Source organism: Cricetulus griseus, chromosome 10, assembly GCF_003668045.3.
Source record: "Cricetulus griseus strain 17A/GY chromosome 10, alternate assembly CriGri-PICRH-1.0, whole genome shotgun sequence".
In the NCBI taxonomy this organism is placed as follows: domain Eukaryota; kingdom Metazoa; phylum Chordata; class Mammalia; order Rodentia; family Cricetidae; genus Cricetulus; species Cricetulus griseus.
In genome coordinates this window covers 30,416,353-30,488,441 of record NC_048603.1, presented here as the reverse complement: position 1 = coordinate 30,488,441, position 72,089 = coordinate 30,416,353, and the positions used below count along the sequence as shown (strand labels likewise).

The 72,089-nt window shown below is 37.9% G+C and overlaps 1 protein-coding gene across 1 annotated transcript; it reads right to left on the bottom strand.

Annotated features, from left to right (window-relative positions):
• Positions 1 to 38,226: 38,226 nt before the first annotated feature.
• Positions 38,227 to 62,792, bottom strand: LOC113831992 (solute carrier family 22 member 22-like). The gene is made up of 10 exons (XM_035449609.1): positions 62,391 to 62,792; positions 60,884 to 60,987; positions 58,924 to 59,078; positions 58,297 to 58,465; positions 53,195 to 53,318; positions 49,371 to 49,486; positions 46,652 to 46,866; positions 43,389 to 43,497; positions 40,795 to 40,998; positions 38,227 to 38,290 (listed from the first exon to the last, which is right to left on the bottom strand). The coding sequence occupies exons 1-10, from the start codon at positions 62,790 to 62,792 to the stop codon at positions 38,227 to 38,229; spliced, it is 1,662 nt and encodes a 553-aa protein (XP_035305500.1).
• Positions 62,793 to 72,089: the final 9,297 nt, after the last annotated feature.

Below are 72,089 nucleotides of genomic sequence, written 5' to 3'. Positions count from 1 at the left end.
TACAGCTGTTTATATCCATAGATTTGTACTGTTCTCAACTTTGGTGAGAGAATCTTCCTCTTGCAGTAGTCTGTGCTCACCTAAAATACCTTGAATTATATCCCTAGAGAACCAATGATAAATCCAGTTATCAGTAGTATACATACTTTCAATTTACAGTGTCACAGAATAAACATTGCATTCAAAATGTATGAAAGAGAGGGCATCAAAGAAAGGCAAATCCACAGCATGACCAGATCCAGCAGGGAAAACATCCAATGGTGGAAAAGCTCCATGTGTACCACTTGGGACTTGCAGTGGTATTGTTTGGGCAGCTATAGCTTTGATTGCCCGTTCTCTCCAGTTCTACTTTCTGCAACAGGTGTACCTTATGTCATGGTCCAGCTCCACTGCAAGTCTGTAGCTTTCCTTTGGAGAGACACTACAGTCCTGGCATCTACACTCCATTATGGTCAGGTCTCTGCTGCAACTTAGACATTGCCTTCACAGTACCACACAGTGGGTCACCTCTCAGAGCTTTCTTGCAGAGTCTGACCTTGCCACGCATTTCCCAATGCAAGTCTTGGTGCAAACTTCCATAACCCTGTAGTGCTTGCATAGTTCCTGATACAATCCTTGCACCCCTCTGAAACTTCATGAGTACAATTTTTTAATTATTATGTTTTTTTCTTGGTTTTTCGAGACAGGGTTTCTCTGTGTAGCTTTGGAGCCTATCCTGGCACTTGCTCTGGAGACCAGGCTGGCCTCGAACTCACAGAGATCCGCCTGTCTCTGCCTCCCGAGTGCTAGGATTAAAGGCGTTCACCACCAACGCCCAACATGAGTACAATTTTTATTGGCTGCATTTCTTCCAGCAATCTTTTCTTCCAAACTTGAACTGTAATAGTCCAATGAACTGTGCCTACAGCTTTATAGGGTTTCTTTATCTCACAGATGAAAATCTTTTCTACATTGCTTAAAAATAGTAGCTCCAAATACCTACAACAGGCTTATTACAACCCCACCCTTTCATGTGAATTCTCTTATTGCTGGTACAGAATACCCAACAAAGAGGACTTTAGAGAGGGAATATTTAGTTCCACTAAGAGCTTTAGTGAATAATTTTTCATGGTAGTAAAGGCATGGTACCAAGTGTGGCTCTATCTGTGATAGCAAGAGAATAAGGCAGCTGATCGCATGATATCCACACTTGGTAAACAGAGGGAGATGAATGCTGTTGCTCAGTTCTCTTTCTCCTCTTTTTCTTTGTATTCAGTCTGGCATGCTAGTCCAAGGGTTTTTGTTAGCATGTTCATGATATATTTCCCCTCCTTGGGTATCCTTTCTGGAAACATCCTCACAGACAAACTTAAAGATGTGTCTCTTAGATAATTCTAAACCAAGTCAAGTTGACAATGATAATCAGCCATCAAAGAATACACCAACTTCTGGGTGAAAAGGTAGACTGTAGTGGAGATGATAGATAGATAGGTAGATATATAGACAGACAGATAGATAGATAATAGATGATATATGGAGAGATAGATAGGGGATAGATAGATAGATAGATAGATAGATAGATAGATAGATAGATAATATATGGAGAGAATGATAGGGGATAGATAGATAGATAGATACATAGATACATAGATAGATACATAGGTAGATGATAGATTATAGAGAAATAGATAAATAGGTGATAGATAGATAGGTAGATAGATAGATAGATATAGATAGATAATAGATGAGATATAGAGAGATAGATAGGTGGATAGACAGATGATTGATAGATAGATGATATATATAGAGAGATAGATACATAGATGATAGATTATAGACAAATAGATAATAGATAGATTCATAGATAGATAGATACATAGATAGATAGATACATAGATAGATAGATAGATAGATAGATAGATAGATAGATGATATAGAAATAGAGATATATAGATATGCATATACAACATTTCCTCTTCCACATGCTGTAAGTTTAAGTTGTAACACTAATATTGGACACTGCTTAATTTCCATGAAGGTCTATGACATACTCTGGTTCTGTAGAGTTTATTTTTGTTTTCCACTCTTGGTTTATAGGATGGAAAAATACACCAGGCTCCTGACATGAGTTATGTGTGGTACTATAGAGGAATAATATCTTCAATATAATCTACTAAGCAAGACCTAGGAAATGACGACACTAGTTGATCTACCAGCATGAATAGGGATATCTCACGTGCCCCCACACCTCGATGAATAGACAAACAGGCAATTAATAGCTACTAAGAAAGAGTGATTCAGTCTCCTCCAGAGATTTGAACACCAGTTAAGTTGTCCATTCCCAAATGGTCAGACTATGTATGAGCAACATTAAAGGGACTGAGCAGATTGTAAATACAGTGTATACGAATATAATAATCAAAGAATAAGAGGTCATGAATTTGAGAGGAAGCAGGGGGGACGGGATGAGTTTAAGGGAAGAAAAGAGGAAAAGAGGAAAAGAGAATAATCTCAATGAAATGCCCACATATGAAGTTCTCAAGAATCTTAAAAGGAAAATTAAAAGGAAATCTAAAATAAAATCAATTAAGATTGGCCCACAAGGGAATGAATCACTGGCATATTGTTTTAAGACCTACATAATGACCACTGTATGTTAACCCTACCTCAGAGTACTGCAAGTACCCTGCAGAACTGAACTTTGCATTTACTAACCTCTTGCAAATGTATTGAGTCAACTTTGTCAGGTGTGTACTGGTAAATTTATGAATGGATTTCATCCTTCTATTTATTTTGAACTTAATATACTTTGAAATTCTATCCTTTTACTTGACCAAGGCCTGGAGAGTAATAAAAAGACTCACTTTCTTGAAAACATGGTAAGCAAGTTAAAATCTAAAGTAACTGTTATCTTTCCCTGCTCGATCTCATTTCCATGCGGGTGAAGATGAAAGAAAGACAGAGGTGCCTGCTGATAGAAGGTGAAAATCTAGTGCCATGTTATCGAATTTTACATTATTTCAGTATTTGTTTCCTGAATGAGGATGTGAGGAAATGATGGCTGAAAAGTGAGTCCCATTTTCCCACTGGTTACTGCCTTTCACTTTCAAACGTAAGACCCTGGCTCTTTTGAGGTTTCTCTGGGAGGAGTTATGTGTCATTATCTTCGAAGATTTCCAGATCGGAGTCTCACTGGTTTTAAGATGGTAATTGCTGGTTGATAAATGCCCCTTCCATCTTTCTTTTTACCTAACTTGCTGCTGCTGAAAATATTTTAAAATAAATCCTTATTTCTATTCTTTGCCATTAGAGATTGCCTACCTGGTTAAATCCCTATCAAGCAGAGACTTTGAAACTCATCTGTATAAAATATTTATTTAATGCTGCATGTGTGCATTTGTGTAGGGTTTGAGTGGTTGTGTGTATGTATGTTCATATATGCATGATGCACTTATATGCACAACAGGTGCATATAGCTATACAATCATGTGATTCAGGAGGCCAAAGGTTGGCGCCTAGTATCATCCTCATTCCCACTTTAAACACTGAGGCAGCTTTTCTGGATGAACATCAATTCAGGCAGCTGAGCTAGTGTGTCTAGCCAGCTTGTTTCAGCGACTCTGAGTGCTGGGATTATAGGTAGGTTACCACACCTTCGCAGCAATTTATGTGAGTTCTGGAGACCCAAGCTCTGGTCTTCACAATTATGCATCCAGAACTTTGCATACTGAGCCATCTCTCAGCCCTTTTCATCGTGCTTTGAAACATCCCAAATGTTCTTTGTTGAGCCTTAACTGGTGTTCTAATTTAAGCACAAACTCAAGAACACAATACACAGTCTGTTGCTGGGAATTGAGAAGTCCTTGTGGGCAAGTTAAAATACAGTCAGTTTCACTAAAACACACTTTCTATTCATTCTGCAATTTGTCCAAAGATTGAATTCGAGGCTTGTTTGTTTTGCCTTTCCTTCAGAGGAACTACCAGACGATAATGCTATCTGTTTACATTGGTACCCATAGAGACACTCCAAGAGTCCCTGCCACTCTGCAATTTTTAACTCATGAAAACTGATGATGCAAATGCCAAAGACTGTGAAACAGGGCCAGGATTGTAGAAGCCACCAGCTCTTCTGTGGCTTTAGAAACTGTTGTTTCAGTGCTGGCCTTATTCGGGACATGTCTGCCATTTGAAAGGGATAGTATGTCAGTCACTCGAAAGCCTGTTTGGCACTGATAACGATGCAACAGCTGAGACAGTGCACTTATTACTGGAAACTGGAGTCATTGTGTCAAATCCCCAACTCCCACCCTACCCCTGAAGCTAAAGAAGCCTTTGAAGAAAATTGGAAGACTGCATTTTCCACATCTTTCCTGACAATGTGGCCTTTGAGGTTCTTTTGGTGCAGTCGAATTTTATGAATCACTGAAGAAAGAGCTTGCATGAAAGGGTGTGTGTGTGTGTGTGTGTGTGTGTGTGTGTGTGTGTGTGTGTGTGTGCACATACCAGCTTGTAAATGCTAAGTACTTACATTTCAAAGTACCCAGGTTTGCCATTTGTATAAATATTTACACACATTTGGGCTCTTTCATTCTTTGGTATATGTGGTGGTTTTTTTTAAGGGTGAATGTATTTTAAAGGAGATTTAGTTGAGAGTAACACGTCTCTGTTGGCTGGACTATCCTAATAAATATAATTTCTGTAATTTCCTTTCTTTCAGGAACTTAGCACTCAAATACTTGGGGACATTGTTCCCTAGAATATGAGAAATTCTTTAAAGGGAAATAAAGAAGGATCTGGACAAACCATCTTTCTGAGATATTTTTCAGATTCATCTAGCCAATCACCAACAATTTGCAATCAACTGCATTCTAGGCATTAGAATATAGCCATATAAATTACAGCTAGCTCTAACTGACAAAGAGAGATGGCCATATAATCATGTCACTGGTATCATATTCTCCTAAATGTACATGCTTGAGTTATTTGAGACAGGAATCCATCACTAACAGTAGCTCCTGATGTCAAAATAAGGTGGCTGACAATGCAGAGAACAACAGATGCAGGTATGTCAAGGTAGCTGGAAATGAATAAAACTCACTAATTCTGAAACCTCTCCTAACTGTAATGTTCAGAGATTTGTACTGTTCAGTGATCAATGAGGCGGGGGGGGGGGAGGTAGAATTATTTTATCAGGTGTCTATTTAGAAGTTTCTGTCAGGTAGCAATATGGTGAGCATTTTTTAAAAGATATGTATAAATAGGATATGGGCAGAGAAGCAGACACGTTTCCCAGGTGCATTGTCAATTTAAATATAAACGTAATACCATGTTTACTTCCCAAAGGCAGCAACACAGATACCAAGTCCAGCTGTGATCTGAATCATGACACAAACCTCCTTTTGAGGCATGCCAGGGGAATTCGAATAATTTCTGTGCTAATTAGCATGATAGATAATATCCTAACAATTCCATTCTTCTTGCTACAACATGGGACTCTTAATCTATATTTGGGCAAGCACAGGGAGGTGCTTCAGAGAGAAGAGAAATCGATGGTGTTTCCCACCACTCAGAAAAGACCAATGAGAGAAGAGAAATTGATGATGTGGCCCTCCTGGATGTCTCTGGTCTGAAAACTAGGATAGCAATTCCAACCTAGAAAGACTGTTAAAAGAATTACATTAAATACTTGTCAAGTGCACAGGATAACAAGAAGTTGATAAGCAATTCTTCAGTAAATACATCTATAAGTATTTTGCATTTGTCTTTAATTTATTTAAATCATTCTGTCTTCAGTTATCTATTTTGCGTACAATTATTTTACAGGCAGTAGGTATGTAACCTTAAAATAACATTAATACATTTCTCTGATTGTAATGACACAAACAATTTCAGAAGTCTCAAAAACACACTGACCTTAAGTAATTATAATGAGTAAAAATGTTCATTTTTCTCATTTCTGGGTCTAGAAAAGACATTATAAAACTTATTCAGCATCCTGTCATATATAAACTTTGTAATCAGAAGGGAATCACTGGAAATACAAAGAAAAGATGCCTGGAATTATGTGGGGGAAAAATTGTAACGAAGGAGAATTCAATTATAGCATTCATATTTCATAGACTTTGAACTTCCTAACAATTTGGAACACATGGTTTCTTAAAACACTCAGTAGCCAGAGATAAGATGTTGGGAAAGCTGAAGCAGATAAGGTCATACACAGCTGTGGCTGTCAGAGTGGTGTTATCAGAGATGATTTGCAGGCTAGGAAGACAACAGGGGAGTGAAAGCACCAACAGAGAACAGATAAATGTCAAGAAACTTAGAAATAGAGGGTGAAATCCCAAGTTATCTTATCAGCAGACTTGCTGAGAGACAGGCACAATGTTTCCATAAGGAACTATCTGGAACTGAGGTGCTCTGAGATACATGAGGAAGTCTGGAAAATCCTACACACTAACAGACCTGAAGAAAGAAATCTACTTTAGAAATCTCCCAGGGCAGATGGACTAAAGAACTGCATAAGAAAGTAAACCACATGCTTGTAACAGTAGCCAAAGGAGTCATCCCAAGCTCCCACGTTTGCATGAGAAGCTCATCTGGACTTCGATTCTGGCTTTTTCTCTCTTAATACTTCTGACATTCTCAACATTGTGTGGAAATATTCCAACAACAGTACTTCAAAATATTTAGAGAAAGAATGATATCCCTAGAAACCACATATTTAATGTTCACAAGATCATTCATTCATTCATTCATTCAACAAGTGGGCTAGTCTCCATTGTGCTGGTTTCTAGGGATAGCAACCCTTAAAGGCATCATGGTGCCAATCTATATGGAATGCTGCATTCTGGTAAATCAGAAATTAAACACCTAGTCACACATCAAGTCTTCTCTATCCACTGTGAGTTCCCTATGAAAATATTTGCCATTGGAGGCACTACTGTGCTATATTGCAAGCAATAGGAAGCCGTTGATTATGGCCAGGGTCTGCCATGATCATCCTTGCTGTCTGAAGGATGGTCTGAGTAGAAGTTTTCAGACTATTTACTACTTGAAACCCACTAAAGCCTGCTGTTGTCCATCTTCAGAGTGACGCCATAAATCCATAGATATTTCTGATGCTGCATTGAAACTGGCTTTACCTATTGTTTACCATTCTTCCCCAACCGCCCTCTACATTTCAAACTTATGTGTGAGTTTATGGTACACTGAAGAATGCTCTCTCCTGCTCCATGACCCACCATGACGTACATCTTGCCATCATCTTTCTTTAGAAACTCCTAAACTGTTGAAAGCGCATGAAGCTAACATCTGACATCTCAGGCCCGCATTCTCTACTGCCATGCCTGTATTCTGTAGGCCCCAAGAAAGCACATACAGAAACTGTAGATGTGAATATCTTTCAGTGAACATGTCATTGTACATGTTTGCTTGATTCTGTTCCTTGTCAAAGAAACTCCCAGAAAAGAACTTCTCAGAATCTTTCATTTAAATAGAACCAATATTTCTAAAACATATTTAGCTGCAAGCATAGGGTCTTTTACGAGAGTATGCATTAAAGTGCAGTGAGACTGTAGAGCCCCGCCCCCAAAAGGGAGCTGAAGAAGTTCCCTTCCAGACAGATTTCTCCCTAATGTAGATCTCATTCCAATCCCTCTCCAATATGTCTTTTCCCTCTATTCAACAGAGACAATAGAGTCTATTGTCTTCTTAAACACAAATTGAATTCTTGACAGTTTAACCACTCTAACTGGCACCATTACTAATGCAATCTCAGAAATTTTTTACCCAGATTACCTCGAGTGGTTTCTCTCATCCATTACTTCACTGCTGCAGTGCATTCCCCTAGAGAAGCCCTAGTTCTTTTCTCCAACTAACAAGACACCACCCAAAGCCCTCAAAGTACTTTTATAGCTCCTTGGATAGGAACCAGTGTCAAAGTAGGACAGGGTATAATTAATGTCAAACTTATAAAACTGCAAGTTTTGGTTTCCGTTGATCTCTCTCTAGTTCTAGGTCATGGAATTCTCTTTCCTACTGTCAGGCACTTCACTGCTTTACAATGAAAAGCCCAGCCTGGGACTGTAGCTCTGCTGGTAGTGTTTTCCTATCATTGCCTGGAATGCTGAGTTCCATTCTCAACACCACATGGCTAGTTAAGGTGCCTGTATCTCAGCACGTGGGAGATGAGGGCAGAAGGGTGAGAAGTTCAAAGGCATCCCCAGAAATCTGTCTAGTAACTACCTGAGACCCTGCCTCAAAAAATGTATTGTATTTTTTAACTTTAATTTAGTGTAATTTCTCAGGTTTCCCCCTTACATTTTATTCTTTACAGCAAACTACATATGTTGGCCAGCAAGATGACTCAGAAGTAAAGGCGCTTCCAGTGAAAACCTGGCAATCTGTGTTTGATCTCCAGACACAACTTGAAGGTAGAAGGAAAGAACAGTCTCCAGAAAGTTATCTTCTGCCCTCCACATGCAAGCAAACACACACACACACACACATACACACACACACACACACACACACACAATGTAAGCACACACCACAATGTATATAACTCATGAACACACATATACACACATGAGACAGATAGATGACAGAGAGAGAGAGAGAGAGAGAGAGAGAGAGAGAGAGAGAGAGAGACTTTCTATTTAAGGCTATGCATGATTCATTCTTTTAGACCACAGTGTTTTCCACACTCAGTTTTTCATTTCCCATCCATTTTAGTTGCCACTTTCATATTTTTACAGGCCTCATAATAATTCAGATTATTTTAGATATGCCACTATTATATTTCCATAAAACCAGTCATTATTTCTAATGTTCATTGTGTTTGGGATTTGTCTCCTAGGAATCTACATACAGAAAGCTTGGTCCCAGTGTAAAAACATTAAGAGATGGCCCTATTAGAATTTATCACAGTCCTTGAAAGAGATAAAAAATAGTTCTTTCAGGAGCCCAGGTAGTCTCTGTGACAGACGCTAGTCAGTCTGTCCTCTGGCTTCTCTCATTGGCTTCCTATTTCACCTTGTGATCTCTCTGTCTTGTCTCTGTCTGTCTGTCTGTCTGTCTACCTGTGTGTCTTTCTCTCCCTCTATTCCCCCCCACACACACACACATATATCCTCCAACCATGATGTCACCTGCCTGGATGTGACAAGTAAGGCACCCTCATCCTTGCCTGTGAATGCCACCAAATGTCAGTAATAAATATCTCTGTTTTATAAAATACGCTGCCTAAGCTACTTTATTACATCAATGGAAAATGGACAGCAACATTCATCCTAAGAGGAATGTGTTCCTCATCTTTCCTCTCCATTATATTAGATGTCAGATGACATACAAATACATAGGTCCTAGACACTACTCCACCTGTGTAAGAGACTTTCACACATAGAAAGCAGGTTGGTTGTCAGAGAGTGTATGCAATTTAATTTACAATAATCTTCAATAACACCAAACATGTATATCTGACTTCATACTATTGGTGCTCAGTGTTCTGTGGTTTTCCAAGCCTGCTCTTTCCCTTTATTCTGTTGCAGTGGTATTTACTGCATGATTCACAGGCAATTGGATCATTGTCTTATTCATAGGAATAGCTGGATCTCTTTTTGAATACTCTCAGTCACTGCTTTGAAGAAAGGCAAGGTTGGTCTGATTCATCAAGGCAATTAGAAAGGTTTGTGCAGATGTATGTGAGAGGTGCTTTCAAGCATTAGATAGACATCAGAAGACAGCATGATCCAAAGCTCACACAGACACGATGTCTAGGCCCAACAGCAGTAAAGGCATCCACTGAAGGGGAGGTGAAGGTTGATATTTGGCTTTTGTCAGAGATTGGGAGGGCAAGTTTACACAATTTATTCATCAGTTCTGTCAACCAGACACTTATCAGTACATGTGCATAGCCAGTGGCTCAAAGACAGAGAGTAAATGGTAAGCCATGTTCAAACCAATGTTTCACACAAAGCCAGTGAAGGGAAGATGAAATCCATGTCGAAAGGACTCAAATGCCACGTAAAGTTTTCAATTTTATACCATTGGACTACTAAAAACTTAGTGGCATATAGAATATCAAAGATGAAGGGAATTGTTTAGAATCACCTGAGTGTTGCTATTAAGCTTGATTTAAAATGAGTGCAATAAAGGTCTTTATGTCAATTTATCAAAGGAAAATGACAAACACTTTTGAGCCACATACTAGAACTGTTACAAAAGCAGGGGGGAAATCTAAAGTAACATGAAAATCATCATGTGTGGTGCAGTTAGATACTGAAAGCCAAGTATAATGGAACTATCATTTCATCACCAAAAGAAACACTGAAATGAGTTTAGAGAGATGGCTCAGTAGTTAAGAACACTTACATTTACTCCAAAGGACCCGAGGTAAGTTTCTAGTAATCCACATTGGACCGCTCATAGCGGCTGTAACTCCAGTTCCAAGACAGTCTACATCCTCTATGGTCTCCTTGGGTAAACCACACATGTGGCAAAATTACACATATACAAATAAAAAAACTTTCCAGGTTCTGGCTATTACAAATAATGCCAGAACATGGAAACAACCTAGATGCCCCTCAACTGAAGAATGGATAGAGAAAATGTGGTACATTTACAAAATGGAGTATTACTCATTGGGGGAAAAAAGGCAATGCAATCTTGAAATTTGCAGGCAAATGGATGGAACTAGAAGAAACCATTCTGAGCGAGGTAACCCAGTCACAAAAAGACAGGCATTGTATGTACTCACTCAGATGTGGATTTTAGACATAGAGTAAAGGATTGCCACCTGCAAGAGAGACATACATGGTCCCCTGGAGAAAGGGAAAGGGACAAGGTCTCCTGAGCAAATTGGGAGGATGGGGGGAGGGGAGAAGGAACTAGGAAAATGAGAAGGGGAGAAAAGGAAGGGTGAGGAAGACATGATGGGACAGGGTGGTTGAGTTGGGGGAAGAACAGACAAGAGCAAGAGATAATATAATAGAGGGAGTGAATGTGGGTGTCAGTGAGAAGACCTTGGAAATCTATGGGCCCTCTTGAGGTGGATCAGTACTTATCGCTACCATAGGAATGGACTTTGGGAGCCCATCCCACATGGAGGGATACTCCCTGAGCCTAGACACAAGGAGGTTGGCCTAGGTCCTATCCCAAAGAATTGACAGACTTTGAAGACACCCTATGGAAGGCCTCACCCTCCCTGGGGAGCAGAAAGGATATGGGATAGGTAGGGTGTTAGTTGAGGGGGCAGGGGAGGAGGGGAGGGAGAGGGACCTGGGATTAACATGTAAAATAATTTTCTTTCTAATTAAAAAAAAAACTTTAAAGATCATACAAAAAAATACTAAGATTAGATATGGTGGGAATGATAGATTAGATATGCCAGAATGGTGGCAGAAATTACACCAATAACCAAAGAGATGTGTGCTTGTCCATCAAGAACTGTGTGCTACAACTGGATTCTGGGAGTTCGGCTCAGTGCTTAGCTGTGGGTCTCTGTTTCTACTTCCATCAGCTACTGGATGAAGGCTCTAGGATGGCATATAAGGTAGACATCAATCTCATTTTAGGGGACGCGCCTTTGAGGTAGCCTTTCCACTATGGCTTAGATTCTTAGTTGGGGTCATCCTTGTGGATCTCTGGACACTTCCCCTAGTGCCAGATTTCTCTTTAAACCAATAAGGCCTCAACTTCCCTGGGGAGAAGAAGGGGATTGGTGGGGACATGGGAGGATGGGAGGGAGAAGGAACTGGGATTGATATGTAAAATAAGATTGTTTCTTATTTAAATTTAAAAAGAAAGAAAAAATAGAACTATGTGCTAAATTAAATCCTTAAACAAAAAATAATAAATAAGAAGAAACTTCCATAATAGAAGTTTGTAATCTATTAGCTTGTAATCTTGTTTGGGAGGGGAAAGATATTTGGTAAAATATTTAATTTCCATTTATTCACAAATTCAATGCTATAGGTAATGATGGAATTTAGAACTTTGAAATGATAAGTTAAAGTATGCATTCCTAAGAATATTTTTAGGCCTTAGTCAAAGTGAAAATCTTTTTACATGTATGCTAATATTCCCAAGATCTAAGGGACATTTATCTTTCTATGTATTTTCTTGGTCATAGTAATAGTGAGAGCCTTGTAAACCTTCTTTCAAACTTCTTCACTTTATTAGGTTTAAGATTGTGTGTTTGGGGGCTGGAAGGATAGCTTGGTAGTAAAGAACACTGGCTGCTCTCAAGAAGATCTGGGTTCAATCTCCAGAAACCACATGGTGGCTGACAACTCCAGACTGAAGAGATCCAATATCCTCTCCCCGCCCTTTGGGGCACTGAAGGCTGGTGATGCACACAGATTTACATGCAGGCAAAATACACATACCCACAATGTAGACCAAAATAGGTTTTTTTTTTTTTTGAAAGATTGCATGTGTTACTATCGTTGTGACAAATTTATAAAAGTGTTCTCATATTGTATGAGTTGGTTGTACTTTTTGCACACTCTCCTAAGTTTTAGGCAATGCTTCCACTAATCACCATGTGGGGCGAGCTTTCCAAATTCTTTATTTAGTTTTGAGAAATGGAGCAAAGTCCACCTTAACTCGAGCCTACTATCATGGCTGTGCCCTTGCTTTTGAGACTCGGTAGATGTTATTGTCAGGATGTATGCCATTTGTGATCTGAAATCACAATAGCTGCTGTTTGTCTCCCCCCATTGCCTTATGAATCTGCTCTTTTGTGGCAAATGAATCCATTCCTAATTAAAATAAATACATAAATTTTCTCTTTACAACTTGTTTCCCCTATGGAAATGGATCATTATAATATTCAAGGTTCAGCCATTCAGGGTTCTGGTTTATGGTAGAAAACTAACTTTCCAACTAATATGCAAGCATATATTAATCAAAGAAATACAAACTTCTCTAAATCTACTTGTCAGACATTGAGGTGAGAGGTAAATAAAAGGAAACTTCAGAACCCGAGTGATGCTAGCCTCCCAAAGCTGAGAACAGGTTTTGATTAAAAGATCTGCCATTTCTTCTGAAAATTATGCTACATTGGAGAAGAACAATCTGAGTTGAGATTTATGTAAGGACATTAATATGCATACGCACTATTAGGAAAAAATGCCAACTTCAGATGGTAATTATGTTTGTCAGAGAAAGCAAGGGTATCATTGGGAACAGAATTAGTGGAAATTTAGAGAAACCAGAAATTTCCAAGAGCATGATTATTCACTAGAAAAAAAGAAGTCTTAGTTTAAACAAAAATATAACAAATATTTGTGAAATATAAAACTAAGTGGAAAAACTAAAAGTTGCCATACTAAATCTAATTTCTAGATAATGAAGAAAAAACCTCTCAATTGTCCAAGGAAAATGAAGAGAGTAAAATAGCCTAAAAATTTTAAAACAGTTTGGTACATGTTAGACTCACTGTCTTAAACATTATATTCTTGCAAATCATTTCAACAACTCTTCAAATCCTTAGACATTCCAATGCAGAGACTACAGGAACAAGAGATGAGCCTAATATCTGCTGCTGTGTTTTTCTAAGATAATTCTTTAAATGTTGATGGAGAAAACAGGAAAGAGATTCGGATCTACTTGTATTTGAAGATCAGAGCATGACAAGTACATGAAGACGGCCGAGTAGGAGGTCTACATCTTCTCTTTGATCCTTTATCAGTTTCAGTTCATGTTTTGATAAGACTCTTAAAGTCCCAAGAGATATGGCCTCTCATGAGGGTGATAGATAGTAGAGATTTCTGAAGTGTTATAGTGCAGGGCAAAAGGGCATTTGCATCCATCTCAAATCTATTTAAATACTGTGACACGCAAGCTCCTATCTGCCTCATCCCAATCCCCTACAGCTCTGGGTTGCTCAGGCTCTGGGAATTAGAGTTTCTGTCTGTCACAGTTGCCTAAGAAAGCAGTGCTGTTATAGAGATGTTGTAACCATTAGATATGTGAAGATCATAGCTGACAAAACATTGTGCCAATTAGGTAACAGGAGGGTAAAGCCATGTCTGCATATTCAATCCTGACATGAAGGAAGGAACCAAAGGGTTGGTGAAGTTTGTAGCCACCCACCTCTGCACATCTGGTGAAGAGTTGTTTTGGTCTGTCCAACAGCTGGGTTAACATTCCCATCAATCCTGCCATTATATGGTGGCAAAGTAAGTTAGATTGGCTCCAAAGCAAGAAGTAATATGAAATAATGTTTCCTTGATTTGGGGTTCTAGAAAAATCTATATCACAGGACAGTAGAGGCAGGTGGTAGAGCCAGACACCCCTCTAAACAGAGACACATGCACTCAAATTCATTGTCTGGTAGAAAGGACCCAGGAAAAGCAATGATGAAAACCAAGTCCCTGCTTGATCTCTTACATCACCAAGAAGGGGTTCTGCATAGGTAAGGGTAGGAGCATGCCCCCTTCCATTCCTAAGGACTTTGATTTTTTGTGTTTCAGACAGTGAAGCAATTTGTGCCACAGGATTCTATGAAAATTAAGAGAGTAGTTAAATGTAACTTGTAGAGGCTCACTGTTGCCTGTCAACCAGAAGATTAGCAGAAGTAAGGGAGGAATGTGGCAAAGAGGGTCCAGCCAAACTCCTCACAGTCACCTGGGACAGCAGGACTCATTCACAAAGAGGCAGCCTCTGAAACACAGATGGAGAGAAGTTCTAAACTGCAAGGGCCAGGGTGGACAGAGATCAAATCCATCAACTCCCTAAGCAGGAAAGCAGTTGGCTAGTCATCCTCAGATTCATGCTAAAATATAAAAAACCTCCCCCAATTGACACCAACCTCTAGTCAGTCAGCAGGTTTTCACATCACAGCACTAACACAAGGAAACACTCAGAAACCTAGTTCAAAATCAAAGAAAAATGTTTCAAGAGGACCTCACAATCTTCATGAAACAAAGGAAATTTCAGTAAATTTATCCCACTGAATCATTTAAAACACAAAATGAGCAAAAATATAAAGCTGACAGAAAGTTCTAGATGAAGTATTATCATGCCTCAACACTACTACAATACATTTCCTAAAATTTCCAGTCTTTGAAAATAATTATAAGAGTTAAGAAGAGACAGGAACGAATAAGACAATGGATGCATATTTGAGTTTAAACACAAAAGAGTCAGACAAGAACGTAAAGCAATACTATGAAAAGTCAGAGGAACTAAAAGAAATGACATTCAGGGAAGGAAATAAAGGGAGCTGAAAGTAAATACCTTGATAAAGGAGTAGATACTAACAGACTCAATTGGTATTCTATTGAACAGAGGGAAAAAAAAAATTAAGTCATGGATCTGGGGAGATGACTCAAAAAGGTAACTGAGCTCCCTGAGCAAGCACAAGGACATGAGTACAAACCCCCTGAACATAATAAAGAAGTCCACGTGACTGTAAACAAGTCTGTAACCCCAGCACTTAGAGGTTACAACAGTAGGATTGATGGTGCTTGCTGGCTGTGAAGCAAGCTCTAGGTTCAGCAGGAGACCATGGTTCAAAGAAATAAGGCAGAGGGTGATGGAGCAGGTGAAAAAGAAGGTGATAGATACACCCAAAGTACCTCTCTGCCTCTGCATGTGCCAAGACAGTGTGTGCATGGTTGTACACACACACACACACATAATGGCATATGAGTCACACACGTATATACCACAAACACATAAACATATAAAACTTTAAAGATTCATAAAATGAAAGCTAAGTTTAATGAATTTAAATATATAAACTTTTTTATAACAATGTGTCAACCTTTGGAATACAGACATATGTGATGTTTTCATTTTTTATTAGCTCAAAATTTTTTGATTTTTTAAATTGCCTATTGAATTTATAATTAATTAGTATAAAGTATGCATCCTACGTATTTAGACATTTCCACTTCTTTGTATCTTTGTGTTTTTTATCAGTGGCCTGCTTATGGGCTGGAAGAGAAAAATATTCAAATACTCATTATTGGCATATTATAAAAATAACAGCATGTGACATGGTGACGTAATTTATGTTGTTGATTCTGCCATGAACCGTCAAAATACTGTGTATAATGTCAAATCCTGTGACAATGATGTTTGTGTTTATAATTAGGCTTACTGATATTCGATTATTTGTATAACTTTTTAAAGCTGAACTTCCCAAATATTTACATGTAATGTATATTTCAATAATTTCCCCATTTTTCAATTTTATTAGTATTCGTCTTCTGTATTTTGAAGACTTTTCCTTAATGACATAGATAGTGATAAGAAGTTACCATTATATTTCATTCTATTAAGCTTGTTTAATTTTCTATATTTCTGAAAATAATCTCCACTCAAAAGTCTGTTTTTTTCCTAGTAGCAATAATACCACTTCAATTCTTTCAAAAAGTTATAATTTACCTACCTATCCTTTCTCTTATTCTCTTAACTTCTACGAATTTAAATTATTAATATGAGTTTCCTGTAGACAGCATGCAGTTTGTCCATGATTTTTTTTCCCAAGCTAACACTTTCTGCTTTATTATTGGGATCCTTAAATTATGCAGAAGGCTGTATCATTATCATTAGGGTTTTCATAGTTGCAGCCCAGTGGGTGTCGATCACATTGAGTCAGTCCTGGCATTGTAGTGTAAGCAGCCATCATGGCCATACAACAGGCAAGCATGACTGGACTTGGCTAATGGACTGTACTGTGCTCACCCCTGGTTTAGATCACTGACATTTAATGTTATTGTTGATATGGTTGGGTTAAAATCTTCTGGCTGTTTTCTCTTCATTTCATCTGGTCTTTGTTTCTGCTTCTTTTGGATTGAGTACTTACTGTTCTTCGTTTTTCTTTGTCTTTTCAGTCAGCTTATAAGAATTCACTAGTGTGTTTTCTTCTTCCCTATGGATGCCTTTTGGTTTTATGCATGTAGTTAAAGTGACCCACATTAAACTAATATTCTCCTGCTCTAAATGTAAGGATCTCAAACCATAGAGCCCCAACATGTTCTTCTGATCCATTGTTGAAATTTTGTATTATTATCTCACATTTTAAAAAAATATAGTGTATCTGTTTAAAACATAGATTTTATAGTATTATATAGATTTCTGTAGTAATGAAAGTTGGATGCTTCCAACTAAGAAAACAGCATAACCTCAAATCTATTTCCCAATGCAAAGCAATGCTCTTTGTTTAGTGGTGGGTCAAATTTTGCTTGTACAAGGATGATTATTGAGCTGGAGAGATGGCACAACAATTACATACACTTGTCATTAAGAGCAAACAGTTTCCAACATTTATGTGGTGTCTCACAACCATCCCTAACTTCCAATTTCAGGGACTGTTACACAGTCCCTCTAAACCAGCTGGCACCAGGCAAACATGTGGTGCACATACATACACCAAACACCCATACACAGAAAATAAACTAAATACACCTAAAATGCAAATGATTGCTATAATTCGATATTTTGTCACTTAGGTATGACTAAATATAAATGTCTATTAAAGAGTCTAATTTAAGGCTTGTGCTTTGCTTCGGTAGTTTCCTCCAAACAAGAGTAAAGTACTTGATCAAAAGACTTAGGTGGCACACAGATGTGGAAGAAAGTTCCATTTAGAATATAATCATCACAATCATCACTATCAAGACAACAGCTTTAATATGGCTGATCAGGATTCAGCACACTCAAAATTTCTTCATTGCCCACAGTTTTTCACTTTATCCAGTAATCAACTGTGACACTTTGGGACAAACTTTCCAAAAGATTTGCGAAGTGCAACAAAGTTAGCAGCAGCCATCAGCAGTTCAGAGTCCTTGGCCATTGCCTAGATGAGAACTGTACTTTTGTACCTTGTGATGAAAGGATTTTGTAAAAGGTAATTCACCTAGCTTTAGCCCTTTTCGTGCTTTTGAGACACACAGAGCCTGATACTCTGGGCCATTTATCGTAACTTTTCAGCACAGTAAAGTTGCTGCTCTACAGATGGGTTTCTCCACGGAAGCACATTGGCACATTTCTGCCTCCCTGACTTGCTTCTCTGTCGACTATCATTTTTAAAAAGTAACTGCTATTTCTTTATTGACAGTTGCTGCAATATCTCAATTAGAAGACATGTATAATTTATGTCTTGATGCGTCCATGTATATATCTTCGCTAAGTTGTTTTTATCTTTCTCTGGTTTGCTAGGGCTTCGGTATGTTTAAGAGAAGGCCCATTAACTTCAAATTCGCTACACTTCTGTAGGTTTGGGATTTGCTGGTCCAAATAAACCCTTTTCTGTGTCACCATTTTCTGTTGCATATTTCCTAGTGGCTCATGGTCCCTTGGTTAAGGTTTTAGCAGCAGTAGCTTATCAACTGTGAGTAATGTAAGGATTCAGGCACTATGCTGGCCTGCCCTCTGTCACCTGGCGGAAGGCACTCAGGCAGTAGCCTGATCAGATCAGGTTTCCATGGCTGCTACATCACTATTTAGTCTGTAAGCAGGAGCAATAATAATTTTTTAATAAGAAAAACCCTGCTCAGTTCCATGCTCTTTCCTGCTGTTCCTCTGAAGGGGCAAAAGGGACTTTTCCTGCCTCCCTCTTCTCTCTCTCCCCTCACGCCCCATCTCTCGCCCTCTCTTTCTCTTCTCTCCCCCTTCTCCCTTCCCTTTCCCCATTCCCTTCCCTTTGTAATAAAACTTCTCACTTAAGTTCTGTCTGCCTGGTGTGTTTGACCCTCGCCTGCCATAGCGTTTATCAAGGTTTCTCCCGCCCCAAATTCTTAACAAGTAAATCTTTCAAAAAACAGAGTTAGGTAATGATGATGATGATGAAGATAGATAGATAGATGATAGATAGATAGATAGATACATACATACATATATACATACATACATAGATACATGGATAGACACATAGAAAGAAAGATAGATAGATAGACAGACAGACAGATGATAGATAGATAGATAGATAGATAGATAGCAAAAAAAAACTACTTTCCCTTATGGGACTCAGGGCTACAGCATATATTTTCCTTTTATACATGCCAAAACAGTAAAATCATGCTACTTTTTAGACAACCATATTTCCTAGCAATTTAAGAAAATGTTTTGTATATTTTTAATGTCATTTAGTCACTTAGCCATGGTCCCTTTCCTTTCCAATATGCTATTGAGTTCAATTCATTTGGGCATAGTCATGTTTCTGACAGGCACTATACTGTAAGAAAAATTTCCTTTATGTGTCCATTTGCTGGTAACGATTTCTAAGAACTTCGTTTTCAAATCTGAAAAATTATTTATGTTTCATAGTTTTTGTAAACTCTGACTTATTGTTATAAATGTCAGACTAAGAAGAGGTTAGGGACCTGTACACTAAAGACTGTAAAATAATGCTGAAAAATTGATGAAGACAAATATTTTGCATTTACAAAATATCATGTGTATGCATTAAAATGAATACCACATTAACCAAAATTATTTGTAAACTTAATGTAGTCTTTATCAAAATTCACAGAAATAATCCTAAAATTCTGATGGAGCCACAATCGTCCCAAAGTAGTAAAAGCCATTTTATTGAATTACAACAACAAAGCCGGAGATGTTACACTACCTCATATCAAAACACAAGACATCAGTAATCAAAACACTGGCAGCCTGGGTAGCTTTGACAAAGGCATCAAGACTATGCAATAGACAAGGAACAGTCTCCGGTTAAATATGGTTGGAACAACGGATAACAACACATGGAAGCATGAGACTGAACATACCTCACTCCATATAAAAAAATCAACCCAAATATAAGATGTAAAACTATAAAACGAATGATTACAACAGAAAAAATGCTTCTTGACATCCGTCTGGATTATGATTTCCTGGATCTAGCTCCCAAGGCATGTGCAGCAAAAGTAAAAATAGACTAATGAGATTCATCAGGCTGAAATGCCATTGTGGAGCCAAGGAACTAATCAACAGGGTAGAGAGCAAGCTTACAGATTTAGGGAATTATTTCCAAACCATATACGGATAGGAGTTAATATGCAAGAGATCGAAATGCTCACTGGTAAGAAAATAACTAATGCTGGCTTTTTGGAGCCCTTCTCTATGGTGGGCTACCTGGCTCAGCCTAGATACGTGGGGGAAAGCCTTGATCCTGCCTCAATATGAGGTGACAAACATTTGTTGACTCCCCACTGGAGGCCTCACCCTCTCTAAGGAGTGGATGGGGTAGGTGAGGGGTGGGAAGGGGAGTGGAAGGAAGGAAAGGAGGAGGAACTGGGATTTGTATGTAAAATAAAAAAGATGTCTTAAACATTAAAAACATAGAATAAATAACCAAAGAATAAAGAATAAATTTAAAAAATGGTCAAAGGACCTAAAAACAAAATCCCCCCAGTAAAGAAATACAAATGGCTACAAAATGGAAAATGATCAACAAAAATCATCATGAAAATGCTCATTAAAACCACAGAGAGGGCTGAGGATGGAACTTGGTAACAGGATGCCTTCCTTTCTCTAGCATACATTAGCTTGATCCTGAAACCTCAAGGCTACAAACAATCAAACAGCAAAGGTCACAATAAATGATTCTACCTGATAATTGTTGGGATAGAGATGATCAGGAAAATACATTTTTAAAAGACAAGATGATAAGAACTGATTAAAATATGAGTGAGCTCTATACTATTGTGGGAATGGAAATTGCTAAAGACATTACAGAAAACAGCACTGGGGATCTTCAAAAAAGCTAAAACTAGAACTACCATATGGTCCAACAATCCTTCCTCTGGACACGTCTACAGAGATAATGACATTAGTATTTGGAAGAGAAATATAATCACACACTCCTGGTAACAGCATTCACAATAGCCAGACACAGACTCAAACTAAACATGAGCAAATGGAAGAATAAATAAAAAAATGTTTGTTTTATTTAGTCAAGTACATACCATTCGGTTTTTAAGAAGAAGGCAGTTCCATCATTTACAGCAACAGTGATTGAAACAAAGAGGACATTGTGCTAAATGAAACAAGCCAAGCACAGAGAGACAATATTTCATGATCTCACTTATGCATGCAATTTTTAAAAAAGAATACTGAGAAACAGAGACTATAAAAAGAAACTAAAAGGGACAGTGGGATTTAGGAAACGCCTGATAAACACTTCAGTTAGACAGCAGGAATAAGAAATTTGGAAGATACTGCCGACTAATAATAACAATTACTAATAACCATCCATGCGAACACTTGAAAATTGCTATGGCTTTTAAATATCCTCAGTACAGAAGAGAAGTTAAGCATAGGTAGTAATGAACACGTTGATTTCCTTGACTTAAGCATTCCATGAATTATGATATGTGAAAATATCAGGTTCATGCATGTTCTATGTATTTACTGTTCAGTTGCCTGTGACTTCTAGTTTCATTCTATTATTATAGGGTAGCATGTGAGAAACGCTTGCATTTATTTTGCAACAATTCAGTCAGCCTCCATGTTGTAAAACATGTCCCATTTGGCACAGTCCCGTAACATGATAAACATTGTATTTTTTATAATAAAATTAGATGAATTGTGGTACATGACTAGAACATTCATTCTTATTTCTCATGTAAATTTACTTCTAATGTCTCTTTGTTAGTTTTGATAGCGTGGTCTAGATGGTAAAACTACTGGCAAGAGCAGCTGTAAAAGTAGCCTGCAATGATTGTATTCACGACAATTTCTTCTTTCATGTCCAGTGCTTCTTGTTTTATAAAATGGCTTTCTTCAACTTTGTGTGCATGAAGGTGAATGTACATGTGTGGGTGAGTGTGTGTGTGTGTGTGTGTGTGTGTGTGTGTGTGTGTGTGTGAGAGATAGAGAGAGAGAGAGAGAGAGAGAGAGAGAGAGAGTGTGTGAATGTGTGTGTGTGGGTGAGTGTGTGTGTGTGAGTGTGTGTGTGTGTGTGTATGTGAGTGTGTGAATGTGTGTGAGTGTGTATATGTGAGTGTGTGGATGTGAGTGTGTGTGAGTGTGTGAATGTGTGTGAGTGAGTGTGTGTATGTGAGTGTGTGAATGTGTGTGAGTGTGTGCATATATGAGTGTGTGGATGTGAGTGTGTGTGAGTGTGTGTGAGTGTGTGTGTGTGAATGTGTGTGAGTGTGTTGTGTGTGTGTGAATGTGTGTGAGTGTGTTGTGTGTGAGTGTGTTGTGTGAGTGTGTGTGTGTGTATAGTTGCTCTAACTTTTTGATGAGCTATTCTTATGAAGTAGTGATATTTTCTCTTCTGACTATACAGAAGTATGTTTTAATAAATATAAATAAATTTCCTCCTAGATTACTTTTGAACTTCATTTTCTTCTTTTTTATAATATACACAACATTTTTTTTCTTTTTATTAGAAAGAAAATTATTTTACATGCCAATCCCAGTTCCCTCTGCCTCCTCCTCCCTTGCCTCCCCCCAACTAACACCCTACCTATCCCATACCCCTTCTGCTCTCCAGGGTGGATTGAGACCTTCCATAGGGGTCTTCAGAGTCTGTCATATCCTTTGGGATAGGGCCTAGACCAACCCCCTTGTGTCAAGGCTCAGGGAGTATCCCTCCATGTGGAATGGCTCCCAAAGTCCATTCTTATGCTAGGGATAAGTACTGATCCACTAAAAGAGGCCCCATAGATTTCCAAGGTCTCCTCACTGACACCCACTGAATGTGGGTGTGGGTTTGGGTGTCAGTGAACTTTATTTTCTTTGCATAGAATTTTTAAACTTTTACTTTCTGTGTGGGTATATCACTCCCACTTAGGGTGTGTGTGTGTGTGTGTGTGTGTGTGTGTGTGTGTGTGTGTGTGTGTGTGTGTGTGTCTGTTCTTCTAATTGAATAATTAGGATCATTTGTGCTTAGGGTTATTCTTGAAAGGTATTTTATCATGTCTTCAATTTAGTTAGTTTTCCTTTTGATTGTTTCTTTTTGTTCATTTTTTTGCCTTTAATTTTATTAGTCATGCTTGATTCCTTCCTAGTTCTAATCTTCTTGTATAGTCCTCTGGAGAGATGGTTTTTCCTTTTACTTTATAAATATCTTAAAAGAGAAATTTTCTTTTTTTGAAGGGCAACTCTGCTGAGTAAAGCAATCTAAGTTGTTAGTTATTTCCCTTCAGTGTTTGAAATACATCATTTCAAGTCTATTTGCCTTTAGAGTTTCTGCTCCGGAATCTGCTTAGTCTGATAGGTTTCCTTTGAAATGTTGCTTTGAAATTCTACCTTGTACTTCAGCTACTTTTTCTTTGTACTTTGGTACCTTTACTATGGCATACTGTAGTAACATTATTTTACTCTTTTAGTTCCATTTATCAGGATTCTAAATGCCATAAAGCCATATTTTCCCAAAATTTTGGCAATTGTTTGCTGTTATTTCCCTGAATTGTTTTTCTATGCCTTTTAGGAATTTCTCCTGTTATTTTACCTATATCTATTTTTCATTAATTATTCCTCTTTAACTTTCTATATGCTCTATCCATTCTTTCTTTAGTGATTTCTGAACCTGATAACTCATCAACTTTTTCTTTGGGCTCTGATATATTAGGACCTTCTACCAAAGTTTGAATTTTACATCTGAAAATTTTATTTCTAAGATTTATGTGTGCCTCATTCTCAAAACCATTATATCTATACTGAATTGAGCTCTTATATCTATAGCTGTTCTTAGCTACCACACCAGTATCATCTTTGAATTACTTAATAATTTTAATATTATTCTTGTGATTTCTTTACCAAGAGTGCCATCCACTTTGAAGATACTAAATCTGTCACTAACGACTTCTGAAAATTAGAGTGGTCATGTTGCCATTTTTCTCATGTTTAAGCTGAGATCCGTTAGTCTTTTAGGATAGGCAGTTTTTCCACATGAAAGCTAGGACCTTCTGACAGAACAAACTTCTCCTAATGATGAAGCCCCTGAGCTATCAGTTTGTTTTGCAAGGAGAGACTTAATTCCAAATTGAGCTAGTCGTGCAAATTCCCTGCATTTTATCTGCCTTCAATTCAGTTCATGGGTCTTAGAACAAAGTGACTCTGCCAGACTCTAACCAACTTCTTCTGAGGGTCTCATATGTGTGCAATCTCTCTGCTAATTCAGGAAGGTGTGTTAGAGAAAGTGGAATGTGTGGTTTCAAGTTCAGCGACTGCTCTTCCTTTCCTGTCAACAATGTATTCCTCAAAAGTGACTGGGATGGTCTATGTTTGCATTCTTGTAGACACAAGATCCACAATTTCAGTATTTTCCTCTGCTATTGATATGGGAGTGAATGCTCACAATCAAAACGTAGTCCTTTCCAGCTACTCAGGTCTCTTTGGGATTGGATCCTCAAGAAAGGACATCTATCACCTTTGTATAAGTTGAAATATTCACCAAGGTTGAGCAAAGTTGGACCATTGTCATTCCTAATCCTCTCACAGTGAGAAAAGGAAAACTACGTAAGCAATTGCATTTGTTTTGCACTTTTCTCTCTGTTACCGTTATGATAACCTGTGTTGTTTAGGTATCTTGTCATTTCTTTATTGGTTCTCAGAATTTTTTCTAGATTCCTCTCCTTGAACAATAGTTTATCCTTTGTTGCCCTGTCTCTTCTGTTCTCGAAGGCCTAAGAAACATCACTCAATTCCTTCATCTTGTCCGGGAGACTGCTATCTCCTACCCATATGTATAAGTCATGGATAGCAAGTGGTCAGAGACCTCAGGACATTATGAACAGAAAAAATAAAATAAGAAATGATATGGGCCACAGAGATGACTCAGATGGTAGTGGCACTTGCTGTAAACCATGATGACCTGAGTTCAATCCCTGGGACCTACATGGTACAAGGAGAGAACAATTCCCACAGGTTGTCCACTGACTTCCACACACATGCTGTGGCCCACGTGGATAACTCCACCCTACCCACACACATATACATGCCCATAAACGAATCAAATCTAATACTAAAGAAGGAATGAATGGCAATGTTTGAGTATTTACATATCACTAGGAAATAAAAGATAACTTTATATCATACCCCTAAGCTGAAGGTATTTGCCCATTAAAGAAGCAAGTACAATCTCAGGTACATCCTATAGTTGGGGTTTTGTCATCATTACCAAGGGTATGATTTCAACTCACTGGATGGGAAGAAGTCCTCTAAATTGTTTTAGGCTAAAGAATTTTTCTACAATTGGCAGCAAGGTTCTCAGAAGATGAGTTTTGGGATTATGGAAATGGAACCCCAAATGACATATGGGAAATTTTCACAATAGACTACAAGAAGGTTGTGTTTGGTGGGCAAGAAAGTACTTTCTAGGATGTGACAAATTCTGTCAATCTGCCTTTGGTGGCTTTGAATGAGTGAAGAAGGTAACTAGAGGACAAGAGAGTTAAAATAAATCTACTTAGAACTTACAAGTTAGGCAGGTAGCTTAAACACTCTGGGAAACTGACAAGGGAGTCTAAGTTACTAGGAAACTGGTTGTGCAGACCTAGGTGAACAAGAAGTCAGTTGATTGCACATAGAATTCAATGTGAGTTGGACAGGGAAGAAACCATGAAATACACTGAGAAATATAGCTTTGGAAAAAGTTACTGGATTTTCTCAAAGAAATTAACTGGAAATCACCATTGTGTGACAGGTTATGCTTATCATCCAGAAGAAAGCCTGCAAGGGGTATAGAGATTTCCAGGGAAATGAGAGTGGCTACTGAACTCCCAGAAGACAAAGCAGGGCTATATATCCACCTGAGAGACCATTGACATGCTTCAAGTGTTGTCCCTCCTGGGATCAGGCATGCTAACCTATCTTCCAGCAAGAGAACAGGATGAATCTCTTCACAGCCAGAAGAGTTCAGAAGTCCACCCTCTAACAACATCCCTCCAGTGCCCTCTACTGTCAAACTTTAAACCATTCCAATGGCCACAGCAAGAACAAGTTGGGGAATTTACATTCAACAGGTAAATAAGACATTAATAAACAAATTCCTTGGGCTTAATGCCAGGTATAGGATTAAACCAGTCCCAGTTTTCACTTCTAGGAAGCTATCTGTTGGTGCCACTTTTTGAACCAATTCTATTTCAAATTAAAATCTATTCAGGAAATGAAAGCAACACAGCAATATGGATATGGAGGAATTATGAATTCTTTCCAAGGAATTGACTGCTAAGTGGGGAAAAATAGTATCAAAGAACAGATAAATCACCACTGAGAAAGAATTCCCCAGTGAGGCTTTAGCTTTGAAGGGGATAAAGTATCCCCAGGCCTGACTGGAGACTCCAGAAAGCTAGTGTATGGATCTGAGAAGCATTGTGAAATCTTCAGAATCTCCTGTTAACTATCAGGCTCTAACCTTCCTGCCCTACTCCAGGCTCTTTGTCACCTTCTCCCCCAACAGTGTATCCTTCCCCCACTTAAAGGTAGAATTATCAGCTCTTCCTTTGTCAATGTAAGACTGAGTGACACCAGAAAGGGATGGCTTGGGCATCCATAAAGCAACTGGTTCCCCCAACTATGATTGTCTTAAAGGAAAACTTCCCTGTGGTTCTGGCTTTTACCCCAGTTTTTCTGTTGGTCAGTCAATAAAGTTGGTGAAGGAAAAGAGAGAGGGAGAGAGAGAAAGTGACTGGATGGAGAAACGTTCCTTCTCTGTACTCTGGGCAGTGCTTGCTTTTTCCTGAATATGGGGTTGAGTTATTTTATTTTATTATTACCTCAACTCAGATAAACTCAAAAGAAGCCCCGACTCCAGACTGACAGCTGGGAAACCTTCATAAGACTAAACTAGGCCCCCTGAATGTAGTGTTAGTTGTGGGGCTTGGCCAGTCTTTGGCTGCTGGCAGTGGAACCAATATTTATCCCCAGTTCATGAACTGGCTTTTTGGAGCCCATTCTCTTTGAAGGGATACTCTCTCAGCCTAGATACATGGGGGATGACCTCAGTCCTACCCCAAATGATGTGACAGACTTTGATGATTCCCCCATGAGAGGCCTCACCCTCTCTGAGGAGTGGATGAAGGGTGGGATGGAGAAATGCGGTGTGTGTGTGTGTGTGTGTGTGTGTGTGTGTGTGTGTGTGTGTGTGTGTGTGTGTGTGTGTGTGTGTGGAGGGACAGCAGGAGGGAGAGGGAGCTGAGATTGGCATGTAAATAAGATTGTTTTTAACTTAAATAAAAGGATTAATTTAAAAAGAAGCTCCAAACTGTGGGGGACCAAATAATTCTGTTATGGAATATTTTGGGGCCCAGCCTCCAGCTCCTGTAAGCATGGAACACCAGCTGGGAACCCTCCTGAGATGATATGGTGTTTCCTGTCTCATCATTAGCGTCGCTGGGTAATTAAATTTCCCTAGTCCACACACCTCCACTCAGAATCGGACCCGGGACTGTGCAGCTGGCTCCGTTCACAGTCCTGAAGACATCGGTCCGGAACACCAAACTTACACTGAAGCTATGCCTGTTATGGCGTCAGGATCTGTGTGCCTTCTCACGTTTTAGCTACTAAGGGGATACAAAGAAATGATTCTGTAAATGGATGCTCAAACGCATAGAGTGTACATAATGTGAGAAAGGACAAAACTTTGTTATGAGTTCACTTGAGAAGCTTTTAAAATCTAATCTTTATTTATTGCTGGAGAGTTTCACACCAACCCCCAAGTCCTGCCACATCCCACTCAGTGGGTTAGACAAAGAAGAGTGAATGAATTGGGAGGGCAAAGTTGTGGGAGAAGAGCTTTTGGGGCCTCGTGACTTCTCTCATTTGGGTACCTGACGGTTATTTGGTACTCAAATGAGAATATGCTCTTTCAAGTGTAATACACTAGGTTGCTTTTAATATAAAGTTCAGATAGATCAATGTGGCTACTCTCATTTCTGGAACTTTTTCTTTTTCAATTGTGCATCTATAAAACTCCCTTCTCTTTTTATTTTTCTGCTTTATTCATTATTAATTGAAGGAACCAGCTTCCCTTTTGGCAGCCATAACAGCCAAACACGTGCTTGCCATAAACCTGCCTTGGTCACTTAGAGGTCAGATGCCTGTCTCGTGACAAGGAACCCATCAGAAGTTAGTCACTAGAAAGTCAGATGCCTGTCTCGTGACAAGGAGCCAATCAGAAGTTAGCTGGTGGCGCTATGCTTTACGACCCTGGGTGTGCTTTACGGACAAGCGCACAGCAATGACATGGAGAGCATAGCAACCACCCTGGTAGGGCCTATGGGCCATAACAACCAATTGACCAATCAACACAGGGCAAGCCCTCCAAGCCTGGAAGCACACCAATCGTGAGCCTGTGCGTAAGCCTGTGCGTACCCCTAGACACTCCCCTTACGCTGCCCTATAAGATCTCTTGGGAGACCCTAGGAGCCGTCTTTGCTAGCCGTCCGCCATGGTGGGTGGGTGAAAGACCCGAGCTAACATGGGGTTAGCTCGTTAAATTACAATAAAGCCTCGTGCAGTTTGCAGCAAGCTCTCGAATCCGCCTGGTGATTGGGGTGACCGCGAACGTGGCCTGGGACCCCGGATACTTGAGTTTTTGGGGGTCTAACATGATCTGCTGTCATCTTTTAACATCTTTTTAAACCAATTCGTATTGATGCATTTGCGCTCCATTGCCAAAGTCACTATTACAATATGTTTGAGTAGCCACCATTGGAAACTGTTGAGTGATCGGACTCTAACTTTGTTTCACTGATCTTTCTTTTCCCTTTTCTCTGCTATCTGAGCTCATCCAGACTCAGGTTCTCTATATTCCCTATCATGCTGATATCCCTTCTGTCCTGAGAAGCTGAATGTCACCTTATCGTTTGTTTTCCACTTAATGTCATCTAGATTTTCCTCCTCCTTTTATCAGAACTTGACCTCCCCCTGAGCCCTTCCTTTTTTTATTTATTTAAATTAGAAACAAGCTTCTTTTACATGCCAATCTCAGTTCCCTCTCCCTCCCCTTCTCCCCTGCCCCCCACCGCCCCCCTTGTCTCAAACTCTTTCCACTCCCAAGGGAGAGTGAGGCCTTCCTTCAAACTTTTAGGAAACACTTTTTTAGAAGATTTCCTAAGCATCTGACCTTTTCTGTACTTGACTAGCAATGGCAATATTGATTTATTAATCTTCCTTTTCACTGGTGTCTATGGAACATATAAGCAAGGCTTGTGTGTGTCTCTTGGTTTTGGCTACAATTTTTTTCTCTAAATTACCTAGAACTCTAGAACTTAGCAGTCTTCTGGAGCTTAAGCATGAAAACGAGCTAATTCTTTTCCAATTATCCAGATTCTCCTCACCTATTGTCTATTTCCTGGTCTTAGGGTGTATGGATTTCCTGTTTTATTTATCTGAACTGCCGCTCAAATTGTTGTCACATTCTATATTCATGGCCACAGCAGTGACTCAAGCATCCTATGTGGTTATTTTGAAGACTGCCAACTCTCATGAAAAATAAGGACTAAACAATGTTTATTAAAACCATAGTAAATTGACAAGTTAGCTCAGTGAGTTGAAGTGCTTGCCACAAAGACTGACAATCTGAGTTCAACATTCGGGAATCACAAGGAAGAAATATGAGAACCAACTTTCTGAAAATTTTCTTCTGACTGCACACATAGGCCATGGTATGAGAAAACACATACACACATGTATGTAAACACACACAGAGAGACACACACACACTTAAAATAAGTGCAACAGAAATGTAAGTACCATGTTACATGGTGAAGACTAAAGATGTATGTTGAATGAGGAATAAGTTAGAAAGGAATTCTACAGAGAAGTATACAGAGTTCCAGAGAAAAAGAAATAACTGGTGTCTACAAGAATAAGCTTTCAAAAGACAAAAAAGGGCAAATTTCAAGTTCTAATTGTAAGTCAAAACAAGAGCAAGCAGATAAATTAATGATAAAATCCTGATAAATGCATGATAACCATAAAATAAATAATAAATATATTTGCTATCAAGATACAGGACAGCCAGGCATTGGTGGCACACTCCTTTAATCTCAGCACTCAGGAGGCAGAGGCAGGCAGATCTCTGTGAGTTCAAAGCCAGCCTGGTTTTCAGAGCGAGTGCCAGGATAGGCTCCAAAGCTACACAAAGAAACCCTGTCTCCAAAAACCAAAAAAAAAAAAAAAAAAGATACAGGACAATAAGTGTGGTACCTACATCAGCCATATGATATTTGTTTAAGGGAATCATGGCCAGATTTTGAAAGACTTTCCAAGATAGGCTAAACAAATCTCATTTCCTGTTTATATCACAGGGCCTAGAATAAGGTTTCAAACTCATCTGATATGGTGGGGTGACTTTGAGAAGAAAGACTTGATAGGGCAAGGAAAGTAGTTTAGAGGAACTTGCCTCCTGTATTTAAAAGTTTAAGAACATACAGATGTTTCATACACGTTTCAAGCAAGAAATCATGATTCATTATTCACCATTAACTAAGAACCAGGCTGTCTTTTGACATCCCAAGACAGTATTGTGTAACAAGATTTTCTCTGTCCTACCAGCCAGCTTACAAATAATGACACAGAGACTTCTTAATAATCATGGAAGCTGGGCCTTTAGCTTAGTTCTTATACATTCCTCTTATACATACCTCTACATTCCTCTCCTCTTTCCTTTCTCTTGCAGAAGCCCTGCCTATATCTCCTGCCTAGCTGTTGACCATTCAGCTTTTTATTAAACCAATCACAGTGGCATACCTTTACACAGTCTGTAATCAAATATCTCACAACATTATTTGATGGCAAGTAGCTTAAATTTTGTTTTTCTCATTTCATTTAACTTTTAATTTATGGAAGACAATTATTTTAAGTGTCCTGTGATTAGATTCTGCACACTAAAGAAATAACTTTTTTATATTCAGATGTTTTTCTATTTTCCCCTTTGGCTGAAAATAGATTCTTTTCCCATACAATATATCCTGATTACAGTTTCCCTCCCTCTACTCCTTTCAGTTCCTCCCCATCCCCATTTACACCCACCCCTGTCTGGTTCTCACTAGCTAAGAACACTTGGAGTGTAGTCACAGAGAGGGAGGAGTGATAATAGGAGCAAAGAGTCAAGACCATGATGGGGAAACCCATGGAAACAGCTGACCCCGAGCAAGACGGAGCTCACTGACTCTGGACTGACAGCTGGGGACATTGCATGAGACTGAACTAGGTCCTCTGAATGTGAGTGACACTTGTGTGGCTTGGGCAGTTTGTGGGACCACTGGCAGTGGAACCAGGATTTATCCCTAGTTCATGAGCTGACTTTTTGGAGCCCATTCCCTATGGAGAGATACCTTGCTCAGCCTAGATACAGAGGGGAGGGCCTTGGTCCTGGCTCAAGTGGTGTGACAGACTTTGTCGGTTCCCCATGGGAGGCCTCACCCTGCCTGAGGAGTAGATGGGGAGTTGGGTGGGGAGAAGGTGGGGGCTGGGGAAGCAGGAGGACAGGAGGGAAAGGGAACTAGGATTGGTATGTAAAATGAGATAGTTCTAAAATTAAAAAGTAATAATAAAAATAGCAGACTTCTATGAGAATACAGTAAAACATCACAAAATAAAAATTACTAAGATAAAACAAAAGCCATCACATCAAAGTTGGCAAAGCAGAGCAATAGAAAGAAAAGACCCCAGAGAAGGTACAAGAATCTGAGATCCACTCATTCACACACTCAGGAATCCCATAAAATTACTAAGCTGAAAGCTATAATGTATATGGAAAGGAACCTGGTACAGCCTCCTGCAGGTCATGTGTTTGCTGCATCGCTTTCTGTGAGTTCACATGAGCTTTGCATAAATTGAAAGACTTGTTCTCCTGATGTCTTCCATCCCCTGTTGTTCCCAATCATTGCTTCTGCCTCCTCTTCCATAGGGCTCCCTGAGCTCTGAGGGAGGGATTTGATAGAGCCATCCTGTTTCAAACTGTGTTCCAAGCCTCTCTCTCTCTCTCTCTCTCTCTCTCTCTCTCTCTCTCTCTCTCTCTCTCTGTGTGTGTGTGTGTGTGTGTGTGTGTGTGTGTGTGTGTGTGTGTGTGTGTGCGCGCGCACGCGCGCGCGAGCGCATTTGTTCCCATTTGCTGTAGAAGGAAACTTCTCTGATGACAACAAATAAGTTGATGACTGATCTAAGAGTATAGCAGAATATCATTAGGAGTCATTTTGCCACTGTTTGTTTGTTTGTTTGTTTGTTTTGTTTTGTTTTTTTGTAAGACCAATAGTATTTGGTTTTACTCTACGTCTCTGGGCTATCTAGTCTATGGTTCTTGGTCACCTAAACAGTGTCAGGACTGGGTTCCATTTCATGGGGTGGGTCTTAAGTCAAATCACATGATGGTTGGTTACTTGTACAAGCTTTGTGCCACCATTGTCTTAGCATATTTTGTAAGCAGATAACGCTGTAGATCAAAGGGTCTGTGGCTGAGCTGGGTTTATGTTTCTCTTTTGTTAACATACAGAGTACCTTTCCTTACCAAAGACACTACAACTTAGGGGTGAAGTTCCTATGTAGGCACATCTTGACCTGTCCACATGTTTCAATGACAGTTGTGGTCTTTCAAAATGTGGAATATGAAGGATAACTAACACTAAAGGCCATTCAAAACATAGGTAGATAATGGAATTAAGAACCTCAATGAAACACACACACACACACACACACACACACACACACACACGCGCGCACACACACACACACACACACACACACACACACAATTACACAAAGATTTATGGGATTCAACTGACATGCAATAAAAGTACCAATAACACATGTTAGAGAAAAGATAACCTGGTCAATGGTTAGTGTTATGAAAACTGGCAATGCACAGGTGAAAAAATGATACAGTAGCCCTCTCTTAAATCATGTACAAAATTAACTCAACTATATTACAGAAGCACAGATCTTCACTTTATACAAAGAGTAGAAGAAAATAGAAGAGGTTAGAAGTTACATCGGTTTTTATTGTTCTCCATTGTATTATTTGAATTGATAGTTTTATATGTACATATGCTCACTAATGTGATTTAATTGTACCAGATTTTAGTCATAATTATAGGAGCAGATTGTGCTGTATAAATATATGAAGCTCCAAGTTGCTAACTTAAATTCTTTGAGCTTAAAAGTATATATATTAAGAAAAAGATAATGAGATTCAATAAGAACTGGCAGCTATGGTCATGTAGCCTATAAGGTAATGTTATGTGATGCTAAACCACAGTTCTGCTTCAAAATTCTCAATATTATTGTTAATTTGTGCTTATATTTCACACAAGAACAGCAATCGGTTGCCTCAGTTATTGTCTTTATTGAACTGTTCTGTTTGCCTGTGGATGTAGTTTCAATGCTGTCATGGTAACTGTAAATTTTCTACGCAGTTACAATAGAAAAGACAGAAACTTCTCTTGCATAAGACTTATTTTGTACCCACATATAAAATGGCATAGCCTTGGTTGGAAAGAAAACACTTAAGACAAGAATACTGGAGTCTGAGAGCAGAAAGCAAGGAAGCTGCTACTCACCTGCATATTTCATCCCTGCTGGCTAAGCTTTCATAAGCTGAAAGACGATATGCGGGGGAGAAAAGGAATCATCACTGCCTCTCATGTGTGAATCCTACAAACTGCAAAAATAACTGCCATGACGATATTATACTCACTGTTATAATAGTGGCATCAAGGTTACGGCAGTAACCAACTCACTTCCTTTTACTTAAAGCTAAGGCCAGTTCCATTAGATAGAAATTAGACCTGGCACTGTTTAAGGAATCAAGGACCTTTTGGTTAAACTGGTCAGAGAGCATAATGTTATACAATTCTGCTAAATAGACATAGCACTGGAATAAGTCCTAATGAGTTATTCTACAACTCTAGATCAGTGCATATTAAAACCTTATCAGAGAAGTGTAGACAGAGGCTCTGTCCCACCTGGTCCCACAGCTGTTTGGCCCCAAGTAAACACAGATGCTTATGTTAATTATAAAATATTTGGCCAATGGCTCGGGCTTCTTATTGCCTAGCTCTCTCTTAACTATTAACCCATGACTATTAGTCTATTAATAGTTTCTTCATGACCTTATCTTACCAGAGAATGCCAAGTGCATCGTATCTTCCTGGTCTCCCTTGAGACCTGTCTCTACATTCTGACCCCAGAATTCTCCTCTTCCGGTAGCCCCGCCTATACTTCCTGCCTGACTACTGGCAATCAGTGTTCTCGTCATCAACCAATAAGAGAAACATGTATACAGAAGGACATCCCAGATCAGAGAAATTTTTCTTTCCTTGTGGTCGATGTCAATTAACACAGAGACTCTCGAGTGGTCAATGTGCAAAGATTAAGACACTGTAGAGTGCTAGACTCCAAATCGAAGATACAGTTCACACTCTTTCTCCTTAAGGCTCAGAAATCTTGGCAGACAAAGAGGAGCATTATAAGAGGCAGAGGTGGTGAATACATTCAAGGAAAAAGTGTTTTCCTGACACAACTAAGTGATTGTGACAACATACAACATACAAAACATCTGGGCAAACAGGTCTGACCAAATTCTAGCAAGAAAGTACGGAAGTGGGCACAAATCTCACCACTACCTGAGGCACCATTAGCATTTTATAGCTGGGGGACTTTCTTTTATGGTGTGATACTTGCAGTTCGACTACACTGTGAGGCAACTATCCCCAAGAGTAGTTGAGCAGTACAAATGAGAATTGATGGAAAAGGAGGAAAACCTTCAAAGCTGCTTGTGAGGGAGGTGGAGAGTGGAAAGTCTGGATCTGAAAGGAGATGAACTAGGGTTGATTGTCATCACAATTCTTTATATGAAATTCTCAAAGAATTATTGCAAATACTATTTTTAGAAATTAATACAAGCAATCATGCTAGAAAAGAAGGTGAGGAAATTAAATGCAAAAATGAATTTGAGGTTTTATGTGTGGTAAAGAAGCTAAAATTATACAATGGAAAAAAAAGAATCTTCAAAAAATGGTGCTGCCATACTTGGATGCTGGCATGTAGAAGACTGTAGATAGATCCATATCTATCGCCATGCACAAAACTTAACTCCAAATGGATCAATGACTTCAACATAAATCCAGCCACACTAAACCTCTTAGAAGAGACAGTAGGAGGAACTCTTTAACAAATTGGTAGAGGAGACCACTTCCTGAATATTACACCAGTAGCATAGATGTTATGGGATTGACAATTAATAAATGGGACCTCCTGAAACTGAGAAGCTTCTGTAAGGCAAAGTATACAGTCAACAAGACAAACTGGCAGCCCACAAATTGGGAAAAGATATTCACTAACCACATATCTGACAGAGGGCTGATCTCCAAAACATATAAAGAACTGAAGAAGTTAGTCACCAAAACACCAAATAATCTAATTAAAATGTGGGGTGCAAAACTAAATAGAGAATTCTCAATAGAAGAATCTAAAATGGCTGAAAGATACATAAGAAAGTGTTCAACATCCTTAGCCATCAGGGAAATGCAAATCAAAACAACACTGAGATACAATCTTCCTCCTGTCAGAATGGCCAAAATAAAAAACAACAATGACAGTTTATGCTGGGGAGGATGTGGAGAAAGGGGAACAGTTCTCCACTGCTGGTGGGAGTGCCAACTCATACAGCCACTTTGGAAATCAGTATGGCGACTCCTCAGGAAAATGGGTATCAGTCTACCACAAGATCCAACAATTCCATTCTTAGTAATATACCCAAAAGAAGCACATTCATAGAACAAGTTCAACTATGTTCATAGCAGCATTATTTGTAGTATCCAAAACCTGGAAGCAATCTAGATGCCCCTCAACTGAAGAATGGATAAAGAAAATGTGGTACATTTACACAATGAAATCCTACTTAGCAGAAAAAAATAAATGGAATCTTGAAGTTTGTAGGCAAATGGATGGAACTAGAATAAATCATCCTGAGTGATATCACCCAGTCACAAAAAGACAAAATGAGCCTTCACCCAGTAGCTAATGGAAGAAGAAACAAATACCCACAGCTAAGCACTGAGCCAAATCCCTGGAATCCAGTTGCAGACATGGAGGAGTAATGAGCAAAGTGGTCAAGACCAGGCTGGAGAAACACACAGAAACAGCTAACCTTAACAAGGGGGAGCTCAGGGACCCCAGAATGATAGCTGGGAAGCCAACATAGCAGTGATCCAGATCCCCTGAATGTTGGTCTCAGTTAGGAGGCCTGGACAATCTATGGAGCCTCTGATAGTAGATTAGTATTTATCCCTAGTACACCAATGGACTTTAGGAGACACTCCACATAGAGGAATACTCTCTCAGGCTAGGGCATAGGCCCTGCTCCAAATGTTATGAGAGACTTTGAAGATCCCCCATGGAAGGCCTTGCCCTTCCTGGGGAACAGAAAGGGGATGGGATAGGAGGTCAGTGGGGGACAGGGGAGGAGGGGAGGGAGAAGGAACTGGGATCGACATGTAAAACAAGCTTGTTTCTAATTTAAATAAAAAAGGAAAAAAGAATGAATTTGAAAGAAGAGACGATAGAGATGATCACATGAAAAATACAATGATGAAGAAAAGATCCAATCAACAAAGGGCAATGGAAATAAGGAATACAGTAAGAGGAGAAAAGATGAGGCTAAAAAATAAGAGAATCAAAAACTATTGCAGTTGAGAAAGATAATTGAAAGTGGGTGAGCAGAATGGAGAAGATACTAAATAATTAAATATTAAAAACTGAGTGTTAGTTCTCCTACCTGCAATCTCAATCCTTGGCACCGAAGCACAAGAACCACAAGTCCCAGGCTAGATGGATCCTTTGGCGAGAACAAAAAAAGAAAATAGAAAGAGAAAGAAGATAAAAAAATAGAAATTATAAAGATAAGTAAGAGTGAAACAAGAGGACAGAGAAATTACACTAAAATTAGAATGAAAACTTAAACAGTTAAATATTTAAAGCAATCTGGTCTGTTCAAAAGCATGTAAGGATTGGAGGGAGGGTTTCTATTACTGTTCACTGCCATACTCTTCAGGATGGAGATATTGGTGGATGCTACAGGAAGCCATGATTCTATATTTATAATAGCCAAACACAGGTAGCAACACAAAATGTCCACCCATGTCATGGTGGGTAAGCAAACTGTGTCACAGTGCATGATATATATCATATTAACAATAACAATTATCTAGAGGATTAATTTAGTAAGCGCTTTTTTTCCCTCGAACAACTATAAACGTACTAACAAATGAATAGTATGTTCTTTCTCTAAACATACATAAACTTCAAGGAAAAGATAACACTATAATTATGGAGACCTTACAGAAAATAGGAATAGGCTTACGAATTGTTGAAGGGGGAAATCAACCTCAAATTTTTTATCAAGTATCCTGAATTTGAAAAATTTATTCACTCTGTTTCACTTTTGCTTCCCACACCCAAATACATCATTGGTGCTTCACGTGGCATTCTATGTGGAAATCATGGTTCATTCTATGTGGAATTCATGTAAGGAGATGATGAGGCATGCCTGGGATCCATCTCAGACTATAAAAGATAACATATGAGGCAGTGACCTGACACAGAAGCTTCTAGAATGTCAAATATCCCGGCCTTACAATCACGTGTGATTTGTTTCGTCCAATCTGGATTTTATTAGAAAGTTTGCACAGGAAATGTGAATATTGATTATGTGCTCTTTACCGTCTAGCAATTCCCTCACCTCATGCTCTTAGCTCAATGTTCACTACTGAGAACGTAAAGGACGCCTGACGTCATAATCCCTAGTTACGATGATGCTCAATCCTATTTACTACTCATATATTTTCATTTGGTGTCTACAAACATGGTAATCCCCAGTCAATATGTAGGAATCATCAAGCAATTAAAAATCATAGTATTACTTTTATCATCTAAATGACTATCATGTTGTTCAACATAAATCTTTAGCTTTCCTATGCTTATTCTCATTGAGATTTCCAAATCAAAATATACATATTTAAGGATTAACACAGAATGAGAATCGGATGGTTTCTTGGACAATTTGCTTTCAACTTTTCATTTAAAAAGAAAACATTCCACTTAAGACTAAGACAACATATTTATTGCATAGATTTGCTTTAATTTTTTTCATGAAAGAAACCTGCACTCCAAAATTTAATAAAACCTTAGGATTTACATCTATATTATAGGTATTTGCTTTTACAATAGGGTCATTTAATAAATGTATTTATGAACCTCCATCAATGGGTTAAGTCTTGAGGGCACAGAACAGAATGAAGAGGGTTTATATTTGTGGAAACCCTGAGGATTTTAGCTTCTTTAGCACTCCGTATTTTCCATGAAGTCTTGAGCTTCTTTTTTACTGACACCTTTGTTCATCAGTCTGTTCCAGGAATCAAATAAGTAAAAAATATTAGATGAAAGGACATACAAATGAGACAGAAATTTAAAATATGTGAATAAAGTTCACTTATACTTCATGAGCTGCTACACATCTCCCTTAAACACATGCATTCATACTTCCCAACATATTCTTAAGGAAATAGTCTTGAATTAACATTACCATTTTAAAGATGGCCAAGTGAAACTGTTAAGTTCTCTTGTAACTCATACAATTGATGGGGGATGTCCTTCTGTATACATGTTCTCTTATTGGCTGATGAACAAAACACTGATTGGCTGGTGGAGTCTAGGAGAAGAGGAAAATGCTGGGGCAAGAGGCAGGGAGGAGCCTCAGAGATGCCATATAGTAGGGGAAGGAATAAGAGGTCCAGACCCTTCTCCAGTAAGATAAGACCATGTGGAAAAATATAGATTAACAGAGAGCTAGCCAGTAAGAAGCTCTAGCCATCGGCCAACAGTTTTATAATTAATATAGAGTTTCTGTGTGTGTATTTGGGGCTGAAATGTGGTGGCAGGACTTGGCAGGAAAGAAAAACTCTAGCAACATACAACTTATACAGTTACTTAAAAACAGACTTAAAATTCAAAAATTCAAAAACTTTATACCTTACTTCTACACTCATTCCTTTAGCACATCGGAAAAGTAATACGTTTCCCCAAACAATACCCACTTTTTGAAAGAAGTTGTATGTAACATGAAACACTCCTGTCGTCTTGGTCTGAAAACTATAGTCTAAAGATCAAAGATCATAGTGGAAAACTGGCATGTCAGCAGATCTATGCCATTCATTAAGCTGGCATCTGAGACTTTGGTAAATAATGAAGTGAACTTATCTGGAAGCAAGTTAGCCATGTGGACACGACACTTAAAGTGCTTCATATAGTATGCTCTGTTTTAAGAAAGAAACTTTTTTACTGATACTGAGTAAATACATATGTGAATATTGTTAGCTTTAACTTTTAATTGAACACAGCCAATGGTTTCCTGAGAAGGGAGTTGCAGAAGAGGGGTTTCCCAGATCAGATTGGCCTCTGGACATATTTGTGTGGGGAGGGCAGAGCTATTGTTTGTTGTAGGAAGGCCCAGGCCGCTGTGGGCAGTACCATTCCATGGGCAAAGGATCCTGGTTGTACAAGAAAGATAGCTAAGCAAAAGCCAGAGAGCAACCCAGTAAATAGCACTCTTCCATACTTTCTGCTTCAAGTTTCTTGCTTGAGTTCAGGACTTGACCTCCCTTAATCATGGACTACGATCTGGAAGTCTAAGACACACAAACCTTTTCTTCATCTAAGTGGCAAAACACATTAGTCAATGTGTTTTATCTCAATAACTTAAAAGCTTTGCTGCATCTTCATCTATGATCCTAAAAAGGCGTCAAAGTCCAACTCAATTAAATGGAAACTTAAAATATTGCCTGGGTATGACACCATTTAATAATTTACTTCAGCTCATTCATGTGCAGGCTTTTCATCTATACAGTAATCTTGGAAGCACTGTAGACTTTAGTAGGTGTCAACGCAGATTACATAGGGAAATACAAATGAAATTCTTCCTTAGGGCTTTTAATTTTCCATGTGGATGAAATAGGAAATGTTTATTATATTCTTCACTGTTCACCAGGTCAGTGATTGATGCTTTAGGAAAAGATTATTTCATCAAGTCCTCTGGTAAATAATACATGCGGAGTCTCATTTCTATGACCACCACCACCAAAAGTTTGTCTTGAAAGTGTTAAGAGTCTACAAATCATAGAAGCAATCATTTAAATTGAGGTATAAATAATATGGCTGTTACTTTATCAGTCAGGGCAATGTCACAGATACATTCAAAGATTTAAATTTGATTATGAAATGATAATGATAATGTTTAACATATGACATTTAAGACCATTAGGAAATTAAGCAACATTTGGCTTCAAATGATTTGGGTTCCATATCTATTTCTTTTCTAACACTCTCTGATCTCTGACTATGTATTTTTACAAATATATTTCCAATTTCATTCATTACACACACACACACACACACACACACACACACACACACACACACACACACATATATATATATATATATATATATATATACAGATAAGTATCTAAATAGATAGATGATAGATATGAAAAATTTATCCAATTTTCTAGCATACAATATAGAAATCATGCATACCAAGTCACGCATTATATGAAATGATAGACAAATAAAAACTTTTTTCAATGGCAAACTGATAGCAACATGCTAGGGGATTTATTACTTAAATACATAAACTTGTATTAAAATTATTTTTGTAAAAACAAATCACAGTTGTATATCTTATAATAAGTATCCATGTATTATCAAACGTATGAGCAAAACTAACCAAAATATTCTAGTCTTGAACTTATCAAAACAAATTACAATCTGTAAGTCTACTATGTAATCCTAAACCATTTTAAAATTACACACTCTACCTTCCCACAAAAATACACCAGCGTAATAGCTCACCTTTTCTCCAGATCCTTGACAGTGTCAATAAGTGGAAGGTTTAAAGTCTCCAGCAGAAAACAGATGCTTACTGTTGCCACTATGGGTATGGTCCCACAGAGAATCATAGGAAGGTGTATATAATACTTCCTAGTAATAAGTGTTAGTGCAGACAATGTTGTTGCTATTCGGGTAGCAATGATATAAATACCACTTAGAGTTGACCTTCAAAAATAGACCAGAAACACAAAACTTGAATCTATAGGCTTGGTATTACTGTGCCATATTCAGTACAGATATGCAAAATCACCCACAGTCAATGTCAATTTTCCCAGTATTCAGTGCTATTAATGCTGTGTGTATATATATATATATATATATATATATATATATATATATATATATATCCCACTGCCTTCTAGAGCCCCATTAAAAAAGCATTATTTCCATATGGACCCAGATTTCTGCTTTTCTTGGGTATACTATAAGGTGATTAAAACTATAGTTTCTGTTGTCCACAGAGTATACAGCCTTTTGCTATTTTTAGTTTTCTCATCTTTAAAATGGGCAAAACAGAACTTCTGCCAATATTCATGGAGTACAATATTGAGGTTACTTGATAAAAAATAAGATGAATTAAATTTAAATTTAAAATAAACAAGAATACTTTAGTGTGTAATTTCCAATATTTATTTTCTCCTTTATTTACACTAAAGAAAAAAAACCCTAAAATCTATCTATGCTTTAAAATTAGTGTCTTCCTTCTTTTTCTTTTCAGGTAAATTTTGACCTAGTACATGGACTTTTATTGAAAATTCTAGCGTAACTTGTTTAAAAATTAGAGATTCAATACCTGGCTAATGGCACTTTCCTATAGAAATGTAGAAGATGAAATGTTGCAACAAATGAAATCTAACGAGTAAAGGAAGCCTTCACCCTTTTCCCCAGTATCTTTGGTATATGAAGGTAGCCTACACAATACCAAAACATAAACATGGCACCAACCCAGCCACAAAACTTTTGTTCTACAACGATGTTCTGCCTGCAAGATATGCTAAGGCAATAGAAGCACAAAGCTTCTGGGAGTGACCAAACAACTCCTAATTTGATGTAAGAGCCACTCTAGGAAATAGAACACATAATTTATATCAAGAACTAGAGACTAGATAGCAAAAAATTAGTCATAAAATGACTCCTAGTGAGATTCTGCTATGCTCACAAGTCAGTACCTTCTTTAGCCATAACCAGAGAAGTTTCTTCCAGCCTCAGGATGGAAACAAATACAGAGACCCTCAGCCAGACATTCCACAGAGAGAAAGAAAGAGAAACCTTGGAACATGAAAACATCTTCAAGACAGTGCCTTTTAAATGTATACACCTTGAGCCATCAGAGATACAAATAGGCTAAGCTAGGTTATTATTTTAAGAGATAGAGTAAGAAGTCCACAGCAGTCTGTGTGCTGAAATTTGTGTATGACCATAATTTTCAAAGTAGGATGATGGAGAGGGACTTGGGAAAACATTACAGAATATTTTCACCAGCTAAATTACTCCTCTAACTGTGCCTAAATGCTAACCATTTATCTCTGAACATTGTTGGAAGACACTTTCTATTCATATTATGTGTTAAGTTAACTTAAGAGATGTTGGGTTTATTAAAGATGTTTTCATACACATGTAAAAATGCCTTCTCTCACTTCCCCTCCTCCTCCCCCTTTAACAGGTTCTTCCTCCAACGGTTGCCACACCTTCTGTGTTCTCTTTCTTTTTCCCTACCCACATGTATTTTCTACTTTTATGACTTATGCATCTAAACACACACACATCCACACACATATATCCCACTTGCCTTTAGACAGATTGTGCCGGATAGTTTTGTGTCTAAGTGACACAAACTAAAGGCATCTGAGAGGAGGGAAACTCAATTAAGAAAATGCCTCCATGAATCTGGGCTGTAAGCCAGGTGTTGGTGGCGCACACCTTTAACCCAAGCACTCAGAAGGCAGAGGCAGGAGGATCTCTGTGAGTCCGAGGTCAACCTGGTCTACAGAGCAAATACCAGCATAGGCTCCACAGAGAAACTCTGTCCTGAAAAACCAAAAGAAAAAAACATTGGGTTGTAGACAAGCCTGTAAGGCATTTTCATAGTTAGTGATTGATGGAGGCGTGCCCAGCCCATTGTGGGTGCTGCCATCCCTTGGTTGGTGGCTCTGGGTGCTATAAGAAAGCAGGCTGAGCAAGCCATGTAGATCAAGGCAGTGAGCAATACCCCTCCATGGTCTCTGTAGCTGCTGCCTCCAAGATCCTTCCCTGTTTGAGTTCCTGTCCTGACTTCCTGTGATGGTGAAGCATAAACTCCCCTAGTTGTTTTGTTGGTGGTGTGTCATCGCAGCAGCAATAACCCTACCTAAGCACAGGTCATCCAAACTAAGCATCAGAATGCACTTTGGAGCTAAGCCACACTGTAAATCAAATAGACCTAACACTACAGTAGGCCATAGATAGCATCTTCTCTAAAGTATAATAAGTGCTGGAAATGTTTAAAATGACACCTATTTTACTCATTTAAAATTTCTGTAGTATTCAAGGTGAAGCTTTGCAGTTTCTTTTCTTACCTGAGTGCTGTTGGAGACAGTTCCTGGGAGTAGATTAAACTTATGCAAAGGAAAACTGCAAAAGCTCCTCTTCCCAAAAGGAAGATCATAAGACGCAGGGCATGCATCTCTGCAAACAATGTTAAGGGGAGAAAAACGATTATTTTATCAATATTCATTGGTGTCTAATTCAAAAGAATTACATTTTTTCCGAAAATTAAACACTAAGCCATTATCTGGAATCAAACACTGTTTTTATTGAAAATATATTCTGATTATGGTATCCCCTCCCTTAATTCCCCCTATATCCTCTCTACCTCTCTTGTTCTCTCTCATTAGAAACAAAATAGACATCTAAAAAAAGACAGCAAAAATAATAAAATAAAAACAAGCCTGAATATGACAAAACAATTTAACAAAAAGCTCTATTTTTTAAAAATGGAAATACCATGCAGAAAACGAACTTGTCTCAACATAATCAAAGTCATATATGAAAACCCACTGCCAACATCACATTCAATAATGAAACACGGAATCTTCCTCCAAGATATGGAGTAAGGTGTGTGAACTCCAGCAGAGTGAAAATGGAATCTATAGAATGAGAACAAACATGTATCTGACAGTTATACAACATTCAATGACTTCTAAAATGCTATAACAACATTTCGAATGACTCAGGCGAAAAATGTAATCACCCTACCTCTGTATTCTGTTTGCAATAAACACAGTGAGCTCCCAAGCAGCTGCAGTTCCTGGAAAAGAGCCCAGTTCTACCTTACCTGATCCCAGCTCTCTCTCTCTCTCTCTCTCTCTCTCTCTCTCTCTCTCTCTCTCTCTCTCTCTCTCTCTCTCTGTGTGTGTGTGTGTGTGTGTGTGTGTGTGTGTGTGTGTGTGTGTGTGTGTTTCTCTGCTATTACTTCATTCCCTTGTCACCTCAGTCAGGTAAAGCCCCTGGAATCTGTGCAAGTATATAGCAAAAATGGAAGACCTATTTGGGAAGTAACTACTGGAAAGAAGTTTGAGCTCTTATATATGATAGTTGATAGATATTCATCAATACACATAGCACTAAAGGTACAAATAAGACACTACCTCTGGAATTAAATTATGGGTTTAAATATAATATGCACAGAGAACAAATGTATAATTTGTCCCCTGTCTTGAGAATGAGAAACAATTTCTTTCTTGTCTTGTGCATTTTGCATGTTAAACACATACTAAAGCTGTTGACAGATACAAAACATGTCTTTTTTGTTTTTGCTTTTTGTTGTTGTTGTTTTTCGAGACAGGGTTTCTCTGTGGCTTTGGAGCCTATCCTGGAACTTGCTCTTGTAGACCAGGCTGCTCTCGAACTCACAGAGATCCTACTGCCTCTGCCTCCCTAGTGCTGGGATTAAAGGTGTGAGCCACCACCACCTGGCATTGTAAGTCTTAACTTTAACTGTTTGTCATAAACTTCCCCTTCTTGCCATTTTAAAATGCAATCTCTCTAGATAATTTCACAAAACATTAAGAATCTTTGCATTGGTGAATTTCCAAGTCTAACAATTAGTTTCCAGAATATTTCTTTAATGCTTAGTTACAGTTTAAATGTGAAATGTTTCCTCGCAGGTTCATGTGCTTGAATACTTGTTCCACACCTAGTGGCACAGTTAGAGAAGGGTGTGGAAGCTTCAGGTGGTTGACTAAGTGTCCGTGGAAGAAGTGCATCATTGGAGATTTGAGAGCCTAGGTTTCTTACTACACTGAAATGGTAGAAGGTAAGGAGTTCTAGCCACACATCCATGCTTCATTGGATCAACTGGCCATCATGTCTTCCCTATCATGGTGGTGACTATCTCCACTTAAACCATCAGTGAAAATAAACCTCTTAGTTACTTCTTGTCAGGGACTAGTCACAACCACACATCAAAAAGGAGCAAATGGGTATAACACTCCCTCTTTTCTCTTTCTGAGGAAACTCCCATTCACCTGATCCCACCTGTCTGCATGGGAGCCTGATCACAGTCCATGGTTTTGACCTTACACGATCTAAATAAATCTTCCGCAATGCAGTCATACCAATAGTACCCAATTAGAAGTCTGCTTTTGCTATTAGTGATGAGCTTCCATAGAATACTCACTAGAGCAAGATAACAAAAGACTCAGTAACTAAGTTCCTCATCTATTACTTCCTCATTATTTAGAGGTTATTAACACAATGATACCAATTTTCCAAACCACAGGTCCTCTTTCCACTTCCTGATACATCTTTTTTTTTTTTTTTTTGCATTCTTCACCGTACCGTATAATATCTATTTGGCTTTAGGTAGTTCAATATTGAATGACACTAGAGACATTCTTCAAACTACTTGTTTGTAGTTACTACCCTTCCCTTGTGATATCTGCATGCCAAGCACATATTGTTAATATATAGGCCTCCCAGACATGACTGGTTTTCTCATAATTGATAGCACACAATGAATTCCTAGTCAAATTTGATATAGAGTAATTCTTCTTATTGAGGAACTCGTAGTCTTTGAGATGTCCAAACACAGAAATGGAGCATAGGGCTGGTGAAGGAGCCATCAAGCCTCAGGTCCTTTTTTGGTCCCTGAAGCCCATGCAGTAGAAGGAAAGAACCAACTACTGAAAGCTTTGATCTGCCCATGTACACGGTGGGGCCCATCATTTTCCAGACAGAAATCCATGGGCTCAAGCCCCCCTTACTATTCTTAACATGGTACGAGAATTCAGTGTGCCACCCATACATATAATTTCTTCTGTAGTCATTTTTCTTATCCTGAAATTTGCCTAGAAATAAATCTCATTAGAGAAAGTAATACATTTTAACTTTGATTGTCTTGTGGAAATATTACTCGTAACAATTGTATCCCTTCCCCTGTTCTCATATAAATAAGTAAATGAATCTTAAAATACAATTTCTTTCAGAATAAACAATTAGGGAGTTGGAAGGACAGCTCAGCAGTTTGAAGAACCCACTGCTCTTGCAGAGGGCCAGAATTCTTTCCCAGTACCCACTGGTACTGGGAAAGATAATAAGTTGTGGTACACACAACTTATGACCAATTTCCTTTAATTCCATATCTAAACTATCCACGGTGTTGTCCTCGTAAGGCATCCACATTCACCTATCGGTACATCCACACATAGCATGAACATATGCGTAAGTGCACACAGATGCATAATTATATAAAATAAGTAAATAAATGTAGTCTAGTGCTCTTCTATGCATACATGGATATACACTTATAATAAGATTCTAAACACTGAGGAAATCTCACCTTCAGATAGAAATATGGTGATGATAATACAACTTCCAGTTATAAGAAGTGAAAAAGCAATTGAAGGTCGGCGTCTAATGTTTCTTAATATAAAATATGAAAGTAGTTTGATGGGTATGTCTACCGCTCCTAGGAGAAACTGATTCAGGAAGATGTTCTTTCCCAAAATTTGAATATCCAAAAAGATAACATTAGCACTGAACATTTCTGCAAAACTGGAAGAAAGCACACAGGGGCATTCAACCAATTGAGGCATGAAAACATTTATTATGGTGTGTGTGTGTGTGTGTGTGTGTGTGTGTGTGTGTGTGTGTGTGTACAGAAGTTACTTAGAAAAAGACATGAAAATAACATATTTATAAAATTATCAATAACTTGAATAGAGTTTATAGAAGTAAATTTATATGAAGAATATTCTTAACTTAGTCCACTGCTCTGATAGACTCTTCAACTGAAATGGGTTGGAATCCAAAATGAAAATAGATAAAAATACTCCTAGTAGATGCAAAATTTCTTGAAATAATATTTGTTTGGAGTTTAACATTTTTAAGAACACATTGCCTTATAGTCTTGTTAGAATTAATATATAATGCACTATGAAATAAACCTCCTGAAATTTTCAAAATTGTGGCAATTTTTAAATTTGAAATTATTGCACTATATATATCCATTATAATTACTATATATAATAATTAATTGTATATAACATATACAATATAGTAGAACAAGTTAATATATGAGCAATGGATCTATATATGTACTGCTGTACTTATTAGATCATTTAAAATTTTTAACAATAAAATTTTATGATTATAAGCTCCTTCAAAGATTAATTTTCTGAATTCATTTTACATATAAAGTAAGAAACATAGATTTCTCTTATTTCATCACATATCACACCAACTTATATTGACTTAAATAATTTTATTCTATGCCTAGAGGTCTTTTTCCTGCATGTATCTCTGTATGTGCAGAGATTGGAAAGGGTTGTTGGTTCCTCTAAAACTGGAGTTTCAGGCAGTTGTTAGTTGCCATGTAGGGGCTGGGAACCCAATGCTGGTCCTCTGGAAGAGTAGCAAGTGTTTTCAATATTTAGGTAAATAATTGACAAAGATATATAGTTATGAGTATTAACTCACAACTGAAGGAATAAAGATAATTTAAATCTATGTAGCAGTGTTTTCATTTACTATGTACTTTTTACAAGAGGCTAAAAATAGCCACTTCAAAAATAAGACTGTCTCTTCATTTTTCTACTCTTTGGGAGATAGTAATTTCTTTCTTTAAAAAGCACAAAGTTGCAGTGATATCTTGCTGTGCAAATAAAACCTGTCTGAAGGTCAGAGAATGGAGCTAGCCACTAGCTAACCATAGAGGTCTGGAGGTCTGTACAGACCGACAGGAAGAGAGATGACTGCGCAGAAACAGGAAGTGAGATGGCTGGGCACAGACAGAAAGTGAGATGGCTGGGTTGAGAGAGAATTTAAGCAGGAAGAAACAGGAACTTGCTCTCTTGTCTGCTGAGACACTAGAAGGTAAGGTGTGGCCATGCTTGCTCCTTCTTCTCGCTGATCTCTCAGCATTTTCCTCTGTATCTGACAATGGGTTTTTATTATTTATACCAATTAAGAACTCCTTTTACATAAAGTTATGGTACCTTTAACATACCTTTGAATTTTCTTACATCACATTTCAGTTGTTACCACATATAATAGCCTGTTCGCCCAGATTATTTAATGTGTTTAGAACATACAAATACTAAAGAATCATGTTTCTGGAGAGTTCTTCTGATGCCTGTCCGTCTATTTATTTAATACTGTGGTGAGAAGTATGAAGCTGTTTTTAGTGATCATTTTCTGCATAGAAAAGCCTGGGTTCAAAATCTGCCTCTTACTGCTCTTGATCTAGTTGAAGAGTTTATTATGTAATATGTGAATGTTTAGGAAAATCAAATAATTTCTCCTGAGGTCACTTTTCTTATCCTGAAATAGGAGTAAATTCACTGGGAAAAAAAAGTATATTTTCAACTTGGGTTGTCTTGTGGAAATGTATTATCACTTGCAATGAACTGCTCCTCCACTGTTTTCGTGTATTTGCTGCAAAGATGTATTTGGAACAACTGAAGATCAACAAAGGCCAAAAGTTCATGCTGCTTAACCTTGAAATTAAATTTGTGTGGATTTGATTCCAATGTCACACAGTTAAGTTTACTGCATTTCACTGTGAATAAAATTGATCAATTTAACTGAAAACCTGTTTTGTCTTCCTCATTATTTGGTGACTTATTTCAGGTCTAAATAGCCTTTTTAATTTCGTGTTTACATTTCTACAGTCCCTGTAAATTGCAAACATCCATGAAGCATTAAAAAAAAATATATGATCTAGCTGGGCGTTGGTGACACATGCCTTTAATACCAACACTCGTGTTGCAGAAGCAGGAAGATCTCTGTGAGTTTGAGGCCATCCTGGTCTCCAGAGCAAGTGCCAGGATAGCTTCCAAAGCTACACAGAGAAACCCTGTCTGGAAAAACCAAAAAAAAGAAAAATATGATCCATATAAGTTGTTTTTATCTTTCCCTACACATATTTGAATTTTGGTTTCTCATGTCTTGAATAAAGGGGGGGGGAGGTTTGTTTACCCCAGACATTCCTCAAAGGGTGTAGCATGATGCTGAAACAACTGATTTTGTGTTAGAAGAGGAAAGTGTAAACTACTCACATTATACTGAAAAGACAAAGCACTATTTTACGCATGGCGGGATTAATAATGATATCCTTCATTCTGAAATGTTTGCTGGTTGAGGTCCCATCTTCCTTAAGTTTAGACTGTAAAGCCTTCAAGAAACAAAAGATCAAGTCAAAATACTTAGGTTGAATAAAAGTATGAAACAAATCTTCACAAATTATATTCCTCTCCTCTATGCTGTCATAAACCCCCAATAATTACCTCACAAAACCAGAGTGGCATGGATTATACTCAAACATCTAAAAGGAAAGTAGGACTGGCAAAATTGCTGAAGTTCTTGCTATCAAGCTTGATGACTTAACTTCAACCCTAGTACCCACAGTTCAAGTCTAAAACTGACTCTCACAAGTTGTATTCTGACGTCTCTGTACTCTTCCTGGAAAGTGCACACCCCAACACATGTACACAAAATAAGAAATAAATGTAATTAATATTTAAAAGAAATAAATAAAAATAAAGAGCTAAATTTTAAAATGTTTAAATGAACAAGCATATATTATATGTTATGAAAAGGTTTCCTAATAAAAATTATAGAAATTACTTTCTAATAATTCATGAATTACTTGTTTCTTATTAGCAACTATTGGTAGAGTCTAGTCTGAAACAGTTATAACTAGCTAAGTGGTGCTCAAACTGAGTGACAGTTATCAAACACTACAACACTACCTAAGAATCCCCACTGTACTAATTACATTAGTATAAGCAATTAATATCTGCTTCATGGTTAATTAAGTCATTTACCTAGCTAACTATTAGAAAAATTCCAGTTAATTTTTTATTGCATCATTGCAGATTTTTATATATTTTATATTACTATTAATTTTATGTGAAATTAATTTTTCAGGAAAAATTCTACATTCAATATTAACTTTAAGACTCAGTATTTTGAAAGATGTTTATCTAGTTATTTTTAATATTTTTATTAATTCTATGGTTGAAAATTGAAAACATAGAGTGATCAAGAATGGAAATACTTATATCTAGCTATTTATCTATGATGTCTGTAACTGCAAACACCTCAAACACAAATCCCCAATACATCTTGTATCATTTTTCCTCAATGTGTTACACACTACATTATATCCAAGACTCTAGCTAGGCTTATTCAACTTGTTTTCTTTTTCTTAAATAAGGACAATGACTATAATTCACCTAGCAATTGTGTGATTCCATCAAGACAACCAGAATTTGTTAGACATATGAAACATATTAGTTCAGTAGAGAAATGAAAGAGTATGGTATATTATGTATTTTTTATTTTTTAAAATCATGACAACACCACATCTTCCATTCCCTCAAACACATTCCATGCACACTCTTTATCTCCCCCAAATCCATGGCTTCTTTTTACATTGTTGTTACACACACATACATACATACATACACACACACACACACACACACACACACACACACACACACATATTCCTGTACATATAAACACCACAAACTCAGTCCCTATAACATTGTCTGTGTGTATACAACCTCAGGGATGAGCACTTGGTATTGAATAGCTAATTGAGGCAGGGGAATCTTCCCAAGAGGAGACCATTTCTCCATGTGCGTTTTATAAATAAAATCCCTAAAAAAAAAATGTTCTTTTTTTATCACTTTTTCCATTTAGAAAATGTTAAAAATGCACATAGACTGGAATGTATTATTAGGTTTAAGATCAAGTTACTAAGTCTATGCACCCTCTTTCCTCCCATGCCCTTTCAACATAATCTTAAGATTTCAGGAATATTTTTAAATCACAAATTTCAGGAATATTTTTAAAGGGTACTTGTACATCCATGTTCACTGCTGGTAAATTTATAATAGCTAGGAAATGAAAGCAACCTAAAAGTCCTTCAAACAGATGAATGGACAACAAAAAATGTGGAACCCATAAACTAATTTAACAGTAAAGAAAAATGAAACGATGAACTTTGTAGGTAACATGGATCAAACTAGAAAAAAATTTGACATTTTCTGACTTATCTGTGATTCCTAGCTCCAAATCTTCAGATTTGGTATGACAATACATGCAGAGAGATAACTAGATTATCTAACAAAAGCCTCAGTACCAGGCAAAAGAAATATCATTTCCAGGTCTTAATGCAGTTCAAGAGACTTCCAATACAGTAGAGGCTAAGGATGTTGCCTTTGTTGCCTCCTAGAGGTTGAAGGTAATTCCCTATTGCTATAGACATCATGCACTCTGTACATAGGACTTAGTGGGTCTGAACTGGAACTAACCTTAATACCTTCTGTCTGAGAACTAACTGTCATAGTACTGGAAAGTGCTGTGTAAGTTGCCAACAGAAGGAAACAACCAATTGTTCTACCCAGATGTAATGCCTATGGGCACAATAATGCCACAATAATGGCCAGTATCACAAGATATCACTAATGGTGTGATGGCAGCATACATATCTTAATAGTTTTAAACAGCTTTCTAGTTGGATTTAAGGCCAGCTCAACAGGAAGGAAATCATGCCTGATACTGAAAACTTAGCCAGCTACCTAGAGCTATCAAGTCAAAGATCTTAGAAGAGAACCTTCTACCATCAATTTATCAAACCAGGATAAATTGATAACTGCATTCTAAGTATTTGCACTTAGACCTGTAAGTACATTTCTCATCCCTGATCAAACAAATTCTCACTGCAAATTCTCCATGGAAAAGGCAGAAGCCATTACAGAAAACCATGGCTGGTCAAATACAAAGAGTAACTGATCATGAGGTTCCCAGCCCCAGATGGTATATCTACTTCACATCTCTAACAATTTAGGCTTAGGGGACATCAAGGAAGAGGGAGAGAAAGGATAGTAAGAGTCAGAGGGTCAGGAAGTCTCATGGAAACAGCAGGGAATTATTACCCGTGATACCTGAGCAATATGGCTGCCTAAATAGAACCAGGACTAGAACAACAGCAATAGACATGCTGACATATCTTTTATAGGGCCTACCAAGACAAAGAGCCTTAGGCAAGGAACTATGAAATTGGGAGGAATAATAATCTCCATGAAATGAGTTTCCTAATTGGTTATACAATACTGTATGTTCATCCTTGAACTTATATACATGTAAGTAACAGTAAATAGACTGAACAAATTGTATTGATATATTTCGGTGTAAATATGTACCAACAACAATTAAAGGAAAAAGAGACAACGAATTCAAGACATAGTTGGATGGCATTACCATTGGAGGAGTTGAAGGGAGGAGATTGAAAAGGGAAATGATGTATTTTAATTAAAAAAGGATTTTTAAAAGGGTAATAATAATAATCTTTTTAATATGAGTCTATCTCAAATTCTTCTACTTATTGGGTATGTCCTTTTTGTTTATATATTTCTCTTATTGGTTGGTGAATAAAACACTGATTGACCAATAGACAAGCAGGAAGTACAGGTGGGGCTACCAGGAGAACTCCGGAGGGACACAAAGAGTGAGCCACCAGAGAGTTCCACCAAAGGAGAAACAAGTTCAGGCATTCTCCAGTAAGATAAGGCCATGTAGAAATACATAGATTAGTAGTTATGAGTTAATAATTAAGACAGAGCTAGCCAGTAAGAAGCCTAAGCCTTCATGCCAAAGAGTTTATAATTAATATAAGCGTTTGTGTGTTTATTTGGGCCTAAACAGCCATGGCACCAGATGGGACAGAAACTCTGTCTACAGGGTAATAACTTTTTAATATAAGTCTATCCTAAATTCTTCTAGCTATTGGTTACATTTACCTATAATTTCACTGTTTTTATTAGCTAATAACTATAAGAAATGTAAAAATAATTATAACATGTTCTAGTACCTCAGTAGTTAGAATATGTGCAATGTCTTTCTTCCCATTGATGGAGGCAATTCTTTGTAGTTCCTTTCTTGCTTGTTCTGTTTTCCCAGTGATCATTAACCACCGGACTGATTCTGGCCCCCAGCTGTTTAAAAGATGAATGGAAAGGAAGGTCATATTAAGGTCCAAAGACATATCCAAGACAAGAAAAATCTTACAACCATGATCCCTTCTACCAATAGAGATTTAATTCCAGGATTTAACCAACCTTCAATTTCTTCATGAATGCCACTGTTATATCATGTTGCTAAGCCTTTTAATACTTTTTTCACAGATAGGAAAACAACAAAATTTTTATTCTTACAGGAGAATAAAGACTCCAATATTCAAAATCCAAGTGTGTTTCATAGTATTATAACTTAAAAATTCTACTACTTCAGTATGTGACTCTAAATTAAGATTCAAAATTTTTAAATACACAATGCTATCCAAAAGTGCTACTAAATTTTGTATTGCTTATTTAAAACAGTATCTTGACCCAACTGGGATTAACAGACATTTATAGAACATTCCATCCAAACACAAAAGAATATACCTTATTCTCAGCACTACATGGAACCTTCTCTAAAATCATACACATACTTGGCAACATAGCAAACCTCAATAGATACAAAGAAATTGGAATAACCCCCTGAATCCTATTGGATCACCATTGTTTAAAGTTAGAATTTAACAACAACACAAATTGCAGAAAACCTACAAACTCATGGATATTGAACAATGCGAAATTGCACCATTTCTGGTCAAGGAAGAAATAAAAGAAATTAAAGACTTCCTAGAATCAATGAGAATGAAGGCACAATATACCCAAACTTATGGGACACTTTGAAAGCAGTGCTAAGGGGAAAGTTCATAGCACTAGTAGCCCACATGAAGAAACTGGAAAACAATCACCATAGAGAATTAACAGTACACCTTAAAGCCCTAGAACAAAAAGAATCAAACTCACCCCAGAGGAGTAGATGCCAGGAAATAATCAAATTGAGGGCTGAAATCAATAAAGTAGAAACGAGGAAAACACTACAAAGACTCAATGAAGCAAAGAGTTGGTTCTTCCAGAAAATCAACTAAACAAACCTTTATCCAAACTAACCAAAAAGCAGAAAGAGAGTATGCCAATTAACAAAGTCAGAAATGAAAAGAGGGACATAATAACAGATATTGAGGAAATCCAGAGAATCATTAGGTCATACTTTGGACACCTGTACTCCACAAAATCAAAAATCTAAAGGAAATGGACAATTTCCTAGATAGATATCACTTATGAAAATTAAATCAAGAACAGATAAGTAATTTTGATAGACCTATAACCCTTAATGAAATAGAAGCAGTCATCAAAAGTCTCCCAACCAAAAAAGCCCAGGGGCAGATGGCTTCAGTACAAAATTCTACCAGAAATTCAGAGAGCTAATACCAGTACTCCTCAAATTGTTCCACACAATAACAGCAAAAGGGACATTGCCAAGCTCTTTCTATGAAGTTACAATTACCTTAGTACCCAAGCCACACAAAAACACAATGAAAAAAAGAGAATTACAGACAAATATCCCTCATGAACATCGATGCAAAAATATTCAAAAAAAAATACTAGCAAATCAAATCCAACAACACATCAGAAAAATCATCCAACATGATCAAGTAGGCTTTGTCCCAGAGATGTAGGCATGGTTCAACATATGAAAATCTATCAATGGCATCCACCATATAAACAAACTGCAAGAGAAAAACCACATGATCATCCCACTAGATGCTGAAAAGCCTTTGACAAAATACAACACCCCTTCATGATAAAGGTTTTGGAGAAATCAGGGATAACAGGAGCATACCTGAACATAATAAAAGCAATATACAGTAACCCAAAACAGCCAACATCAAAGTAAATGGAGAGAAACTCAATGTAATTCCTCTAAAATCAGGTACAAGACAAGGCTGCCCACTCTCTCCATTTCTCTTCAATATTGTACTTGACGTTCTTGCTAGAGCAGTAAGACAAGAAAAGGAGATCAAGGGGATACAAATTGGAAAGGAAGAAGTCAAACTTTCACTATTTTCAGATGATGTGATAGTTTACATACGTGATCTGAAAAACTCTACCAGAGAATTCCTACAGCTGAAAAACACCTTCAGCAAAGTGCCAGGATAAAAGACTAAAAAAAAAATCAGTAGTTCTACTATATACAGATGGTAAATGAGCCGAGAAAGAAGTCAGAGAAACATCACCCTTTGCAATAGCAACTAACTTCATACAATATCTTGGGGTAATGCAAACCAAAAAAGTGAAAGACCAGTATAGTAAGAACTTTGAGTCTTTAAAGAAAAAATTTAAAGAAGATATCAGAAAATGGAAAGATCTCCCATGCTCTTGAATAGGTAGGATCAACACAGTAAAAATAGCAATCTTGCCAAAAGCAATCTACAGATTCAAGGCAAACCCCAACAAAATCCCAGCACAATTCTTCACAGACATTGAAAGAACAACAATCAACTTTATATGGAATAACAAAAGACCCAAACTAGCCTAAGCAACACTGTACGATAAAGGACTTCTAGAGGCATCACCATCCCTGACTTCAAGCTCTATTATAGAGTTATAGTCTTGATAACAGCTTGGTATTGGCACAAAAGTAGACAGCTAGACCAATTGAATCAAATTGAAAACCCTGATATTAACCCACACACCTACAAACACCTGATTTTTGACAACAAAGCTAAAACTATAAAATGGAAAAAAGAATCATCTTCAACAAATGGTGCTGGCATAACTGGATGCTGGCATATAGAAGACTGAAGATATCTACCGCCATGCACAAAACTTAACACCAAATGAATCAAAGACCTTAACATAAATCTGGTCACACTGAACCTCTTAGAAGGATTTTGTACAGGAGCCCAATTCCTAAATATAACACCAGTAGCACAGACACTGAAATCAACAATTATTAAATGGAACCTCCTGAAACTGAGAAGCTTCTGTAAGGCAAAGGACACAGTCAGTAAGACAAAACGACAGCCCACAGACTGGGAAAAGATATTCACCAACCCCACATCTGACAGAGGTCTCATCTCCAAATTTACAAAGAAATCAAGAAGCTAGTCTCCAAAACACCAAATAATCCAATTAAAAAGTGGGGTATAGAACTAAATAGAAAATTCTCAATAGAGGAATCTGAAATGGCTGAAAGACACTTAAGAAAGTGCTCAACATCCTCAGCCATCAGAGAAATGCAAATCAAAACAACTCTGAGATATTAACTTCCTCTTGTCAGTGTGGCTAAAATCAAAAACACTAATGACAGTCTATGCTGGAGAGGATGTGGAGAAAGGGGAACACTCCTCCACTGCTGGTGGGAGTGCCAACTTGTACAGCCACTTTGGAAATCAGTATGGTGTTTCCTCAGGAAAATGGGAATCAGTCTACCACAAGATCCAGCAATTCCTCTTTTGGCATATACCCAAAAGAAGCACATTCATACAACAAGGACATCTGTTCAACGATGTTCATAGCAGCACTATTTGTAATAGCCAGAAACTGGAAGCAACCTAGATGCCCCTCAACTGAAGAATGGATAGAGAAAATGTAGTACATTTACACAATGGAGTACTACTCAGTGGAAAAAATCAATGGAATCTTGAAATTCGCAGGCAAATGGATGGAACTAGAAGAAACCATTCTGAGCAAGGTAACCCAATCACAAAAGTACATACATGGTATGTACTTACTCATATGTGGACTTTAGACATGGAGCAGTGGATTGCCAGCCTACAATCCACACTGCCAGAGAAGCTGGGAAACAGGGAGTACCCTAAAAGAGACATGCATGGTACCCTGGAGAAGAGGATCCCCACAATGGATTGGGAGCATAGGGGAAGGGGAGAGGGAGCTGAGAGAAAGAGAGGGGGAGAAGAGGAGAGAAGGAAATGGTGGAGCAAGAAGGTTGATTCAGGGGAAGAATAGAGGAGAGCAAGGCTGAGAGATACCATGAAAGAGGGAGCCATTATATGTTTAAAGAGAAATCTGGTACTAGGGAGATTTCCAGAGATTTACAAGGAATACCCCAACTGGCAATCTAAGCAATACTGGAGAGGCTACCTTAAATGCCCTTCCCCATAATGAGATGGATAACTACCTTATATGCCATCCTAGAGTCTTCATCCAGTGGCTGATCAAAACAGAAGCAGACACCCACAGCTAAACACTGAAGTGAACTCCTTGAATCCAGATGTAGAGAGGGGGTGGGATGAGCAAAGGGGTCAAGACCAGGCTGGTAAAACCCACAGAAACAGCTGACATGAACAAGAGGGAGCTCATGGACCCCAGACTGATGGCTGAGAGGCCAGCATGGGACATATCCAGACCCCCTGAACGTGGTGTCAGTGAGGAAGCCTTGGAAATCTATGGGGCCTCTGGAGTAGATCAGTATTTATCCCTGGCATAGGAATGAACTTTGGGAGCCCATTCAACATGGAGGGATACTCTCTCAGCATGGACACATGGGGGAGGGCCTAGGCCCTGCCCTGGATGTTATTATAGACTTTTGGGATTCCACATGGAGGGCCTCACCCTCCCTGGGGAACAGAGGGGTGATGGGTGGGAGGTTTTGGGGGGGGAGGCGGGGAGAGAGAGGGATCCATGACTGACATGCGAAGCATGCTTCTTTCTAATTTAAATAAAAATAAATTTTAAAAAGAACACTGTCTTATGTTTCATTACTGAGAAGGCTAATTAAAGTTTGAAAGAATACCAGAATAGTTGCTGTCAGAAAAAAAAAGACTGTTTTACATCTTCTTAAAGAGGGATTTAAAAAGATCTACTTTCAATCCTCTCTGACCTTGGCTGCCCTGTAAGTGAATTTTTCTGTGGCTTGATCTCAACAATCAAGTGAAAAACCAAATGGACATAGATGTTCTAAGTCTTCTTAGTTTATTTTTCTGAATATAGCACCTAAAATGGCACAGAATACATGAGTGCATGGCAAACTATACCTCAGTAGACATAACAACACCATCACATGTTACAGCCACTTGAGTCTAATTGTTTTGTACACAGGTCAAAGCATACATACCATAAAACAATGGCACAAGGGAAGTATGGCAAGGCAAGAGTAAGTTGTAGCATGTGCCAGTCTGAAATCATATAAGCCAATCCCCCAAGCATGGCCTGGCCGATACTAATGGATAGTCCGATGAGTATTATGACTGAATTGTGCCACTGTGTTGAGGTTTCTTCTAAAACTAAAAGAAAAAAAAGAGTTCTGTATTAATGTTTTAATCAACATGACCAATAGTCTCTTGGGGAGTGAAGGGTTTCTTTCATCTTAGAGCTTATGGACCGTCATGACGGGAAGTGAGGGCAGGAATTTGGAGGCAGGAACTGAAGCAGAGGCTGTGAAGGACTGCTTCCTAGTTTGCTCTCCATGCCTTGCTCAGCCTGTTCTAGTGAATAACCCAGGACTACCTACTTCATGGCAGTAGGACCACTCCAATCCCATTAATTGATCATGAATTAAGAAAATGTCCCTCATTCTTACCTACAGTCCCTTTTGATGGAGGAATTTCAGCTGAGGTCTCCTTGTCCCATAAGAGTTTGTGTCAATTCGACAAAACCAACCAGCACACTATCCAACACTATTTAATAAAGATGACTTCAAGAACAGAAAACAATGCATGTGTACAGAGCAGGGCACACTTACCAAGGATAAGAGAGTTCGTTGGAATATTAGATACGGAGGCAGACAACAGGAATCTTAAAACACAGTAAAGGGAGAAATTTGGGGCAAAGGCACAGCAGGAGCCCAAGATCCCATAGGCTAAGCAAGAATACACCAATGTTGGTTTCCTTCCAAACCTATAGTAACAGTAGTTAAAGTAGTGAAAACTCCAACAACTGCCATTTACACATCATTATCACATTCTGAGATCCTGTACCATCATAGCAAAAGAACTAAGTCACATGTCTCTACATAAATATCACTGTATAGTCACTATCATTATGTATCTAGTAAAGTAAATTTCTCTATTTTAGATTTTAGCCGGCACACTGAGTATATTCTAAGTTCTTTTAAACAATTTTATTTATTTGTGTGTGTGCACATGCGTGTGCGTGTGTGTGTGTGTGTGTGTGTGTGTGTGTGTGTGTGTGTGATGTATACAGGTACCCATGGAGACCAGAACAGTGCATCTGAAATGAATTGTGGTCCTCTGAAAGACCAGCAAACACTCTTATCTACTAAACCATCTCTCTAGCCTCATCAATTTTGTAACCATTTCTTCTTTCTTGCAAAGAATGTTAACACATACTAATTGAATTCTAACCTTCCTTGCAACATGAAAAACAAAAGGCCCAGAGGCGGATATTGGGGTTCAAGCTTCAAACTGAAGATCAGAGAAGCAAAGCAGCCAAGCCAGTAGATCTTAACTTCTATCCAGCTGAAATGGCAATCCTGTCTCCATAAACCCTAAGAGGCAAACGCCTCTGAATTCCTGTCTCCTCCTTTTATTCATTTCTCTGCCCAGCCATATCACTCCTGTCTCCACCTCCCTAGTACTGGGATCAAAGACGTGAGCTCTGTACCTGCCATAGTGATGTCTTTGGCATAGCATTTGAACAACTGAAAATCACACATGAAATCCCACTGTAAAAGACTGAATAAAAATCATCATGATGCGAATAATTGCATATAGCATTTGAAAAGAAGCCTCAATTATAACCAGATAATATACTTGATAGACAATGAAAAGTAGTCTATAATTAATTTTTAACACTGACAATGTTTACTTCCTTGTTGACTTATGTTTAGATATGTCATTGGCCCTTAGAGGAGAACCTTGTGTAGCCCTGGGAGGCCTTGAACTCACAGAGATCCATCTGCTTTTGTCTCCTGAGTCCTGGGTAACTTGTATGACTGCTTTGCTATTTTGATTTCCAGTGGCTTTAATAAATCATAGACAATCCATCACCATACTTCCTCATTAATATTCATAACTAGCATAAGTTAATAACACTAAATTATTCTAACCCTTTTGTTTCAAAATCTGCCTCATTATACCTCTAGTTGAGAAGTATTTATCTAAACTCTTCTTAGCTCTACATTTTTCCTTTCTAGAAATTTTTCTGAGCAGTCAGCATACTCAAATGTTTTAGACTGCTGTCATAAACTTTCTTAAAGACTTAAAGCAAATGAATTTTCATCAATGAATACTTTAAGCACACTAAATAATTTTTAATCATGAAAATGCACATAGCTTTTTAGCTACCACAATTTTCTGGCCATCCTGTACACCAAACTTATGAGGAAAATGACAATTCAGTTCTAACAAATTGATCTTCTTGCTTTTTTCTCTCATTGCTAAATCTATGCTATTTTTTCATTAATCATGTTTGATACCCGACAGTTTGTCACACTTCTGCTCACTTACATTTTTCCATCTACAACCTGTCAATTATTTATGGGCCAGTTCAATGTTCACATTGATTGGGAGCCTGAAATATTGATTTTAATCTTCCAAATCTTTTAATGTCTTTGAAACATAGCCATCATGTACACTGTATTCAGTCTACATAGATTCTTTAATTGATCATAATTTTAATAAAAATGTGCAGTCTGTCAAATCAGTTTTATAAATGGTTCTTTGTCAAAAAAAGAAGCTTACCTGTCAGAAACAATGCCACACACAAAACCAGACACCAAATGCCCTGACATACCAATGGCTTGGGCATAGTATTTGAATGACTGAAAATCACACACTAAATCCCACTGTAAAAGATTGAATAAAAATATCATGAAGTGAGTAATTATATATAGCATTTGGGAAAAAGCCTCAATTATAACCAGATAATATACTTGTTGGATAATGAAAAATAGCCTATAATTAATTTTTAACACTGACAATGTTTACTTCCTTGTTGACTTATGGTTAGACATGTCAATTGGCCCTAGAGGAGAGCCTACTTAATACAGGTCAGGGTTATGGTGGTTATAGGCCATAGGGTGGAACTTGTTATTGTTACTTTACTCAATGGTTATACTGTCAAATTGCCTTCCTGTGTTGATTTGAATGAGTCCAAAGACTCCTGTGTTTGAATATTTGGTTCTGAGTTGGTGGAAAGGTTTAGGAAGAATAAGGAGGTGTGGCCTTGTGGGAGGACATATGTCCCTGGGAGTGGAAATTGAGGTTTCAAAAGACACATGAAATTCCCAATGCTTTTTCTCTGCCTCATGACTGTGGATCAAGATGTAAACTCGAAAATGTTTCTTTACACCTCCATTACGGACTCAACCCTTCTGAAACCATAAGACAAATTAAACTTTCTTTTATGAATTGCTTTGGTCATAGTGTTTTATCACACCAAAAAATAAACTATAACACTTCTAAATATTTATGTGTACTCCTATAGACCTAACTGTCCTCAATATTGCCCAAGAAACTTCTTTAATCAGTAGGCAGCAAAAAATTGAGAGACATACAATTAGTCAATAGCTTAGAAAAGAAGACTGTTCAACCCTAAATATAATATATTTACATCTCTGTTAACCACTGCCTGCTTCCAAAGCTCAGGAGAAATTCTATATTCTGAACATATCATAGCTTTCCAATTCATGAAGTTACAGCCGCTGTGATTACCTACTCAAGATACAAAATATCAAACCAGCCCAAATTCCAGCATATATATGAATGGTAATCTCCAGAGTCCACCCATTACAGAGAATTTATTTCTGAGAACTTCTGCTTTTAAGTATTTTATAAATGTGATTCATTGCCATCTAAGTTTTTCACCCAAATAAGCCAAGTCCTGAAGATACACTGGGAATCATAATATCTGAATGCAATCAGCACATCCAGTTAAAAGTTAAGTAGAATGATGGTGTTATTTGCTTTTCAAATATATGGGAAAAATCCATATGAAGTATAAATATAGGGATATAAATATATGTGTCAATGATAAAAGACTGCAAATCTTAACTTTGAAGCTATGCTATGTCTCTCTTGCAAAACTATATGAACACACACACACACACACACACACACACACACACACACCACATTCTCATCCCCTTCCAAGGTCTCCATATTTTCTGAAAACTATCTTACATCTTGGTACTTGTCGCCAGGGCTCCATAGTCAATTCACTAGACATCACTAGATGTGAATATCTTACCTCAGTAATGATGGTAGAAGTAAAAACACTGTGGTCATATGTCCAGCCATCCAGACATGGCTCAGTCTCAAGCTCTGTGTTGTTAGAAGTTGATACATTGGAATCTAAGAATTGCCACTGGGTGTGCCTGAAGCGTCGGCATTGCTCAGGTTTCTGATTTGGGCCCATTGGGATAGAGACCTTTAGTAGAGCTTCAGTAGTTAAGTTCATGGTGGTATTGATTTCAGATCTGGGATAATCAAAAGGTTTTACACTGCAGTGATGAGCAGGGATGGCTGCTGTAAAATTCTCCATGATGTCATGAGGGGATGACAGCAAAAATAAAATGATGCAACAGGCAATCCTCAAAATCTGGAATCTTCCACTGTCACCTACATGGTGTAACATTTCATCAAAGGCCATGGCGATTCTGCAAAAGCCAGCTGTAGAATCATAGGGCATTGTGGTATAGAAAACACAAATTCAAAATTGAGACTTAATTGCTTAATTGATGTTAAGATATATATATATATATATATATATATATATATATATATGTATATATATACACACACACACTTTTCTGGGCCAGAAATTTGAAATAGCCTTTCTTTTCTCATCAAAACACAATATTAAAATGTAATAAACCACTTGGATTACTTCCACAACATTGACAGCAGTTTACTTTATTTCACAATGACAAAGAATTCAAATAAAAAAGTCCCTGATGTGACAACTGCATTGAATTAATACCAGTTTATAAATACAGTTAACTTGTAATGTTTTGTACTCTGCTCAGCTCTTGATAAGTAGTTTTTTTTTTAAATATACATCATCGTTTTTAAAAATATTTATTTAACCTTTATTTTATTTATTGGGGTGAAGGTATCAGATCCCCTGGAACTAGAGTTACAGACATGTAACTGCCATGCTATTGTAAGCTGCCATGCTGGTGCTGGGAATTGAACCCGGGTCCTCTGGAAGAACATTCAGTGCTCTTAACCACTGAGCCACCTCTCCAGCCCTTGATTAATAGTTTTAAAGGATACTAATAACTATCATGCTAAGAGCTATTCTGCTCCTGTGAGACTTTGCCTTTTTTATAGGACAGGGAAGCTATAACATGTCTCAAAAATATGGTAGTCTCAACAATATCTGAACAATGACAATATCAGTTACCATACCAACAGGAATGGTGGAAATCTCACAAGGCCCCACCTCTGGATGAGGAGCTTTATGCAATCAGTAACTGCTGAGAGGGAGAGACTCAATCCCCTTCAGCAATTAACGCCTCAGTAGTTATGCAGCCCTAGCAGCATACGTGTGAGCAACACTAGTGGACTCTGTCCATTCTGTTTGTATTTACATGTATGTGTCTATGTAACAATAATATTTTAATGAGAAAAAAGCAAACAACAGAGATAACACATGAAATAGGAGGACCCAAAGGTAGAGGAAGGGGAACGGTGAGTTGTGGGACACAGAATATATTAACAGGGGGTTGAAGATGAAAAAAAAATACTATTTACATGAAGAAAAAATCATAACAAAACCCATTACTTTGTACAGCTAATGAATGCAACTAAAAGAGGAGAAGAGATACTAGTATACAAATAAAGATTCAGGGCCTAAAATGTCATGGTTGCCTAACACTTCTAATCAGGTTCATTTCTGTTTCTATCATCATGTACATCTGTCTTATTTACTGACAGCTTGCCTGTCTCATCACTGTGGCGTCGCCCATACAAAAACACCTTCCCATCTCCTACCCCAATCACACGAATGCATTATCTTACCTTTTGATTCTATGAGTTCAATGCACATATGAGTCAAATCAAACAGTATTTGCCCTTCTTTCAGTGTTTGGTTGTTTTCCCATAGAATACTGACCTTCAGTGTTGTTTATAATTTTATATGTAGCAAGAGTTTCTTCCTTTTTTTCCTTTTGATTTAAATTAGAAACAATCTTATATATCAATCCCAGTTCCCTCCCCATCCATTCTCCCATGCCTCCCACCGACCCCCCATCCCAGCCCTCTTCTGCTTTATAGAAAGGGTGACCCTTCTATGGGGAATCATCAAAGTCTGTCACATCATTTGGGTCAGGGCCTAGTCCCTCCCCCGTGGGTCTAGGCTGAGACAGTAATCCTCCATAGGGAATGGGCTCCCAAAGTCTATTTTTACACTAGGTATAAATGCTGTTCATTACCAGGGGCCCCATAGACTGCCCAGGCCTCCTCACTGTCACCTATGTTCAGGGTGTCTGGTCCTTTGCTGGTTTCCCAGCTATCAATCTGGGGTCTATGAGCTCCCCCTTGTTCAGGTCATCTGTTTCTGTGGGTCTCTCCAGCCTGGTCTTGACTCTTGTGATCATCACTCCTCCCTCTCTGCAACTGGATTCCAGGAATTTGGCTCAGTGCTTAGCTGTGGGTCTGTGCTTGTGTTTCTATCAGTTACTGGATGAAGGCTCTAGGATGGCATATAAGGTAGTCATCAATCTCATTATAGGGGAAGGGCACTTAAGATAGCCTCTCCCCTATTGCCTATAGTTGGGGTCATCCTAGTATAACTCTGGACATTTCCCTAGTGCCAGATTTCTCTTCTTCTTTTTATACCTGGATAATAAAAATAATTTTAAAAATAGAAATTGTAAATATGTATATTAGATCTATATGTAAATACTTAAGATATGATATATATATATATATATATATATATATATATATATATATATATATCACACCTGTTTTATAGCTAGGTAACTTTAAAAGAACTCAATAACACAAATCATCTTAGAAATGAATATCACAACCAAATCTAGCAACAATGATTAACACATTTTCCTCACATATTAGGGCAGCTCTTATTGAAAACCTAATAGAAGTACCAATTTTGGAGAATAGTTTGAAAGAGGTGAGTCCTTTTAGACGGGTCACAGGAATGCAATGCAAATCAGCATCTCAAGTAGGAATAATACTGCGGAGCTACTTTTATAGATCATCTTAGAAATCTATCAGTCCCTCTTCTGATTCTAAATCCAAAGACAGACACATTGATATTCATCCTCTGTGTTTATTACAGAATCATTCATACTAGAAAGCTATGGGAACAAGCTAGCATCTGCCATTGGAAAATAATTTCATTGAAAACTGTTTACCCTTGTACTTTTTTTTTAAGTGATGTGTTTTTATAAATGAGAAGCATTATGTTTTATTGTGATGGAAATTATCAGAATGCAAACAAAAACATATTCTCAACATACCCCCTACATTAGGCTACACACTAAAGCCCACAGCCACCGGCAGCTTTACCAGAATCCAGAGTGGCCCTAGGGACCCTAAAGATGACACTGCTCACTGCCAGCTTAACTCCTTTAATCCTGTCCAACAACCCCAGTCTGCACTACACCCCGGTCTCCATATCACATCCTGTTACTTTGGAGGAAGTCTTCAGTTTTACCAGACACCAGGCAGGATCTAGGAACCCTGGACTGCATGCCCTTCCTCCCTCGGGATCCATATCCAGTCCCAAGTCTTCAGAAGCAGATTTTGGCTTTACAAGAACACAGGCCAGATCTAGGGACCACATTCTGGTCTACAACTTTGGAAGATTTCAATTTTACCAGAGCCTAGGCCAGATCTAGAGATTCCCAGCTCCCCCCCCCCCACACACACACCAAAAAAAGAAAACCCAGAAGGGATACCCTACTAGATCTAAAGACATGCTTGTCACCAGAACCCTTAGCCATTTAGGTCAGAAGACCAAAGAGGAAATAGAAAACAAAGAACAAAACACCCATCTAACAAAGACAAACTCAGCAATCAATACCTAGATCTGGAATCATTCCAATCCAGATACCTAAATCCCAGTATAAGAACACAATCAATAACAGAGCAATACGGCATCACCAGAGCCCAGCTATCCTACAACAGCAAGACCATAACAATCCAACACAGCTGAACCATAAGAAAATGACATTAAAAATGAGTTTATAAAGATGATAGAGTTTATTAAATGGGAAATAAAAAAGTCCCTTAAATAAGTTGAGGGAAAGGCAAACAAAAATTAGAAGAAATCAAATTAATCCCTAAAAGAAGCCAAGAAAAAACAAAATAATGCACAAAATGAATAAAACCATTCAAGATCTGAAAATGGAAATGGAAGCAATAAAAGAAAATATAAACTGAGGAAAACCTGAAAAGAAACTACAGATGCAAGCATTACCAACAGAATACAAGAGATGGAAGAGAGAATCTCAAGTGTTGAAGACACAAAAGAAGAAATAGATTCATCAGTCAAAGAAAATGTTAAATCTAGAAAATTCCTAAAACAAAACATCCAGGAAATCTGGGACACTGTGAAAATATCAAACATAAAAATAATAGGAATAGAAGAAGGAGAAGAAACACAGCTCAAGAATCCAGAGAATATATTTAAAAAATCATAGAAGAAAAATATCCCAACCTAAAAAAAGGTTATAAAAAGATATAAGAAGCTTACAGAGCACCAAATAGATTGGATTAGAAAAGAAAATCCACTTGCCATATAATAGTCAAAACACTAGACATAAAGAACAAATTAAAATATTTAAATAAAATTAGAATATTAAAAGCAGCAAGGGAAAATGGCCAAGTAACATATAAAGCCAGACCTATCAGACTCACACCTGATTTATAAAATCCAGAAGGGCTTGTACTAATGATATCTTGTAGACTCTAAGAGACTACTGTATCATTTTAGTTAACAAAACATATAGACTGAAATGTCTATATGTTTGAAATGACATATATGTTGATTGCATCTATTAAATTACACTTCTAGGCTCTACTTTGTGGATAAATCATAAAACTGATTCATAAACCATCAAAACAGCATTGTAATCCATTAACTTATAATTTTTCAAAAGTAAAGACAGAGGAGTGCAGTAAAAAGCTAATGATGTTCAACAGGAATCTGGTCGTTGTGCCTACAAAGCCCTAAGACAGTAACATAAGATCCTGCTAACGCCTTCATATTTACACTAGATAGAAAACTCAAGGACAGTCAGTATTTTTCCTTTTTACCTAAATCAAGCTTTTTGTCTTTGATGACTCAATTACATACACTTTATTAACCATCATTTTACATATTACTATAATACAATATGGAAACTTACCTATGTAAATCTCAGGTTGCACACAGTCAAAGCACACTTAGAGAAAGGCGGTGTCTCTGCAGTAAAGAGAGAAGATACCTAGTAAAAATGTGACAAAGTTATTAATTTACTGCTGGTTACTAGATGTGTCCACTGGAATTAAGGGACCGAAGTGGACTTTAGTCCATTGAGTTGCTTGGGTTTTTCTGAAAGGGAACATGGTGTTAATGAGAAATGTTAGCTTATAGAAACTCTGTGGAAAAATGTAGAGTAGTGCCCCACATAACTTTCAGGATGGACCCAGAGCAGCAATTAGAATAGTGCCAAGTAACTTTTCTCAAGAATCTGCACTTCTGTGTACACATTTCTGTCTCTCATCACCAGCTTTGTCAATGCTACCTGAATAAGATTTTAACTAAAGATTTTAGAGACTATTTAACTAAGGTAGTGAATCATTCTTATCTGAAAATTACTACATTTTTCTCTAGTCTTAAATATTCTGTTCATGCATCATATGATTATAATCATATTTATCCATACTCGGCCCTTCTGACTCATTCATATAGCTCCAAAAGTTCACCTTCCAACTTTATGAGTTTAAAAATAAGCCACTAAACACAGTTAGTGCTGCCTATATGTGCGTGGCTATGATTGAGGCACCAATAGCCACACAGTCCAAAAAAACATGATTCTGCTACAGAATATTGAATCTTTAGAAAGCATAAATTAAGCATGTATCTACCTATGATTTATGTCAATAATAAATTTTGTTAGAAAATAATTTACTCAATCCAGTAATGATTTCTCAAGTTCCAACTTGGGAATCTTTAACACATTCAAAGAAATGGACTCTGATAGTGAGTGCAGCATCCTAGCCCAGTCTATTTGCTGACAGCACACAGCCACAGCTGTGAGCAGGCGCAACAGGAGGAACAGTGTGATGATGTTCTCTGTCTCCATGTGTGCCCCATCTGTGCATAGGACAGAGCAAGAAACAACAAAATTAGAACAAAGAGGAAAGATAGAATCTTAGCTTGCTCAGTAAAAGAAATTACAAAGCAACACAGCAAAAGTCATGGATATAGAAATGGCTGGCAGACTTAATACATTAAGACATAAATTTAACACAGTATTTTTTAAAAATATAAATGTGTTTCTAAATTACTTGCCCTTGTAGTATTAATTTTAGTTTGGAATTTTCACCCCTTTCAAATGAATTCTATATCTTTGTTATCTAAAATACAGATAAATGGAATATTGAGTGTCTTCCTTTGGAAAAAAAATGATGAAATAAGTTTAAATCTGTGCACTAAGTGGTTTCAACTAGCTCAAGTACTTTTTGCTGCTGTTGATATACTGACAGCAGAATAGATTCAGGAAGAAAACTGGGGGAGCTGGTGATGCTGCTCAGTGTACTACCTAGTATGTAAGAAGCTTGGGATTCATTTACAACCTCAGGAAAAGAATTGATTTAACTCACAGTTCTATAACTTTAAGGACATGATTCTGCCTTGGCTGGATATGACTGTGGCATATCTTGATGATAATCTCATAGAAGATAGTGTCAAAAAGAACATCTAAGAAGCTCAAAAGGTGAGGATGCCAAAAAATAAATGACCCATTCAAAAACTGGGCCTGGGACTTGAACAGAGAATTCTCAGAATAAGAAAGATATGGTTAAGAAGTATCTTTAAAATGTTTTCATTCCCAGCAATTAGGGAAACACAAAGCAAAACAACTTTGAGTTTCCATCATACCCCATTCAGAATGGTAAAGATAACTACCTAAATCAAAGGCTGAATGGAGCTAGGGAAAACAAAACGCCCAGGCATTGTTCTTGGGATTATAATCTGATCCAGCCACTCTGAAAACCAGTGTGGATAATTCTCAAAAAACTAAAAGTAAATCTACCATGTGAGTCACCTATACTACTCCTTGGCATACACACACACACACACACACACACACACACACACACACACACACACACAAATAAAAAAATCTAATAGCCCATGATTTGTTTACCTATTTGTTTATAATTATCATGACCCAAAATGATAGATTCTGTGAGATCATTGACTAATTATTCTGCCAAAACTGCTACAAGATATATCAGTTAAAATACAAATAGTGTTTAACACACACTAGTTCAGGTACAAAAGAAATCTTTATTTCATAACTTTCTTTACCAGTCTTATAGGTTTCTCCAATCTATATGCTCCTGCTCTAGGAAAGTAATGAAAATTGATTGTAGTATTGTTCTACCTTTAGAGTTCTAGGGGTTCATAAATACTAAAGACATAAAGAATGTTTTAATGAAAAATTAATAACCTTGTGCACTGTAAGAGTCTCTGCTCTTCTCTAGCCCATTTGGAACCTGAGATTCTTCATAAGCCTGTCCAGAACTACAGACACAGAACCTTAGTGAGAAATAGTGGAGCTGAAAGAAGAATCTTTGTCATCCATCTACCAGCATCTCAGACTCTCCATCTGTATGTGAGAAAACAGGTGAGAACAGGAAACAATACAAGAAATATATTTCAGTCCTAGGAAAATTTAATACAGAATATTGATTATGATAAATGATCAATGAGATTTACTACTTCCAAAAGATGACAGGCATGGAAAGAAATTACTCCCTCCAGTGTTAGACAGTGCCAAAGTTGAGGAAATTCCACCCTGTTCAACACCGAAACAATGGCTACTTGTGTGTGAACCACACTCTCCAGCATAAACTGTCGCTGGTTGTTTTGCATTTTAGGCATTCTCAGAGGTGTAAGATGATATCTCAGAGTTGTTTTGATTTGCATTTCCCTGATGGCTAAGGATGTTGAGCAATTTCTTAAGTGTCTTTTAGTCATTTTAGATTCCTCTATTGAGAATTCTCTATTTAGTTCTGTACCCCACTTTTTAATTGGATTAGTTGGTGTTTTGATGACTAGCTTCTTGAGTCCTTTGTATATTTTAGAAATCAGCCTTCTGTCAGTTGTAGAGTTGGTGAAGATCTTTTCCCATTCTGTGGCCTGTCGTTTTGTCTTGTTGACTATGTTTTTGCTTCATAGAAGCTTCTTGGTTTCTGGAGGTCCCATTTATTAATTGTCCATCTCAGTGTCTGTGCTACTGGTGTTATGTTCAGGAATCGGTCTCCTGTACCAATTCGTTCAAGGGTATTTCCCACTTTCTCTTCTAATAGGTTCAGTGTGGCTGGATTTATGTTGAGGTTTTTGATCCATTTGGGCATGGCAATAGGTAAGGATCTAGCTGCAATCTTCTACATGCCAGCATCCAGTAATGCCAGCACCATTTGTTGATGATGCTTTCTTTTTTCCATTGTATAAGGGGGGACACTCCTCCATTGCTGGTGGGAATTAAAACTTGTACAGCCACTTTGGAAATCAGTATGGCAGTTTCTCAGTATAGGGAAAAGGATCTAGCCAAAGAAACACACCCTGAGCAGAGCCAAAAAGACACACTTTGACCCAGCAACCAGAACCAAAGAAATGTACCCTGACCCTGAAAGCAGTGCCAATGAAATACACTTTGTCCCTAGAATCAGAGCCAGTGAAAGAAATACACCCTGGCCCTAAAACTAGAGCCAGAAAGCCAAAAAGACCAGTAAAAGAAACACACTTTGGCCCTGAAACTAGAGCCCAATCTGGCCCTAAGGCCATGCAGAAAACTAACCAATCCCTGAATAGAGAGCTAGCCAATTAGTTCAGGTATTCAAATTGGACCAATCCCCACCCCCTGGAGAAACTATATAAACCATGTGTCAGCCCGGAATTAGTGTGTGTGAGAGAATAAAGATCTCTGAAAGAACTTTGAGTGAAGACCTTCCTTTGCAGCAGAATGGAGCATCAGAGAGGGGCGGAGCAAAGGCTGAAGAGAGCAGCAGAGAAGAGCAGCAGAGCAGCAACCTTGGAGCAAAGCGCAACGTTGTAACACTTCTGTGTCAAGATAAATCTTTCTGCCAAAGCAGCCTGAGCCCCACCGCCATGTGTGTGCGCTTTATGCCAGCCTCCTGCCCTAGTTAGGGTCCAAATTAATACACAGAGAGACTTGTATTAGGTTCAAAGCTGCTTGGCCAATGACTAGGACTTCTCATCTGTTAGCTCAGTCTTAATTATCATAAATCTATATATTTTATAAGACTTATCTTATCGGACGCCTTATTGGCATCCCTCCTTGCAGGTGGGTCACATTGTGCTGCTGGAGGAGCAAGGGGAAAAGGGGGATGCTTCCTGTTTCTCCTTCTTTAAATATGAGTCTCCTGCTATGTCACTTCCTGCCTGGATCACCACTTTTCTACTACATTTCCCAGAATCCTCTTTGACTCCTAGTCCCGTCTACTTGCTGTCTCATTGGCCAAACAGTATTTTATTCAACAATCAATAAGATAAACTTACACAGGACATTCCCCATTACTTCTGTCAAGGGAAACATTGACAGATGAGAGTTGTTACCCTCCAGGGGACTGGAGCCAAAACAACTTCCCAGGAGAGCCCTTTTCTCCGGGAGCAGAGCTGATACACTGGGGAAGCCCCCTGGAAACAGGGCTGTGAGCTGCTGTGCTTGCAGTGACCTGT

Bases quoted from the DNA above. Each gene is read 5' to 3' on its own strand.
- LOC113831992 (XM_035449609.1), bottom strand. From the start codon at position 62,792: ATGGCCTTTGATGAAATGTTACACCATGTAGGTGACAGTGGAAGATTC. The intron at 53,319-58,296 runs GTATGTATGCTT...TCTTTTAAACAG, and splicing joins CCTTGTGCCATTGTTTTATG to CTGGGGGCCAGAATCAGTCC. The intron at 49,487-53,194 runs GTACTAGAACAT...TGTTTCTTGAAG, and splicing joins CACATATTCTAACTACTGAG to GCTTTACAGTCTAAACTTAA.